Raw genomic sequence first — 72,089 nt, forward strand, 5'->3', positions numbered from 1 at the left:
ATGAAACCCGATCTCATATATCATATTAATATCCGTTGCGATATACAATCCGATCTCAAATCTCATATCAACATCTATTACGTCGTGCAATTCGATCCCAAATCTCATTTCAATATCCGTTGCGACATGTAACCCGATCCCATATATAACATATACGTACAATACTACAACCAACTACGACGCCTCTCACATCGAAACGCAAAAAAAGAACTAAACAAATAAAGTTTCTAAGACAGTTCAATGTACATAGTAGAGTGAAATGGAGCAAATAAGGCAATTAAACAAATAAAGACATAAGACAAGTAAAAGGGGCTAGATAATAACATTTAAAGGCATAAAGCAAGTAAATGCGGTCAATAAATGAAAATATGGGTACATAGAAACATATATCAAATTGTGGCATGTAACAAATGAAAGCATGAATTTAGCAAGTAAGGATAAATAGTAAATAAAGCGCCGAACGAATAATAACATGGAATAAAATAAAGTATGGTATAAATGAAATCATGCAATTAAGTAGCCCGCCCCGCATGCTTAAACCATGATAATGCATATACACTCGTCACTATAAGCTGTCCCCACACATAAATCAAGTAGCAAATAGATCAATCAAGTCCTAATTTCCTCAAGTCAAGGTTAATCACGGCACTTACCTCTTTCTGGAATCAAATCAACAATCAACTACGACCTTTCCTTTAGAACAAACCTTCAACCCAACAAATCCAAAATAAGCTTTAGAAACTGCCCATAAATGAAAAAGGTTCAATCTTCTACTAAATTGAAAAAGTCAACAAAGTCAACCTCGGTCCCACATTGTCTAAATTCGAGTTCGGAGCAGATCCCGATTACGCATTCACCCCGAACTCGATTATGTGATTTGTTTCGAAATCCGGTCTCAATTCGAGGTCTAAATCTCAACTTCATAAAATTCCTAAATTCTACCCAAAACCCCTAATTTCTACTTTGAAATTCATAGATTTGATGAAGAAATTCATTGAAAAGTGATTGAAAACTAGTGAAAGTTGCTCACCAATGAATTTGAGAAGAAAATTCTCTTCACAAATTGTATCTAGAGAGTTTACAGTTGAAAACTTGTGTAAAATGAGCTAAGTCCTGATTTTCCTAACTTTTACCCAGTTGCAGACGTCGCAATTGAGAACTCTTGTTTGAAATTGCGATGTCTGCAAATGCAAACCACTGATCGCAAAAGCGACCAGTGCCAAAGTGTCCAGATGTTGCAAATGCGACTAATACCTCACATTTGCAAAGCCCCAACTATCGCAAATGCGTTGCAAGCTTCACATTTGCAAAGCTTTACAAAATCTCAAGTGATCGCAAAAGCGACGAAAAGATCGCAAATACGGAACATAACCATTCCGCAAATGCGAAGATCCTTCGCAAAAGCGAAACCCAGCCCCAGTTCTCTCTTCGCATTTGCGATCCTGACATCGCAAATGCGAGGCTCACAATTGCGATAAGGTCCCCGCAAATGCGAGACCTGCTAGTTAACACCAACAACAGTTGTTCATGAGAAATTCCAAAATCAACCAAAACGCATCCGAAACTCACCTGAGCCCCTCGGGCTCCAATTCGAACATTCACACAAGTATAATAAAATCATACAAACTCGCCCGCTAACTCAAATCATTAAAAAAACATCAAATATCAAGATTTTCAACTTAAAAACTCAACTTTTGCATATTTTTACATAACGCGCCGAACGCCTTCGGGTCACCCGGGACCCCAACCAAACATGCGTATAAGTCCAAAAATATCATACGAACCTAGCAGAACCGTTAAAATACTGACCCACAGTCGTTTACCAAGAACATTGACCGTGGTAAACTAAAGCTTCATTTTAATTAAAAAATCACATTATCTTTAAAATTTTACATAATAGCTTTCCGAAAAATGACACAGACCATGCATGCAAGTCATAACTCATAAAATAAAGTTACGAGAGGTCTCAAAACATAGAAAAAAGAGCTAGTACACAAAATAACCTATCGGGTTGTCATATTCTTCACCTTTAAAAGAAACGTTCGTCCTCGAAAGGTCATAAAAATGTACTTGAATTGTAAAAAGGCGCGGGTATCTACTCCTCATATTGGACTCGGACTCCCACATAGCCTCCTTAATCGACTGACCTCTCCATAGCACTTTCATGGAAGGAAAACTCTTAGATCTCATTTTTCGAACTTGTTGGTCTAGAATAACCACCAGCTATTTCTCATAAGTTAAATTCTCATCAAGCTGTATCGTGCTGAAGTCTAAAACATGTGACCTATCTTCATGGTACTTCAAATGCATGGAACGTGAAGCACCGGATATACCCCTGCTAGGCTAGGTTGCAAATGCAAGACTATAAGAAACTCTCCAACTCTCTCCAAAATCTCAAATGGGCCAATAAACCTCAGGCTCAACTTGCCCTTCTTCCCAAATCGCATCACGCCCTTCATAGGAAAAACTCGGAAAAGAACCTTCTCACCCTCCATGTAAGCCACATCTCGAACATTCCGATCTGCGTTACACTTTTGCCTGGACTGAGCTGTATGAAGTCGCTCCTAAATCACTTTAACCTTCTCCAAAGCATCACAAACCAAATTAGTGCCCAGCAATCTAGCCTCTCCGGGCTCAAACCAACTAACCGGTGAATGACATTATCTCCCACACAAGGCCTCGTACGGAGCCATCTAGATGTTTGACTGATAGCTGTTATTGTAGGAGAACTCCACTAGAGGTAAAAACTAGTCCTACTGACCCCCGAAATCCATGAAGCGTGCCCGAATTATGTCCTCCAAAATCTGAATAGTGCGCTCAGACTGTCCGTCTGTCTTAAGATGAAATGTGGTGCTCAGCTTGATCCGCGTGCCAAACTCACGCTGCACGAATCTCCAAAAATATGATGTAAATTGTGTGCCCCGGTCAGAAATAATAGAAATGGGCACGTCGTGCAGGCGGATAATTTCCCAGATGTAACTCTAAGCCAACCGCTTTAAAGAATATGATGAGATCACCAGAATAAAGTGTGTGGACTTAGTCAACCGGTCCACAATAGCCCAAACATCGTCATATTTCCTCAAGGTCAGTGGTAAGCCTACCACAAAACCACAGTGGTGCACTCCCACTTCCATTCCGGTATCTCCAACCGCTGAGTCAACCCACCCGATTTCTGATGGTCATACTTCACCTGTTGACAATTTAATTCGTCATCTTCCACCACAACTAGTGCTGTTTTAAATCACTGTACATCTTCATGACACCCGGATGAATGGAATAGCGCGAATTGTGAGCCTCCTCAAGGATCAGACCTCTCATCCCATATATACTCAGAAAACAAATCAGACCATCATCTCCAATCGCAACCTCCCTGGCGCCACCCCGATGTACCATGTCTTTCAACACCAACAAGTGAGGGTCATCAAACTGGCGAGCCTTGATACGCTCCAACAACGATGATTGTGCCACAATACAAGCAAGAACCCAGCTAGGCTCTGAAACATCCAACCTCACGAACCGATTATCCAAGGCATGAACATGTACGACTAGTGGCCTCTCCGCTGCCGGTAAATATGCCAAACTGCCCATGCTTTCAGCATTCCTATTTAATGCATCAGCCACTATATTGGCCTTCCCATGATGATATACTGTGGTGATATCATAGTCCTTCAGTAACTCTAATCATTTCCGCTGCCGCAAATTAAGGTCCTTTTGCTTGAACATGTGCTTAAGACTCCGATGGTCGGTAGAGACCTCACATGGAAAGGCGTATAGATAGTGCCTCCAAATCTTTAGCGCTTGAATAGTGGCTGCCAACTCCAAATCATGCACAAGGTAATTATTCTCAAGATCCTTCAACTGACGAGACGCGTAGGCAATCATCCTACCGTCTTGCATCAATATCGTGCCAAGTCCAATACGCAATGCATCATAATACACAGTGTAAAATCCCGTCTGAGGTACCACCTCGTATCTCATTTCACAATCACAATCTTAATCTTTCGTTATATCACCGCGGGAGCCTTACATTTAGTTTTGAAAATTATTTTTCCCGAAATAGCTGACCGTATTTTAGCCACCTTATTACACAACGTGGCTTCAAGTAGTTTCCCTACTAGCAACACGCGTATAAAGCCACTTTATCTCACCGCATGCGTATGAACCCCTATCCTTATACCACCGCATGCGTATCAATATTACAGCTCGCACCTTAAGTGCCAAAATGCCATAACTTGCCAAAAGATCAACAATAACAATGTTTCCATAACAAATAGCCCATGGCTCAATCACAATGTGTACAAGAGTATCAACAATAGCAACTGAAAGTGAATAACTCATCAAAAATGATATTTCAACAATTTACAACTTTGCCTCGATGTGGTCACGACTTTTACAACTTCAACACCAAATCTCAACAATAAGATATTAAAAAAAATAACAACTTAACGTAAGGTAACTCAATAGTTAAATATTTAACAAGGCAATGAGGAAACATTAACTCCAACTAAGCATGTAAGGGCAAATAACAAGTAAGAGATGAGAGAAGTATTACAATGTCAAGTAAAGCATGCAAGGATAGATTAATGATGATGGACATAACATATTATGCCAATTCGATTAAAGGCGTGAAAAGAATCTACTTAGCTTAAACAGGTCAATTACCATATATAGCCCCTGTACCCACTCATCACCTTGCGTACACAGCTTTCACGTACCACAAATGATGCAAAACAACTCCAATCCTAAGGGGTAATTCCCCCACACAAATTTAGGCAAGATACTTACCTCAAAACACGCTAACTCAATCCACTAGTAAGCTTTTTATGCGAATATCCAACTCTAAACGGCTCGAATCTACCCAAAATAACTTTATACCATAAATACAAACCATGGGAAACTATTCCGGATAATAAAGTTGCAATCTTTAAAGAAAAATAAAAAGTCAACTCAAAAAGTCAACCCCAAGACCGCGTCTCAGAACTAAACCAAACTTACATAATCTGAACACCCATTCTATAACGAGTCCAACCATACTAAGATTACTCAATTCCGACCTCAAATCGACCTTCAAATCCTCAAAATATAGTTTAGGAAGTTTTCAATAATTTCCACAAATATTCCAACTTAAAACATTAATTAAATGATAAAAATAATGATGGATTCATGTACATTAGCCAAATTTGAGTTATAATCATTTACCCTAATCAACTCCTTGAAAATCTCTCTCAAAATCGCCCAAAACCGAGCTCTCTAAGTCAAAAGATGAATAATGAAATAAAACCCTCGATTTGCCCCTTTTCTGCCCTGCGATTTTGCTTCTGCGGACCTACACTCGCTTATGCGGCTCTGCACCTACTGAAATTCCATCGTAGGTGCGGCTCTCACTTAAGCCCATGAAATTCCACTTATGCGGACACAAAGCGCATTTGCTCCCACGCTTCTGTACGCAGCTGCTCGCTTCATCGAACCCGCTTCTGCGGAGTGTTGACCACACCTGCGGTCCTCCCCCAGCCTACTCAAATACGCTTCTGCGATGGCCCTTTCGCGTCTGCGTGTCTGCTTCTACGGACAAACCCACCGCAAGTGCGATGACACTAGAACTTCAGCAGCTTCAGCAATCCTTTAAGTCCAAAAATGATCCCGATTTCAATCCGATTCACACCCGGGGTCCCCGGGACCTCGTCCGAATATACCAACAAGTTCCAGAACACATAATGAACCTACTAGAGGCCTAAAATCACATATCAACCCAATTCTAACCTATGGAAACCTTGAGCATCCAGCTTCCAAAGCTAGCGCCGATTCATACCAAACCAACCGCGATTGAACTCAAATTTTGCACATAAGTATTAAATGACACAACGGACATATTCCAACTTTTGAAATTGAAATCCGACCCCAATATCAATAAAGTCAACTTTCGGTCAAATTTTTCAACCTTCCAAACTTTCAACTTTCTAACTTTCGCCAATTCAAGCCAAAATGACCTACGGACCTCCAAATCAATATCCGGACATGATCCTAAGCCTAAAATCATCATATGAAGCTATCAGAACCATCAAAACTCCATTCTAGAGTCGTCTATACAAAAGTCAAACTCTGGTCGACTCTTTCAACTTAAGCTTCCAACTTTGGGATCAAGTTTCCCGTTTCACTCCGAAACTCACCCTAAACCAAAACCAACCACCCCGTTGAGTCGCATAACCACAATATAACATAAAGGAGAAAATAAATAGGGTAACGGGTCTAAAATACTCAAAATAGCCGGCTGGGTCGTTACAATTAGCGGCATCTTCGGGTGGTACTTCAAACACTAAGAGATAGTCAGTTGTACGCCAAGTTTTCAAAGTGTGAGTTTTGGTTGGACTGGGTTGCCTTTTTGGGACATGTGGTATCTTCAAAGGGCATTAAAGTGGATCCTAAGAATAATGAGGCAGTTCAGAACTTGCCTCAACCTACTTCAGCTACAGAGATTCGGAGCTTCATGGGTTTGGTGGGTTATTGTCGCCGGTTCCTGAAGAGGTTTTCATCCATCGCAACCCCATTGACTAGATTGACCCAGAAGGGTGCCCCATTTTGCTAGTCCGATGAGTGTGAGTTGAGCTTTCAGAAGCTCAAGACTGCTTTGACTACAACCCCAGTGTTAGTGTTGCCATAGGTTCAGGATCCTACACGGTGTATTGTGATGCATCATGTATTGGGCTTTGTATAGTATTGATGTAGGATGGTAGAGTGATTGCATACGCATCACGATAATTGAATGTTTATGAGAAGAATTACCTTGTTCATGACTTAGAGTTGACAACCATTATTCATGCATTGAAGATTTGGAGGCATTACCTCTACGGCGTGTTGTGTGAGGTATTCACGGATCATCGGGGTCTACAGTATTTTTTCAAGTAAAAGGATCTCAACTTAAGGCATCAGAGGTGGTTGGAGTTGTTGAATGATTATGATATTTCCATTTTGTATCATCCCGGGAAGGCCAATGTGGTGGACGATGACTTGAGTAAAAAGGTTGTAAGTATAGGTAGCCTTGCATATACTCCAGTTGGTGAGAGACCGTGAACATCAGATGTTCAGGCTTTGTCCAATCAGTTCGTGGGGTTAGATGCTTCGGAGCCTAGTCGGGTTCTTGCTTGCACGGTTTCTTGGTCTTGTTTATATGAGTGCATAAGAGAGTGTTAGTATGACGACCCTCATTTGCTTGTCCTTAAGGATACAGTGCAACACGGTGATGCCAAGAAGATTTATATAGGAGATGATGGGTTATTGCGGATGCAGGGTCAGATTTGTGTGCCCAATGTGGATGAGCTTCGTGAGTTGATTCTTAAGGATGCCCACAGTATGCCGTATTCCATCCATCCGGGTGCCGCCAAGAAGTATCAGGATTTGAGAAAGCATTATTGGTGGAGAAGAATGAAGAAAGATATAGTTGCGCATGTGGCTCGGTGTTTGAATTGCCAGTAGGTAAAGTATGAGCATCAGAGACCTGGTAGTTTGCTTCAGGGGCTAGAGATTCCTAAGTGCAAGTGGGAGTGTATTACCATGGATTTCGTTGTTGCGCTCCCATGGACTCAGAAGAAATTTGACGCTGTATGGGTGATTTTGGATAGATTGACTAAGTCAGCGCATTTCATTCAGGTGGCAATTACCTATTCTTCAAAGCGCCTGGCTGAAATCTATATCCGCGATATTGTTCGTCTGCACGATGTGCCGATGTCTATTATTTTTGATCGGGGCACGCAATTCACATCGCATTTTTGGAGTGCCATACATTGTGAGTTGGACACGCGGGTTGAGTTAAGTACTGCATTTCACCCCCAAACAGACGGACAGGCCGAGCGCACCATTCAAATATTGGAGGATATGCTTTGCGCCTGTGTTATGGATTTCAGGGGTACTTGGGATCAGTTCTTGCCGCTTGCAGAGCGTGCCTACAATAACAGCTACCAATCGAGTATTCAGATGGCTCCTTATGAGGCCATATATGGGAGGCAATATTGTTTGCCAGTTGGTTAGTTTGAGCCGGGAGAGGCTCGGTTGTTGGGTACCGATTTGCTTCAGGATGCCTTGGAAAAATTCAATATAATTCAGGATCGACTTTGTACGGCTCAGTTTAGGCCGAAGAGTTATGCCGATTGTAGAGTTTGTGATGTTACATTCATGGTTGGAGAGAGTGTTTTGCTCCGGGTTTCACCCATGATAGGTGTGATGCGGTTCGGGAAGAAGGAAAAGTTGAGCCCTAGGTATATTAGACCTTTTTAGATTCTCGAAAGAGTGGGTGAGATGGCCTACAAGCTTGCATTACCACATGGCTTATCAGCAGTTCACCCAGTGTTCCATGTGTCCATGCTTCAGAATTATCATGGTGATCCGTCCCATATATTAGATTTCAGTTCAGTCCAATTGGACAAGGATTTGACTTATGAGGAGGAGCCGGTGGCCATTCTAGCCCGGCAAGTCCGAAAGTTGAGGTCTAAGAGTTATCCTTCAGTTAGAGTGCATTGGAGAGGTAAGCTGATCGAGACAACTACGTGGGAATCTGAGTCCCATATGCGGAGTAGATACCCACACCTTTCCGCCAGTCAAGGTACCTTTCTATGTCCGTTCGAGGATGAACGTTTATTTTATAGGTGGAGAATATGATGACCCGATAGGTCATTTTGAGTATTAGCTCTTAATTCTGTGTTTGGAGACCTCAATTAGCTTCGTTTGATGTTTCTTGGTTTGCGTACGTGGTCCGTGTCACTATTTGAAAAGTTTTTATGTAAACATTTGAAGAAAACGTGATTTTTGGCTTTAAAAATAACTTGGGTTGACCATGGTCAATATTTTGTGAAAATGACCTCAGATCAGTGTTTTGACGATTTTGGTAGGTCCGTATCGTGATTTTGGACTTGGACATTTGCCTGAAATTGAAATTGGAGGTCCTTAAATTGATTTGACTCATTTTGCCGAAAACTAACATTTTGAAAGTTTGAAAATTTACAAAATTTGACCGTAACTTGATTTCTTAGCTAACGGGTTCGAGCCCCAGTTGATATAGTGGGGAATGTCAATTCTCGCTTTCGAGCCCCAGTTGCTGCTCCTGATGCTATGGGGCTGAGTAACATGCCTTTTCCGTCTTCGGTTGATGAGCAACCTACAACCAGCATTACCTTTGCCATAACTGCTTCTCAACCCCCAACACCATCAGATTCATCTCCTTTCACGCCGGTCATATCTTCGTCACCAGCAACTGCTACATCATCCCAACCGGCTGTAGACATCCGAGAGGAGGATATCCCCCTTCCCCAGTCCCCAGACCATGGGAATTTGGGGAAACACTATTCGCCCCCTCTGCAGATCCCTAGAGGAGGAGGAGCATCTCCCTCTCGGTCTTTACCGAGTGTAATCTGTTGTCCCGGCCGGTGGAACTCGCCAATTACTTGAAGCCACTGGCTTCAGAGAAAGACAAGAAGAAAATACACTCTCTTTCGGGGGAGTGTATGATAAATAATGCCATGCTCAACGCATCAATGGTATGGTACTCGTTCTCTTTGCTGTTTGCTTTCCCTTAATTTATTATAAAAAGGATTTCTATCTTGGACTTTTGCTTCGCATGCCAACTTCTTTGCTTCCGAGGGCCTTCAAAAGTTCATCGTTGACAAAGAAAAGCTTAGGTCCGAGAGGAATCAACTGTTGGCCAAGAGGGACCAAATTGTTGCCCGCCTTCTGGCACTAGAAGCAAAAGCTGCTGAAGCCGGTGATTTGGAGGCTCGGTTGCAGCAAAACGAGCAGGAAGTGATGGCCCTAAGCCAAGGAGCCTCCTAGTTAAATGTACAATTTCAAGAAGCCAAGGCTAAATGGTCTGAGGTCCAAAATGCTGTTCTTGCTGCTGCCGAGCGCGAGGCTGCCTCTACTAAGAGACTGAATAATTTGGAGGCAGCCTTGAACTCCAAAGCTGAAGAGGCTGCTGCTGCTGAGAATAAACGTGCCCAGATGGAGGAGAAGTATAATAGGGTCATGGAACACAATAAGGTTCATATCTCTACTATACGTGACCTTGATCTCAGCCTTAGGCCACAAGATCCGAGCGGGATAGCCTTTTTACTGCTGATCAGCTTAAATCAGAGCTCCAACGCCGAGCGGATTCCCTCACTGTTGAGAAAACACATTCTATGAATAGCATGAGGAGAAAAACCTTGAAAGAGGCCAAAGCGTGCGTCATTGATTTTGATGCCGAGATCGCCAAGGCCCGTGAGTTGGAACAACCGCCCGGAGGTGCCTTCCAGTTTGACCCGATGCAACTGACTCTTCTGGTTCTGGTTCCGAGTTCTCGGGAACTGAGGAGGAACTTGAAGGGGATGATGATGAAGGCCAAGATCCTGAGCCGGCGGCATATCCGCCTACTTCTCTTGGGGGCTCAGACGCTTCTTTTCCCCCAAGTTCTGGGGACGCAGTAGTTTAGTTTTTTGGTTTCTTTTCCCTTTGTTGTTTTCTTTTCATACTTTTGTATTTTTTTTGCTTGGCACATTTGTTATATAAAAGTGCTTTTCGTTTAAGCATTGCGCAAAATTTACTTTTTTTTTGCGTCGAATTATGCAAGGCTTCATTGCATTTGTCCTCGATAGCAAATAGGTTCCGGGCATAAACACTTCCGGAACCAACCCTTTACTGTGAGGGTTTCATAAGAGAGGGCCCTCTTATGTTTACGGTGCTCTTGAAGAGGACGTCTATTATTCATTCCGGCACTAGCATTTGAATTACTTGATTAACTTTCAAATGATAAAATTAATTCATCGTTTGGACAAGAAACAAGATACAAATAACAGGACTTTATTTTATTCCCTCTATCTTCAAAAGTACATAAGCATTCATTTTGGTGAAAAGAAATTGCCTTTACTTGTGGCTAATTTCTACAAATTGTTTCTACAGGGCTGGCATGCAGTCCCTAGTCCCGATGATACACCTTTGTTCCCAGATTTTGTAGTCTCGATTTATATGGCAGTCAGGTTGCCGTATTTTTATACCATTTCCCCCAGTGTTCGAATGCGAAGAATGCGAATTGGAACACTGAAAGTCTTATTCATTTGATGATTCCACTAATGAATGGTTGGATAATCTTTAGTATGATACCAAGCTTCATTTCCCGTTAGGAACTTTGCTACCGAGCCAAAGATTATCTAATCACCCCAGTGGCTTATAGTGAAGGGGAACTCGTGAACAGTCAGATAGCTTTTGGTTTGATAGCAAGCTTTGTTTCCCATTAGGAACTTTGTTATCGAGCCAAAGACTATCTATCCATCCCGTAGTGGTTTGTCGTTTCCATACCTTGTTGTTTAAATGTCTTATTTCTGCTGATAGTGTTTCCTTCGTAGTATGCTTTCCGTTGCTGCCTCGTTAAAAACCTTGCCAGAAAAACTCAATTGGGACAAAAACTGGACAAAGGAAAAAAAGTGCAACACATACTTTCAGTATAAGCGGTGCTCATCAGCATTAGTACCTTATGAGGTGTGCCACATTCTAGTTGCTTCGAAATTTAAATCCGTCTTGATTTTCCAGTTCATATGATCCTTTCCCGGTGATAGCTGAAATCCAGTAGGGGCCTTCCCATGTCGGACCCAGCTTCCCTGCGTTGAGCTCTCGGGTATTTTGAGTTTTTTTTTCTTAAAACCAAGTCTCCCACATTAAAATAATGGATATTGGCTCTTCGATTATGATATCTTTCCATTCTTTGTTTCTAGGCCACCATCCTTATATGCGCCAAGTCCCTGCAATTGTCAAGCAGCTCCAATCTAACCAGCAATGTTTCGTTGTTTGCTTCTTAGTCCGCCCGGAAGTATCTCATGGTAGGTTCTCCCACTTCCACCGGGATTAGGGCTTCTTCTCCGTATACGAGAGAGAAAGGTGTCTCTCTCGTGCTTGACTTGGTCGTCATTCGGTATGCCCATAGCACTCCAAGTAACTATTTGGGCCATTTTCCTTTGGGTGCTTCCAATCGTTTTTTTAGAGATTTTGAATAATCACCTTATTTTTCGATTTCGCTTGGCCATTTACGCTTGGGTGGTATGGCAAAGATGTGATTATTTTGATATAAATTATGGCCCGTTGTCGCATGCTATTTCCTTTAGTATCCTAAACATGCAAATTATTATCTCCCACAGGAAATCGAACACTTCGCACTTGCCGATTTCTGGTAAGGACCTGCTTTAACTCACTTAGAGAAGTAATCAGTTAAAATCAAAAGGATTCTTACCTTACCAGGAGCCGACGGCAGCGGACCAACTATGCCCATCCCCCATTTCATGAATGGCCAAGGCGACAATACTGCATGCAATAGTTATGCCGGTTGATGCACCTACGACGCATGGCGTTGACACTTGTCGCATTTTGAACAAATGCCTTAGCTCTTGTTCCATTCGGGGCCAGTAGTATCCTGCCCTAATTAACTTTAATACTAACAAGTCCGCACCCCGAGTTCAAGATAATCGATGATCTCATTTCTCTAGTCTCAGACCAAATTGGTCGTATTTACTTCATAATAGCCGTCCACATCCAATACCGAATGCATGAGCTGTATGACCGTACCAGAGTTTGATCCCTTCATTTACGTGGACGAGCCCAGATTGGCCAGTGCGTCTGCTTCTGTATTGTTTTCTCCCAAAATATGGGTGATTGACCATTCCCTGAACCGTGCGAGCAGAGTCTGGACTTTCACTACATATTGTTGCATACATTCCTCTTTGGTGTCGAAGATCCCGTATGCCTGATTTACTACCAGTTGGGAATCGCATTTGATTTCAATGACCTTGGAATCTAGTCCCTGGGCCAGTTCAAGTCCTACAATTAAAGCCTCATACTCGATTTCATTGTTAGTTAAGGGAACAATTCTTATGGCCTGCCTTAGAGTTTCTCCCGAGGGTGTAATTAGTACTACCCCGAGCCCAGACCCTTTCACGTTGGAAGCTTCGTCCGTAAACAAGGTCCAGACTTCTGAAGTCATTTCCCACTTTATCACCGCTTCTTTGGTGGCCAAAGGCAGCAGTCCGAGACTGAAATCTGCTACGAAGTCGACCAAAACTTGTGATTTGATCGTAGTCATGGGTTTATACTCTATGTCAAATTCACTCATTTTGACTTCCCACTTGTCCAATCGACTGTGAAGGATATTCTGCAGGGGAAAGGTTGTCGCCACGGCTATCGGGCGGCATTGAAAATAAGGCCTAAGCTTTCGAGCGACAACTACGAGAGTTAAGAGGCCAATTTTTTGAAGTGTGGGTAGCAAGTTTCACGGACTAAAACAGCACTTACCGCTGCCTCCGAGACCGATAAGTAAATTAACAATTGTTCTCCTTCATCCAATTTTGATAGTAATGGAGGGCTCGATAAATACCTTTTCAAATCTTTCAAGTCATGCTGGCATTCCGGAGTCCATTCGAAGTTGTTCTTCTTTTTCAGAAGTGAGAAGAAGTGATAGCATTTTTTTGAAGACCGGAAAATGAACCTGCTTAAAATGGACAGTCTTCCAGTTAACCTCTGAACCTCTTTCACATTTGATAGCTGGTTGGGAATGTCCTCGATGGCTTTAATTTTATCGGGATTGACTTTTATCCCTCTTTTTGACACCAGGAAACCCAAGAACTTACCGGAGCTGACTCTGAATGCACACTTTTTAGGGTTAAGCTTCATGTTGTGATTCCTTAGGATGTCAAAGGTTTCTTGGCGGTGCTTCAGATGATCACCTGCATTCAAAGACTTAACCAGCATATCATCTATGTAAACTTCCATTGTTTTCCCTATTTGCTTTTCTAACATTTTGTTCACAAGCCTCTGGTAAGTGGATCCGATGTTCTTAAGCCCGAAAGGCATCACATTGTAGCAATATGTTCCGAAGTTAGTTATGAACAAAGTCTTTTCGTGATTCTCCGAGTTCATTTTGATTTGGTTATACCCGGAATAGGCATCGAGAAAACTCATTAACTCGTGCCTGGCCGTTGCATAAATCATTTGGTCGATGTTTGGCAATGGGAATGAGTCTTTTGGGTACGCCTTATTCAGATCCTTATAATCTACGCAAATGCGAAATTTATTATTCTTTTTTGGAACAACTACTATGTTATCTAGCCAGTCGGGATACTTTACCACTCGGATTGAAACGATATCAAACAATCGAGTTACCTCTTCTTTGACAAACCTATCTTTGACCTCCGCAATATGGCGTTTCTTCTGCCTTACCAGAGGGATGTTGGGATCCAAGCTCAACTAGTGCACGACCACCTCTAGCAGAATACCTGTCATATCCACATGCGACCATGCAAAATAATCAATATTAAATTTAAGAAATTCTATAAATCCTGACCTGAGCTCAGGATTTAATCCTGTACCCAAGTGGAACTTCCTCTCTAAGAACTTCTTGAACAATGCGACTTGTTCGAGTTCTTCCGCTGTGGATTTGGTTGCGTCTGTTTCTTCTAGTACCTGGAAATACCTTGGTACCTGATAGGATTCTGATGACTCCTCCCCTTTGTCGACTTCGTTTGGCTCGGAAGCATGCGCCGGTTCCTGTAATTGCTATGTCGTATGTTCCTTCCCTTTACTACTGGAAATCGAGATCACGTTCATATCCTTTGACGTTAGTTGATCTCCTCTTATTTGTTTAACTCCCTCGGGAGTTGAGAATTTCAGAAGTTGATGGTATGTTGATAGCACAACCTTCATCTCGTGTAGCCATGGTCTTCCAAGAATAATGTTGTAGCCCATGTTGCCGTCTACTACTTCAAACAGGGTCGTCTTTATGATCCCTTCGGTGTTTGTGGGCAGCAGGATCTCCCCTCGAGTTGTCACACTTGCTAAGTTAAACCGGCGAGGAGCTTTGTGGTCAGAATGATGCTTCCGATTAGCTTGGCTTGTTCTAGCACTTTCCATTGGATAACATTGGCTGAACTCCATGGGTCCACCAAAACATGTTTAATTTTAAAATCTAAAACATTAAGAGAAATTACCAGGGCATCGTTGTGCGGTAGTAGGAGTCCATCGGTGTCCTCCTTTGTGAAGGTGATATCATCCTCGGTGACTTCCTGGAGTCTTTTGTTATGGGTCACTGATACCTTTGTCTTTTTTGCTACTGAAAAGGTTTCACCATTAATCTCGTTCCCTCCGAAGATCATGTTGATCATTAGGTGAGGAGGATCTTCTCCTGTCTTCGTTATCGCGGTTACGGTCGTAGTTATTTTTATCCCGGTCGCTTAAGAACTCTCTGAGATGGTCATTTTTTAGCAATGTCGCCACCTCCTCGCACAGATGTCGGTAGTCCCCAGTCTGGTGGCCGTTAGTCCCATGATACACACACCATAGATTAGGATCCCTCTAACTGGGATCAGATCTCATCCGCCTCGGGAACTATGCTTCCTTAATGTTCCTCATCGCCGATACCAGCTTCACTATGCTGACATTGACATTATAATCAGACTGTCTGTGGTAGGTGGAATCCCGGGAGCCTGATATCTCTTTGACATGCAATGATCTGTTATTCCGTCCACGGTCAACTCTCCTATCAGTAATGAACCTATCAGCCGACCGGAAACCTCGACTGCTTCATTCGGCCCTTTCGTAGGGCAAAAACCAGCCTTTAGAAGACTGTCGATCTATGTCGAAATCTTCCTTCAACTTCTCCTTATTCTTCTCTCGTTTCGACCCTTGGTTGATTCCGGGAAACCGAGCTGGTTATCCTCTATTTTTATCTTTGATTCGTAGCGGTTGTGGACATCTTCCCATATTATTGCCTAGAACTCGAGCAGACTTTCTTTCAGTTTTCGGGAAGCGTCAGAGCTCCTCGGGTTCAGCCCCTTAGTAAATGCCTCAGCCGCCCATTCATCTTGAACGACCGGTAGCAGCATCCTTTCCTTCTTAAATCTGGTCACGAACTCTCGCAGCAATTCAGACTCTCCTTGTGCAATTTTGAATATATCGGCCTTTCGAGTCAGCACCTTCCTGGCCCCGATGTGGGCCTTGATAAAAGAATCTACGAGTATCTCAAGGAATCTATTGAGTGCTCGGGTAGAAGTGAATACCATGTCAGGCCCCCCTTCGTGAGGATCTCCCCGAACTTCTTCAGCAAGACTGACTCAATCTCGTGTGGAGCTAAGTCATTTCCTTTCACCGCCGTTGTGTAGGTGGTGATGTGCTCCTGAGGATCTGAAGTCCCATCATATTTTGGCATGTCTGGAATTTTGAACCGCTTTGGGATTAACTCTGGTGCCACGCTCGGTTTGAACGGCAACTGGGTGTATTTCTCTAACTTCGGTCCTTTCAACACTGGCAGCGCGCCTGGGATTTGGTCCATTCGGGCATTTATTTCCCTCATAAATCATATGAGTTTGGTTTTAAAGGGATCATTCCCATTATTGTTACCAGATCCGTTGTCGTTCCCCGTCAAAGTTGACCTCACCCCTTGGGGTGTTGTTATCAACCATTTGTGATGTTTGGTTTGCGGGAGCACCAGGAGAAACTGGAGCTCTTCCATTCGCGTTGTTGGAAGCACCCGGCAACGCTTGCCACAACTCTGTCATGGCCTAATCTTGTCGCTAGAGATGGCTCATAATAGCCTTTTGTTGTTCCCTCAAGATTCTCACCGTTTCCGTAACGTGCTCGTCTTCAGCACCATCAGGAGTTGACTCCCGAACGTGTCGTGGATATTGCCCGCCATGGACCGGTGTGGCTACATCATCCCGTTGTGGGTATCTCTAATCGAATCTTCGTGTTGAGGCGGATTTCCTTGGGCTTCAACGTTGTGTGCGATGTTGATATCATTATCCGCCATTTTTTTTTACAATTTTTCACTAAGAAACAAGGAATTAAACATATTAGTAATAAATGCAAGGATCAACTCAATTACGCAACTGTTTATGCCCACGGTGGGCACCAAACTGTTTACCCGTAAAACGGTACAGCTGAATTTGTAATGTGGTTTATAGAAAAACGAATCGATTTGATCCCAAAATAATAAATAAATTAAATAAAATGCAAGACTTAGCGTTGAAATTGAGATAAGATAACAAATAGATTGGTTCCGGGAGCATAACTTCCGAAGACAGTAATAAGACTATCAATAGACATGAAATAAAGTATTATTGACCTTAGAATAATGTGTAGCATAAATTTGTCAGAAAATTCGTGCTCTATAACGGTTGTTGAAGTCACTATTTATAGCTGCATCTAGGGAATAAGGTCCTAGGATCAAGCCCCTCTTAAGTGACAATTATGAGGCCTATTGATGAATGTGTAATGGCAGGCTATGAATGCTATAATTCTCTATAACGGATTGTGTATTTAATACTGAAGAATATTTCTCATTGAATGTCATCGGGTGGCAAACATTCGCTTGTCTTTATTAGCAATATTTTTTTCCGGGGTCTTCTCGGTGCCAACCGAAGCTGCTGTCCCTGGTCTTAGTTTCCACTTGCCTCGTTTTCTGTCTGTCGCCGGTTCCATGTGTCGCTCTATTATTCAACTATTTAATACGTACCGAGTTTACCCAATACATTTACCAAATCATACATTTATAAAGAATTATACATGTTTTAAGTCAACTAAATCTAGTACTACAAAAAATTATATGCAGGGTCGGTGCCTAAAAATTAAATTCTTTTAAAGAATAATGCTATATCTATGACGTGATGATTCCTACTGGCAACTAAGGACTGAGGAATTTATTTATTTATTTATGAAAAATAGGTAGAATTAGGTCAGATTCAGGCATCTTGATTTATTCCAAGTGCAACATGACTCATCAACGCCTATATTTTTGATACCTTATCCAATGTCGCCACCTCCAAAGAATCTTATCCTTACCTTGGCCTGTTCATTAAATAAATAAAATCCTAAACAACTTTAATAATGGTTAACATCATTAATTTCAAACCCTAGTATATGGCCCCACAAGAGGCCATGTGATTCCAATAGCTTCCTTCTCTTTAATTTTTTGAAAAAATAAAATTCTGTATAGCTACTGTTTCCATTTGCGCTGCTGGAAATCTCGTATATACAGCTGAATGGCAATTTCCTTGAGGCGATGACTGCCTTTTCTTTTAACTCCTTGGAATCGTCTCACATTTCTCTCATTTAAGAATTAAGATATGGTAACTTTTGAAGCAATAAATAAGAAACTAAAGATCTCTGCCCTAGGCTTGCTATTGTTCAATCTCATATATATTCACTCAACTTCATCCTCCCAGCCTAGCAATTGCCTACTTTCTCCTAGCTAATGTGTGTTGAGAATAAGGACATGCAAAGCATATACGAGAATAATAAGTATATATATATATATATATATATATATATATATATATATATATATATATATATATATATATGATGGTCTACTTATATGCAAAATGAGTACTCCTATAATAACTTCCAAAAGTAAAAACGTACCTTTTCACTCTATAAAAGTTTTATGTAGTCTTTTGATGTGAAGAAAGAATACAAAATTACCCACAAATTATTATAAGGAAAAGTGAATTTGACACGTAAGTAGAAATTATCTTTATATCCAATTTGAAAAGTATCGTTTAAATTCAATATCCATTTTTACGAAATTTATTCTACTCCTATCTTTTGACAAGCTGCTATCTCTCTCCTTTGAGGTTCATCACATTCACCTTTGAGTGCAGTAGTAAGCAAAATAAGTCAATTGAAATGTAGTTTTGTTTTAAAAAAAAAGTATATACCTAGATTTTCGTTTAGCCTAATACATTTAATAGCTAAAGGGCTTTAATTAATTATGTTTGTGAAAGAAAGTAAGAGGAGCATATATCAACTTTCAATAACAGGTAAGACATTTCATTTACCATCTAGCATGAGGAAAATAAATTTTTCTGCCTACATGTCATATATATATATATCAAGTCAATAACATCATAGCGAAGCTATCAAGTACACTCACACTCAGCACACCCACGTTGCCGGACACAAATGCCCCTCAACATCACACACAGAACCACACTCAGTATTGTACGGGTGCCTAGAACAAATACCCATAACCAAAGCACATATATGACCCTTTGCCTGCGCTCATCATGAATACTAGACTCTGGAGGGACGGATCCTTGCCCAAGCTCTGATCGAATATAAGCCAACAATCAATATAACCGTTGCTGCGTGCAACCCGATCCAAATGTCAATCTGTTGCAGCATACAACCTGATCCAAATATCAATCTATTGTAGCGTGCAACCCGATTTAAATATCAAACAGTTACAGCGTACAACCTGATCCAAATATAAATCACAATACGGCTCTATGGCCCACATCAGTCATCAACCGCTCAAGTCTCAATGGCTCACGTCTCATAGAACTCAGTCCAAACAGTATCACATATAGAAGGCATCAACAACATATGCTATGATATACAAATAATGTACAGAGACCGAGATATAACATAAAGATAAAAAATTATGACTGAGAATATGACTACAATCAAGGCAAACAACATAAAAAAGCAACAATGGCCCTATCATGTCTCAATAGGTAAGCATAGCCTAGACACTATCCCTAGCATGATTAATAGCTCAAGTAGTCATACAAGTAGGGAAAATATGAAATAACGAGGCATGATAGAAAATGAGACTCATAGTAGCGTAAAGTCTACCCCGATCATGAATCCCCCGGTGTACGCACGCACACACATTACCTAGCATGTGAGTCACCCCCAACACATCTCAAGTATCATAGTCCACATGAATAATTACCCTCAAACCAAGTTTAGATATGTTACTTACCTCAAACAAGCCAAATTCATACCCTAAAAATACCTCCCCGCGCGAATCGACCACCGAATGGCTCGAATCCAGCCAAAAACAACTCAAAAATATCAAATAATGCCATAGGAATCAAACCCAAATAATAAATGTCGATTCTTTAATCAAATATTTAAAGTCAACCCGAGATCGCACCTCAGAACTCGACAAAACTCACAAATTCTGATATTCCATTCGAATACGAGTCCAACCATACAAGTTTCATCTAAATCTGACTCCGAATCGATGTTCGAAACCCAATTATTCTCTTTAGAAAGTTTTGCCAAAAACTCCCAATTTCTCTTTTAGATCATCAATCAAATACCAAAATCAAAGATGGAATCATGTATAATAATCAAATCCAAGTCAGAAATACTTACCCAATCCAAATCGTAAGTATTGCCTAAACAATTGTCCAAATTCGAGCTCCCAATCTCAAAATAAAATAAAATGAGTCCCAAGTCCGAAAATAATATCTTATATGCACTGCTCATCACACATTACACGATCGCGACACCCAAAAGGTGCACAACCACAAAATTCTCTCAGAGTTCGCAACACTGACCACGCGAACACGATACCCACAAATTCCCGACACTCCACTAACACGACCTGAACAATGCAAACATGAAGACAAGTCTACGAGCTTTTCAATGTGAATGCGACTACTCTATGCGAAAGCGATCGTCGCGCCCCACACCTATGCGAAGGCGACCCTTTAGTCGCGAAGGCGAAGAGGTGAAACACCTAGCTCCAATCATACACTATGAGATCGTGGCTATACTTTCGTGATCGTGAAGAACACCCGAGGCATTAGAAACCAGCAGAAAACCAACAATCAAAGTCAAGAGAGAAATGGTCCGAAACCGCCCCGAAATACACTCTAGCTCCTTGAATCCCCGTTCGAACATACCAACAAGTTCAAAAATATACCACATACCTACTCGAGGCCTTAAATTACAAATAATAACATTAAATCAATGAATCGTACTTCAATTCAAGCTAATGAACTATTTTGAATTACCAAATTTCAAACTTACATTGAACACGTCTAAATAACTCGAAATCACCTCAAATTTTGCACACAAGTTTCAACTGACATAACGAACTTGTTCCAACTCCCGGAATCACAATCTGAGCCCGATAATATCGAAGTCAACTCCCGGTCAAACCTATGAACTTTCCAAACCTTCAAACTTCCAATTTTTAGCAATTAGCCTCAAAATCATCTAGGAACACCGTAACTCAAATACGGACGTACGCCCAAGTCCAAAATCACTATCCGGACCTAACAGAACCGTCAAAACTCTTATCCGAGGTCAAATACAAAAAAGTCAAACGTGGTCAACTCTTCCAACTTAATGCTTCTAAATTGAGAATCATTCTTCTAAATCAGTCCCGAACCACTCGAAAATCAAAATCAACCCTACACGCAAGTCATAATACATTATATGATGTTACTCAGGACCTCAAACTGCCGAACATAATGCAAATGCTCAAAACGACCGATCGGGTCGTTACATGAACAATTAACAATATAGGTAGAGTAAATATAACAATGAATCTACCAATCTGGTAAAGAATTTTTTGACAAGCAATAAGTGTGTGAGGCCTAGAGTTATTTTATAAATACTTTCAAGAATGGGGACAATATTTAAAAATCAACCCCTTATACGGCCATTCATGTCGATCACCCGAAAAAAAGTAATAAAACAAAACAAGAAGAATAAAAAAACTATGTATGCTTCATTAAGAAAATAAAAAAGCTAGGTATGTCCTTTGTTTATTTTTCAACTCATGTCAGTCAAGCCAAAGATCTTAGGCCACGAGTAGAGACATATCAATCATCTCTGAATACTTTTAGGGGGTTTGTGATTCACATACGAGTTATATGGGAATTATGTGTAATAATTTGATATTATTTACATAATTATTAATTGTTAGATTGAGCAATTAATCTTGGTTTGCTAACTATCGGGCCAAAATATTGCACATAACCTTAGAAATATAACTTTATTAAAGGGTCTAAAAGTGGACAAGGCCCACCATTTTCTTGTTGGGCACGTGAGTTGACTCAAGTATAGAGATAATATTTGATATTTTGAGTCATTAGGAAAAGGAAGCACGTACAGGTGCTTGGGAATTTGACGGCAGCGCACATGAAGTTTCTACCGTGGTGATTTCTCACCATTTTAAAAGTTCAAATTAAGGTTATTGGAGGTTGTCTTGGGGACTTTGGCATCTCAAGAGACTTTAACTTCTCGAATACTCGCTTTTCCAATGTCATGATTTAAAACTTGTATGAATACTTTCGAACACCTAGTATATATGTTGAGGAGCAAGCGCTTATAGTATATCATTTTCTAAGCTTATGCGTTAGTTATCTAGGTGTTACACTCTGTTAGATAGTTTGAAAAGCATGTGATTATCTTTCATGATAAGTTTAGCATAGCTAGCATGCTAGTTTGCATTGTGTAAATTTTTTGTTGTGACATACATGTGGTTTTGCGCTTATCGTGTTGAAATCCTTAACATAAATTCTCTCTTATATTCGATATTATTATTGTATAGTTTTCCTTACATGCATTTATTTATTGAGTTGAGATGATGCTAGCATCGTACCGGCTGTGGTCTGTATCTTGTATCTCATAGTTCGGTTGTCACTGTAGTGACCTGCTGCTAGTTACCGCAGTGATGAATGGGCATAGTATGAGTTTATTATTAGCTATAAATGGTCTATTGAGATGCATAGTCCAACATAGATAAGTGCACCTTATGGACGGTCTGCTGCTATGCATGGATTACATTAGGGGTGTACAAATAAAACCGACAAATTACACTAATCCGATAATCTGAGTCAAACCGAGAAAAAAAAACGATTATGGTTTGGTTTGATTTGGTTTGGTGTTGAAAAAAAAAACCCGACCATATTTGATTTGGTTTGGTTTTAACTAAAAAAAGTCAAACCGAAACCAAACCAACCTGACATTATATGTATAGAAGTTTAAATATACTTAATACATACAAATATTTATGGTAGCGTAGTTTATAAATATTTCTTAAGTTTTTTCATAATTTTATCTTTTAACGTATTATTTCAAGCTTGAGGTTATAATTTTTGGATGTTCCAATAAGTTTTATAGTCCATAAATGTTAGTAACTCAAATAAATCCTAAACCAAAATTAAATCAATACTAATACTAATAAAAGACATTCAATTCAATTGTACTATGAATGAAAATAGTGTTGGATATCTATTTTTTAGTTTTTCTATGGTTTAGATAAAATGTATAACTTATTTTTCTTTTAGTGGTTAGTCATGTAAATAATAGTACTTATTAGTCATAACTTTAAATTATGTTTGTTTTCATTATGCCTTATTAATAATATTTATTTTATGCGATTTTATTATCTTTATTGTTGGATATTTTAGTACAATGCCATGACTCATCTCATATTTATGTTATTTTATTGAAAAACACCTTATATAGTTCTGTCTTACTAGGATTAAAGAAATATTTGGAGCACAATTTTTACGGTTTGTGCTATGAAGACTTTATGAAAAAAAAAACGAAAAAACCCGAAAACCCGAAAAATTCGAGATTAAAAAACCCAACTTTTATTGGTTTGGAATTTAAATTTAATAACCCGATACAATTGATTTGGTTTGGTAATTAGAAAATCCGAACCAACCCGACCCATGCACAACCCTAGATGGCACTATGAGATATCGATTATGAGTTATGTCATGTATATTTGTTATTTCTTATTTATACATATATTAGTAATATGATATATGTTACACCTTTTTCATAGCATGTACAATATTTTCATATACTTGCTCTATGCGGTATGACGGAGGGGCGAGTCAATGATTTTATTGGACCTAGGCTCACTGATAAATGACCAAAAGTGCAAGTTTTTGAGTGTGTTTAAATCTCATTGTCGTGAGAGTTACGGGAGATTATATTTTTTGAAGTAAAATATGCTCATTAGGATGAAAGTAGAGCAAAAGAAGAAGAATTATCGCAAAACGGAAGTGAGGGAGCAAAATTGAGAGCTCATCTATTCCCGTGCGTCGCACACGGGCAGACGCACCAGATTTGACAGCCACAATGCAAAATAGTGAAGTATGACAAAGGCACGGATCGCTTCACGGAAAAAATTTAAAAAAGTTGAGAGCTCGTCTATGGTCGCGCGCTGCGTGAAAGTCCACCCTACACTTAGACTCTTGCTCGTCTTCGAGCAATTTAAAATTAAGAACATTGTCAAAAAATAAAATTTCAAATTTACTCAAACATCATACCAATGACAATAGTTTATACTAACATTTAGAACTCAGCACAAGTACTATTCATACTTTTCCTCACGTTTTAAAATGATGCCAAGACTATTTAAAATATTTGTGTGATTTTTTCTAACATCCTAGCCTCAAGAATTGACTCCAACACATTCCATACTAAGATTCGCTTCTTGTGCCAACTTAAAAACCAAGAATTTTACCAATCCTTTGTAAATCATGTGCCCTCACCATCAAACCAAAGAAAAAAAAATAGTCTACACACTCAAATATAAGTTCAAGTATCTTTTAAGGACTCTCACATCGAAAGAATTCGCTCATCCCCACAAGAATCTCATATTCCAACCAAGATCGTACCATAGGCTTGCCCGTAGTGTAAGACTCGATTATTTTAAGCTTGCAAAGTCTAGGATCTTGTAGGACTTTATAGGTTGTAATGTAGGCTAAAGGACAAGTAGGATAGATATAAATAATAGTAACTAACCCTCCTAAGCACTTTTAATATAATACACTTCAACTTTTAAGCACATACTCTTAATGACCAACTCAACACATTGCTACGAAACCCTACATAATGCGGCCTATTGTCTTTACGCACTTTTACATAATCACTAGCCCGAATCAAAATGAATTGGAGGGGCTTATATATGCTTTTTTCATCTTATTTTTGATATTCTTGTTTCTTTTCTTTCTTTCATTTTCAATTTTTTTCAACATCCTCCATAAAATCAATATTTCCAGCTAGTTGCTCTCTCAATATACACGTGCACCTTTTGGACTTTCTATAATTCCACTCAAAAGGTACCCAATTTCATTCCTTATTATTCTAGCGACTTAAGTGCTTCCAGAGGTAAACGTTCAACAAGATTTAATTAAAAACAAAGAGGGCTCAACTTGTAATATGGATACCAAAGAAAAGGTTTACAGACTCAAATGGCCTAACAAAGGATAATTTTATCACTGGTAGGCAAATAGCTCATAGGTCAATCAAACAAATACCTATATCATTTCCTAGACTCATAAAGTTTACTTAATTCGCTTCAACTCACAGACGGGGAAAGTTATGGGCTATTAAGGGACGGCACAAAGTACAATCAAAAGTTTTACCTCACACAATACACATGATTCACTCAGGACGACTCAGACCCGACTCTCAAGTTTAGGAAACTAAGAATAATAATCATATAATTCAACCACATAGGAAGTAATAACATGAGTCAATATATGAGCCCAAGAGTCAAAATAAAATCATATATATTCTCAAGGCATATAATCACAAGAATCACGAAGAAAGTATTTAGCGCAAATCAGCTCTAAGCCCCAATATAAAATATGTCAAAACGTATAGATACTCAAATTTTCCCTATTCCATTATTGATTTAAAAAGAAGAAGAAAAAATCTTTTTGTATTTTTTATTAGACTTTAATACCCTCAAGAAAACTGTCTAGAAAGTCCAACATCGAGAAAAGTCAATATTCTTTTTTAAAAGGTTTAAAAAAAACTACTAAACTCATACGGTTAAAAGAAAAAAAAAATCATCTCTTGAAAAAGAACCATGGCCATAAGAAAAACAAGAAGGACTATTTCTACCTAACTTCTTATTATTTTCTTTTTTTAGCACACATAACATAACACAAGAAATCATCCAGACATCTTCCCACCCCACGCTTAACCTTGAGCATTGTCCCTAATACACGCTATAAATAACAAGAGAGTAAAAGAAACTCCCTGGTAGGCCAAAGGCCGAAGTATTAGCGGCTCATGGGGTACTCAAACTTCTCTCGGGCATTGATCCTTTATGCGAGCACCCCACACTTAGTTCCACATATCTTGCTTTCTTTTGCTCCATTCCAATGGCGTTGCTTCTTATGCTCCTACTTCTACAAAACTAAAACTAATACTAAAAAAATATAATTAAAAATAATTTAAAAAATATTATAAATAAAAAAAAGCAGTAAAGTTGGGTTGCCTCCCAACAAGCGCCTGCTTTAACGTTGCGGCACGACGCGAATCCCTTTCTGCCTCTATCTCAAGCTTATGAATTGAACCCCAAGTTTTGATTCAATCTTATTATTATGATCTTGGGACGATACAAATTATTGCGAGCCAAAAATTAAATAATTCCTTATGTACATTTTGTCTCTCAGCTAAAGAGTATCACCCTACCTAGACAACCTGAAAAATTTCAGAATATAAGGCTCATCTGCCTCTTCTTTTGTCTCCTTTCTTCGCTCGTAACGATCCATTCCCATTTCACCATCTGAACATAATGTAGAAAAGTGTTTGGAATGAGGTCCAATATGCTCAAATACATGAACTTCAAGATTTTCAACATCCTCAGCACCAATCATACTAGAGTCAACTAAATTTGTATCCTCAATATCCTTGGCTAACTCTAGTATTACTTCTTCAATTTCGGCATCCTTAAATTCTAGTTTGTTAGGTTGTTGGTGTTCTACTCTGAAATCTTCCATTAGCACCTCAATTTCCGCCTCTAATTCATGCTTTTCTTGGCTACTATCCGCATTATTAGCTTGTTAAGCATTAAATGCTTCAACCAGTTGAGCCACTTGAGCCTTCAAGTTGCCAATAGTTGTCTCTTGCCTTTGGATAGTAGCCTCTTGACTTTGTATTTGTCGATAATACAATGAATGTTATTGATAATGATACTGTTGGGTATTTGTGATAGTTTTTAAAACTTGTGGGTATAAGTCATATTTCATGTTTTTTCAAAATAAATTTGGGAAATATATTTTAAAAACTGATGTCCAAACACATTTTCATTTTCAAACCAAACTTCACCCAAATCAAATTTTTCAATAAATTTGGGAATCTATGGCCAAAACTAGCGAAATATCATGTAAAAATTTCATATTTTAATATTGTTTGTGTTTAAATACGGTTAATTTTATAAGTAATATCAATATGTGTATTCTTATCACACATTGTATCATGCATAAAATCGTATATTACTTAAAATCTTCAATCAAATAATATGAATTTTTTTTCTTTCTTATACTTATAAAAAATCATCAGTATTTGGAGAATTATTTTCTTAAATCCAAGCAGGGGCCAAGGGGCGCTGAAGGTGACTGAGTGACTGGTGGAAAGGTGAAGGGTCACGATATTCTCGCTAAATACAAAGTGTATGGCCCGATTTCCTTTACAAATGACACTGACGTACTAGTATAGGACACCCCCACCCCACCCCACCCCACCCCCACTCTGCTACACTAGTAGTAGTAGTAGTATAACAATTGGATAAACTCCAAGAATTGTTCTCGAAACCCTCATTTTCTTCCGAAGCACAACTCAATACCAGTGAGGTGAGGTGAGTTTCTTCATAAATCTTTTAAGACTTTTTATATCTTTGTGGAATGCTCTTCCTTTTGTTTTCTGTATTTGATTCAATATTAATTGTTGAGGAAAAACAAAGGAAGATCTATGGATTTCAGTATCAGAACATGCTAGACTCTGAAATGAATAACAAATACTCCCTGTTAAGTGAATAACAGCTTGACTTTTGACGGCGCCTATTGGATTTCTTTTCTGATCAATATATCCACTTGTCTTCTTCTTCTTCTTCTTCTCAGGACAGTGATCTTTTTCTTAATGGTACATGCTATCTTTCTTTTACAAATCTGGAGAAACGTCTTTGACAATGATATCTTTAGATTTGTTCAGTGAAGAAGATAAAACTGCTTCTATTATTTTCACTTCTGATTTTGGTTAAATATGAAATGTTTGTTTTGGTTATGGTGGACTTGATTGAGTGAGTGGTTTTTACTATTACAAAATAGAGCACGTCTACACGAATGACTCTAGATAAAGGAAACATCTAAAATCTGAAATTCTTTTTGTTCAATATTTCCCAGATTTGGTGGATCTTTTGCACGGTGCTTCAATTTTTTTTTTATAAAAATGTTGTTAAAACCTATTGTTGAAATGGGTTTGACACTCTTTGAATATTTGCAGATCCTAGGGCTATCACTTTGTACTATAATATATAAGATTCTATTGGATCAATTTGATATTCTAGAGCGTACAAGTCATTAAAGCTAGACAGTGTTGTTATATTGCATATCTGAATTTATCATGTTGTTGTTGTCCTAATATAATAGGCAAAATGCAAGGAGGATTCAAACAAATCATTTCTCATGGAAGTGTCCTCAAGAGCGCTGTTCTACGACATGTCCGATTGGTGAATCCAATAGCGAAGCCACTTATATTTGCACGTCATGAAACAACTTCAGCTGCTCGTATAGAAGAACATGGTTTTGAAAGCACCAAAATAGCTGACATTTTGAAAGGCAAGGGTAAAGGTGCTGATGGCTCCTGGCTCTGGTGCACTACTGATGACTCTGTTTACGATGCTGTGAAATCGGTCAGTAAATCATCTGTACATTGCCCTTGCATCTAACCATTTACACAGTTAATGTTGCATTTTTATGTATTTATTGTGCAACCAAACCATATTGCTAAGAACAATGTGTAATTCTTATCCATTTATGAGTCAGATGCGCACTTGTGCATTATGCTTGTGTAGTGGGAACTTAAAACAAATTCTTTGTGGCTATACAGATGACACAACACAATGTAGGAGCGTTGGTGGTTGTGAAACCTGGGGAAAATAAGTCAATTGCTGGGATTATTACGGAAAGAGGTAAACAATTGTCTCAAAATACCTCTGATGCTGCTTCCTTAATTTCCTGCACTAGTATTGGATTTTGAACTTGTTCGGCAATCATGTTTTCAAATTTTGCTCATCATAGTTGTCTTTAAAGATAAATGCTGCAAGAAATGTTGGATCCTCTGGACAATTCAAATATATTGTGGTCTTTCTATGACTGGCAATGTGACCTTTCTCGGTCACAAAATTCACCTTGTCTCTATGATTATCGGGATATCAGCAGCGACCTTTTTTTATTATTGTAATAAATCATCAGAGGATTATTGTTTGATCTATGTGAATGTAAGCTATAAAAGTTACTGGGGTCCACATGCAATTTAAGAATCTCTCTGTGACCATGTGAATGGAAGCTATAAAAAATAAGATTGCTTTGGTGTTGGAGCATTTGCATGAATGTAGAATTGGGGAAGGTTACTGATATTCGGTGACTTGTAAATTCCTCATCATTGTCTGTTTCTTTCATTTTCTAGTTCTGTTCACTTCAGGAACTGTATATACGAATAATGCAACAGTAAGCTACAGGCATGGAAGCTTTTAAGTTACATTTTTTGCTGTCTGGTATTTTCAAGTTGGACTTACTAGTTGTAAATACATAGAGTTGCACACAGTTAGACACGCAAAGCACTTCCATGATTGTTCTGATTATCCCCTTCTCATTAATTTTCTCGAACCAGATTATCTGCGGAAAATCATAGTACAAGGAAGATCATCCAAATCAACAAAGGTTGGCGACATCATGACGGAGGAGGTAATGCTCAGAAGCCCCTTCTCATCAGAAAAAAGGAAAAAAGAAAAAATGCTGAAGCATATAAAATTTGCTCCCAGCCAAGCACTTCTATATTCAGTGCATTATTAATGCATAACATGACCAACTTTTGTCCATGTGGGTTTGCAGAACAAGCTCATCACTGTCACACCAGACACCAAAGTTCTGAAAGCAATGCAATTGATGACAGGTGCTATTTTCTGCAACTTTTCCCAAACCTCCTTCCCATTCTAAATCTATTTCATTGAAGTTCAGCAGATAGGTTTACATAGTTTTCAATATCACTTTTCAGATAATCGTATCAGGCACATTCCAGTCATTGATCAGACAGGTATGATAGGGATGGTGTCCATTGGAGATGTTGTCCGCGCTGTCGTGAGTGAGCACAGGGAAGAGCTGAACCGGTTGAATGCCTTCATACAAGGAGGTTACTAGATGATGACGACAGATAAATGGATGGGTGACTGCAAGGGTTATGTTTGCAGTTTAAAGATGTTTGAGTTGACAACCCTTAATCTTGTAAATGTTGACTTCCTTACATCTTCTCTAGCATGACGGTCGCCTATGGATGTGGGCTACCAATTTGGGATCAATAAGATACAGTCTGCACTAGCTTTCTTTTTTCCATTATGGTTGCATGTAATTCGCAGTTGTTTAAAGATGCCACTTTCTTCAACCAAAACTTGAAGGTTGATCTCTTTCAAGGGATTTAGATTGGCATACTGCTCTGAGCATATTGTCCTTCCTTTGTTTTTCAAAGATAGAAATATTTTCCATAATGGGCATTGATATCTTTAAGTTCAAAATTGTTCCTTAAGCTTTTAAATCATTGTAAGATTTTGGGAATGAACCTTCTAAGATTATGGGTCAATTCTCAAACCAGATTCAAGGCTTTTCATCTCGTTTAAAGGATTAAACTTGTTATATTCCCATGAGCATTTATTCATAGCTTTAATGTTCTTAGAAAGATTAAAATATCAACACTCCTGCTTAAACCAAGCAAATGAATGTAAGATCATCCCTGCCTGCCTCTCGCACCTGGTCTGGTATCTTAGGTCGATATCCGATAGCAGCAGAGGGAGAAGATCGGTAGTAGAAGATAACGAACTAGAGACTCAGAGAGAGATCAGAAGCAAAACTCGGCAAGGCAAGGAGAAGGCTCTCTGATATTCTTCTCATTAAAAGTACCCCCTCTTATTGACCAGGTAAACTTCATACGAAAAGCTCTTGAAAATGTCTTGTAGTAGGGCCCAAAGCCCCTTCCTGAATAAGTAGGCACATAGTATCAAAGGCTCGAATTTTCAATAAATATCATAAGAGAAGATGCGCAAGCAAAGAAGGTTGTGCATCTTTTTTTCTCTCATGCTTTCCGTTGGTTAACAACCAACGAAAGTGCTCTATACTTCTTCACTACTCGTACAGGCTTGACGGAGTTAAGCTGTATTGAGGGAATCGTTTTGTCTCAATCAATCAAGAATGTTATATATTTCAGCTTACATGGTATTATGCATTAGTTTTTTTGTAAACTTAACTATAGTTAAGTGATATATATTCACTTTAATTTTAACGGCTTAGATTAAATATTTGGTTTATTGTAAAAATTCAGTAAATGTAAGTGTTTATCCCCTTAGTCAATCACTCGTAACATCGCAAATATATATTTGCACTTGATGTTTGGACCAAGTTAAATAATTTAACCCAAGAGTTATACATTAAAAACACATCACTTGTCTACGATTTAAGTGATAAATATGGATATAAAAGTCACATGACTATGCATGTATTGGTGTACGTTTTGTTATAAAATATAACTCAAAGTAATAATATGGAACAAGGAAAAACATGCTAAGAGATGTATGGAGAAAAAGAGAAGAGATTCTTATTTTTTCTTCAATTGTGTGTATTTTCCTATCTATTACAAGGCCTTTATATAGGCATGAAAAGTGAAAAAAATATGTCATTGAATATGTCATTAAACACAGAAAATATGTCATTGAATATGTCATTAAGCATTTGAGATGAAGATCATGGAGGAAGAGTAGACATCCACCATAATTTAATATTTTTTATAACACTCCCCATTGGATGTCCATAGATAATGTGTCTCGTTAAAACCTTATTAGAAAAAAAATTCCTAGTGAAGGAAAAAGAGTACACATGTTTAGGAATACGCTTTTTGGTTGCCTCATTAAAAATCTTGCAAGGAAAATCCAGTGGGATAAAATCTTGTAAGGGAAAAAGAGTACACTGCGTATTAACTCCCCCTGATGAGAGCATCAATTCACATCCTTGAGCCTTCGCATCCCAATCTTGTACACTAATTTCTTGAAGGTTGACGTCGGTAGAGATTTGGTGAACAAATCAGTCATATTATCACTTGAACGAATCTGTTGCACACTGATATCACCATTCTTTTGAAGATCATGTGTGAAAAATAACTTTGGTGAAATGTGTTTTGTTCTATCTCCTTTTATGAATCCTCCCTTCAATTGAGCTATGCATGTTGCATTGTCTTCATACAAAATTGTGGGTAGTTTGTCACACTTCAAATCACATTTGTCTCGAATTAGGTGTATTACAGACCTCAACAATACACATTCTCGGCTTGCTTCATGAATAGCAATTATCTCAGCATGATTAGATGAAGTAGCCACGATTGATTGCTTAGTCGATCGCCAAGATATTGTAGTGCCTCCACATGTAAACACATAGCCAGTTTGAGATCGAGCCTTGTGTGGGTCAGATAAATACCCAACATCGGCATAACCAACAAGATCGGGACTGCAATCATTACCATAAAATAAGCTCATATCGGTAGTCCCTTTTAGATACCGCAATATGTGTTTGATTCCATTCCAATGTCTCCTTGTAGGAGCAGAGCTATATCTTGCTAAGACATTAACTGAAAAAGTTATGTCAGGCCTTGTAGTGTTAGAAAGATACATTAGTGCACCAATTGCACTAAGATATGGTACTTCAGGACCAAGAAGCTCTTCATTCTTTTCTTGAGGTCGGAACGGGTCCTTATTCATATCAAGTGATCGAACAACCATCAGAGTACTTAATGGATGTGCTCCATCCATATAAAACCGTTTCAATACCTTTTCTACGTAGGCAGATTGATGAACAAAAACCCCGTTTGCCAAATGTTCAATTTGCAAACCGAGACATAATTTTATCTTTTCGAGATCTTTCATCTCGAATTCCTTCTTTAAATAATCAATTGCCTTTTGGAGTTCTGTAGGAGTTCCAATAAGGTTTATGTCATCAACATATACGGCAAGTACAACAAACTCCGATGTTGTTTTCTTTATAAAAACACATGGACAAATGGAATCATTTATATAACCTTCCTTTAATAAATATTCACTAAGGCGGTTATACCACATTCTTCCTGATTGCTTTAGACCATACAAAGATCTTTGCAATTTGATTGAAAATATTTCCCTGGACTTTGAATTATGTACGTCAGGCATTTTAAATCCCTCGGTAATTTTCATGTATATCTCATTATCAAGTGAGCCGTATAGCTAGGATGTAACCACATCCATTAAATGCATGTCAAGATTTTCATGGACAGCAAGACTAATGAGATAACGGAACGCTATAGCATCCATAACAGGAGAATACGTCTCTTCATAATCGACATCAGGCCTTTGTGAAAATCCTTGTGCAACAAGGCGTTCCTTATATCTTTGTACCTTATTTTTCTCACTTCTTTTACATACAAAGACCCATTTATAGCCAACAAATTTAACACTATTAGGTGTTTGGACTATAAACCCAAAAACTTCATGTTTCGCAAGTGAATCCAACTCATATTGGATTGCTTCTTGCCATTTTGGCCAATCACGTCTTTGTCGATATTCTCCAACAGATTGAGGTTCAAGATCCTCATTATCTTGCATAATGCTAGATGCAATATTGTATGCAAATACATAATCCATCACTATATTCAATCGATTCAAATTTGTCTCAATATCAATTGGATTTATTGATAGTTCCTTATTTTCTTGAGTCTCAGACTCATCGATATCCTCATGAATTTCAGGATTGGTTAAATCATGGGTTTCTTTATGAGACTCTTTCGTAGTGTCATCTTGATTATTTATTTTCCTTTTTCTAGGATTTTGATCCTTGGAACCCAATGGTCTGCCATGCTTTAGGCGTTCTTTTGACTCATTAGCTATGACACTAGAAGATTTTCCAACAGGGACATCAATACGGATTGGAACATTCTCTGTAGGGATATGTGATTTCGTTATCTTTTTCAGATCCGTAAATGCATCTGGCATTTGATTTGCTATTTTCTGCAAATGGATAATCTTTTGCACCTCCTTTTCACAAATAGAGGCATGTGGATCAAGATAAGATAATGATGGATTTTTCTACGAAATTTTCCGTTTGATTTCACCAATTTCTCCCCCTAATTTTGGAGAAAATGCCTCATCGAATCGACAATCTACAAATCGAGCAGTGAACAAATCTCCCGTTAATATTTCGAGGTAGAGAATAATGGAGGGCGATTCAAACCCAACATATATTCCTAATCTTCTTTGGGGACCCATCTTGGTGCGATATGGCGATGCTACAGGCACATATACAGCGCATCCAAAAATTCTTAGATGGGATATATTAGGTTTATGACCCAAAACTATTTGCAACGGGGAATATTTATGATAATTCATCGGTCTGAGACGAATTAGCAATATTGCATGCAAAATGACATGACCCCAAACAGAAGTGGATAATTTCGTTTTCATGAGTAACGATCTTGCTATCAATTGCAGACGTTTAATCAAAGACTCTGCAAGGCTATTTTGAGTGTGAACATGAGCTACAGGATATTCCATTTTTATCCCAATTGATAAACAATAATCATTAAATGCTTGGGATGAAAACTCAGCAGCATTATCAAGTCGAATAGACTTAATTGAATTATCGGAAAACTGTGCCCGTAATCGAACTATTTGTGCCATTAATTTTGCAAACGCCAGGTTGCGAGATGACAATAGGCACACATGAGAACATCTAGAAGATGCATCTATTAACACCATAAAATATCTAAACGACCCACTAGGTGGGTGAATAGGTTCATAAATATCCCCTTGTATACGTTCCAAAAACGCAGGGGACTCAATCCCAACCTTTGTTGGTGATGGTCTAATAATCAACTTGCCTTGATAACAAGAAGTGCAAGAAAACTCATTATTTAAAAGAATCTTTAAATTCTTTAATGGATGCCCATTTGAGTTATCTATAATTCGTCTCATCATAATTGATCCAGGATGTCCCAATCGATCATGCCAAAGTACAAAAGTATTGGAATTAGAAATCTTTTAGTTTATGATAGAATGTGCCTCAATTGCACTAATTCTTGTCCAATACATGCCACAAGATAAAGATGGAAACTTCTCAATAACCCTTTTTTGGTCAGAGACATTCTTGGTAACGATGAGATATTCGAGATTATTCTCATCTATTGTCTCAATATGAAATCCATTTCGACGGATATCTTTCAAACTCAACAAGTTCCTCTTGGACTTGGAGGATAACATTGCATTCTCTATGATAAGTATTGTTCCCTTAGGCAGAATTATATTAGCTCTTCCAGAGCCTTCAATTAGATTACTACTACCAGAAATTGTAGTAACATCTGCATTACACATACTTAAATGAGAGAAATATTTCTTCTCTTTAAATATTATATGTGTTGTACATGAATCAATTAAGCAAATATTTTTACAATTGAACTTTGATCCAAGTTTGCTTTGAAAGATATCCATATTTGCTTCCCATGGTTTGGCATACAAAAGAAGTATATGAATAAATATTAGTATTTTTAGAGAAAAGGAAAAGAAATAAAGTTAAACCAATAATTTAATAGTGACCTTTTAATGCATTTTCTAGTAAATTCTAATTATTATACAAATAATTACGCAGCAAAAATAATATAATTATAAGTACATGAAAAAAAATATTAAGGGTGAAGTAACAAAAGTTGTTCTAGGGTGCTTGTAAACATCTTCTTAAAGAGAATTAAAGTAACGTAAAGGAAAATCAATAGGAATTAAAAGATCAGTGAGACTAGGACACTAATTACTTAGATATTACTCCTTGTTTGTGAAATTTATGAAATTTAGGAAATACATATATTTTTAAAAACTACATAAGAAGTATTATTAAGTGCAATAAATATTACAAGATGTTTATTCATTAGTTATTACGAATAGGAAAACATAAAAATCAAAATACTCAATCATCTTTAATCATAGATTCATCACCGATCGAGTGGTTTATTTTTCCATCAGGGTGTTCAAAAAAATCTGTCACATCCAAGTGGGTGTCAAATTCATTGTCATAGACAAAATTAGCTTCAGGAGCTTTATCCTTTAGAGATGCTTGATAAAGCTCAACCAAATGTTTTGGTATGCGACAAATATTTGCCCAATGCCCTTTTCCATCGCAACGATAACATTCAGTTTCTGAACCATTTGCCCTTGGCCCTTTCCACTTTTGGTGGTTATTTTTCTTTTGGGGGTGATTAACACCAGGAAAATTTTTTCCTTGGCCACGGCCACGACCACGACCACGAACAGGGCCACGACCTTTTCCACGCTTAGAATAATGGGAATACACCTCATTCACTTCAGGCAATGGTGTAGACCCGGTGGGTCGATTTTCGTGATTTCTCATGAGCAAGTCATTGTTTCGTTCATCCATAAGAAGAAGAGAAATCAACTCAGAATACTTCTTGAAATCTTTCTCTCGGTACTGCTGTTGCAAGACCATATTGGAGGCATGAAACGTTGTGAATATTTTTTTCAAGCATATCATAATCAGTGATAGTATCTCCACAGAGTTTCAATTTAGAAGTAATTCTGAACATCGCATAATTATATTCAGAAACAGACTTAAAGTCTTAGAGCCTCAGATGAGCCCAATCATATCGTGCTTGTGGAATAGTGAGCAACTTTAAGTTGTCATATCTTTCCTTTAAGCCATTCCACAAAATAAATGGATCTTTGACTGTGAGATATTCTATCTTCAACCCTTCATCAAGGTGATGGCGCAAGAAAATCAAGGCCTTAGCACAGTCTTGGGTAGATGCTTTATTTTTATCTTTAATGGCGTCTCCAAGACCCATTGCATCTAAATGGATTCCAGCATCCAACACCCATGTCATATAGTTCTTGCCCGAAATTTCAAGGGCAACGAACTTTCTTTTCATAATATGAGTCATAATTAAAAGAGGAGAAAAGTTATACCTTAGTTTTCTCAAAGAGCTTCTTGAAACGGTAGAGTCTCGTGCTGATAACGTGTTATAAAATATAACTCAAAGTAATAATATGGAACAAGGAAAAACAAGCTAAGAGATATATGGAGAAAGAGAGAAGAGATTCTTATTTCTTCTTCAATTGTGTGTATTTTCCTATCTATTACAAGGCCTTTATATAGGCATGAAAAGTGAAGAAAATATGTCATTAAACACAGAAAATATGTCATTGAATATGTCATTAAACACAAAAAATATGTCATTGAATATGTCATTAAGCATTTGAGATGAAGATCATGGAGGAAGAGTAGACATCCACCATAATTTGATATTTCTTATAACATTCCCCTTTGGATGTCCATAGATAATGTGTCTCGTTAAAACCTTATTTGAAAAAAAATTCCTAGTGAAGAAAAAAGAGTACACATGTTTAGGAATACGCTTTTTGGTTGCCTCATTAAAAACTTTGCAAGGAAAACTCAGTGGGACAAAACCTTGTAAGGAAAAAAGAGTACACCGCGTATTAACTCCCCCTGATGAGAGCATCAATTCACATCCTTGAGCCTTCGCATCCCAATCTTGTACACTAGTTTCTTGAAGATTGACGTCGGTAGAGATTTGGTGAACAAATCAGCCATATTATCACTTGAACGGATCTGTTGCACACTGATATCACCATTCTTTTGAAGATCATGTGTGAAAAATAACTTTGGTGAAATGTGTTTTGTTCTATCTCCTTTTATGAATCCTCCATTCAATTGAGTTATGCATGTTGCATTGTCTTCATACAAAATTGTGGGTAGTTTGTCACATTTCAAACCATATTTGTCTCGAATTAGGTGTATTACAGACCTCAATCATACACATTCCCCGAGTCTCTTTCGAAGTATACAATTTTATTTTTATCCAAGAAAAACTTGGATATTCCTTTTTACAGATGTGATGCTTTGATCAAATAACCTAGTTGACGTCTTGAGAAGTACTCGTGAAAGCAAAACCCAACATTTAAATTTTTCTGAATATAAATACATGGAAGTTAATTATGTCCAAATACATGGATCAATATCTTTCTTTTATCATGCCATCTAGTATGTGAGCACATTTCCTTCTCCCAATTTCCATTTGGATGCTTCTTCCTTCTATGTTTTAAACTTTACTAATATGATAAGCAAAATTTGTGTCAGGTCAAATGCAAGGCCAATATAATAAGCCAAGTCAATAAAATACAAGTGAAAAGTTCAAAGTATCCGAAGCAACATGTTTCAGCCAATTAAATAACATATTCAACATGATTAGTTACGATTCAACTGAACCAGTCAAATCAAGCGGAAAGACTCATAAAACGGTCACTTCTCCACAACTATAAATATGTCAAAAGCACATCAAAGTTACAAGAGAAATAAATATGACTTTTGAAGACAACAACTTCAATCATTTCTCCACAGGTCTCAAGTTTTTTATTTATCACATTTAATCTTAATTTGTCTGTTCATGAAGATTAATTACAATGCTTTACGACTGTCAAAGTGTTTATGATGAATTCTTCTAAAAGAATTTCAAGTCCAGAGTTAGTGTTTCAACACAATCATTTGTGCTAGACTATTATTCTATCCAAATTATTGTTCGTAAAACCTAAAATTGTTGATTGCTATCATTTTGTTGCTTTAAAACAACCAACCATTACAAACCGTACTCCATTTAGTTTTGCCTTTTCAAATTGTGTTCGTGCTTATATTTATTAACTCAGTCTGGAATAAGTAATATACTTGCTATCGAGAAAACAAGGTGAAGATGCACTCCCTGCCTCTTTTATCACTTAATGGACGCTATGGAAACAAGGAAATTTAAGCAAACAAAATGCATTTACCCTACTTCGGTGGTAGCTGACTGATAAGAAACATAAAAAGATTCAATTAACAATCACTGAATTTCTAGAACTTGCCAACTGGAATTAAGGAATATAACGCCAGATAGCATTTTGTTCAGCATGTATCAGAAGTTCAAATTAATGCTCAAACTTAGCCTGGAGAGCATGCAGCTCTCAAAGAGGCAAATTCAGTTAACAACGTAAATGAGACGGTAAATCGTGAAAGAGAGCAATAGAGAAATATCAGAGATAATCCGGAGATTAAACATAAGTTTCACCAAAATACGACATTGTTTAGCCTGTGAAAAGTGAACAAATTCACCTAGGATTGGTGGTTTTCTGTTTCGCCTTCTCTATAAGAGGTCTCAACTGCTTCTTTTCAGCTAGAATTTTCAAAAAGTTGAAGAGAAAGGGTATGTAGTTGTGCTTCCGACGGATATTTTCAGTTTTCCATTTCTTGAACTTCTCCTCCTCCCTCAATATTTTATCACTAACGGCTTCTATGCCAGAATTTACTTCTGATAAGGATTTATTGAGCGACTCCACTTGGCTGCTATCCACCATTCTCTCCGACTGCGATGCAGCCAGCTGCTGCAGAATACGCTCTCTCCTCTTCTGAAGCTCCTTCAGCTCAGTGGTATACATCTCTTTCCTGTTCTTTACTACAGCCATCAGATTGAATCTTATTTCACTTTGGGAATACCTCTCAATACGTTCCTGAATAACCGGCTGCACCATGCGCAACCACTCGATATCACCTTGCCCACCAGGGCATGGCCCAAGACTGATTGGTCCCTCCTTCAATCCATCGAGCTCATACAACACACCATCCACAGGTATATAGCTGATAAAATGGTATACATCATCATCTTTTCCAGCAGCCTTCTGTTCTTCAGGCACAAATGGCTCAGGTCTTGCAAAACTATTATGGGCTGTGCGAATTGCTTCACTGTTGTTGATAGCTAAGCCTTTAAGCTCTGCTGGGAAATTCTTTGTGAATTCTTTTAGTGCTGATAGTTCTGGGCCTATATCAACATCTGGACTGTTCAGGAGAATTGACAGGATTGCTTGGGTAGCACAGGCATTGTTTATCACCTGCTTCACGTCATCAAAAGAGTTACAAGTCATAGTGCTAAGCAACTTCCGTTAGTTTAACCACACATATCATGTAAAGCCATTTGACCTGACTAGCAAAGAATAAGTTTGGGTTTGGATCCTTGATCACAAGGCGATCATCTTTTTCACCCGGACGCCATTTGAAAAGGAATACCAAGCCATACACGGGCCTGTGAAAAATCATAAGATTAAGTATTATTTCCTTTTGAAAGAATTGGGGAAACGCGAGCTTGAAGCTTCTGAGAATAAACTGTTTGCACAATCATACAATTAATGTTAACATGGCAGAATTAGTTTACCTAAGACTGTTGAGCTCATCAAGATCCAAAGAATACAACTCCTCAACCTGTTTCAACATGAAATAGCATGAGAAGAGAAAAAAAAATTAATCACCCAAAAATAAGTGGCTATCTGACCATTTTAACATCCCACCCTTCCCAATCCTCAGCTTTTCATTTGCTTTATCTCACAAGAAAAGCACATCAATCATACTTATCAGCTTCTACTGAAAGGGCAGAAACCCCCTTCATATAGAACTGAGATAACCACAAATATGTTGAAAGAGAGTCCAAAAGATGGGGAATGATGGACAAATTAGCCAAAGCTCCTCCAATCATGGCTAATTCTTGGTTTTTTTCCTCTTTATATTCATCATACAACAGAATCACAGGTTGCGCAGAAATGAATTAAGTACCAACATTATTCTTCCATAATTTGCAGATTTTAGCTTTAAACCAGGTATGGCATGAAATGAACGAATCCTATCTAGTTTCCAGTAATTACATAACATCATTTATTAAAATAGCAAACTGCTGTTGCCAGGAAGCCTGACAGGCAGTAAGATCTGCACCTAATCCCCTCGAGGTGTTAGGAGGGGAGAATAGTTTATTGATGTTGTAATTTGGGATGTTTTTCTGTAACTTTATTGTATCATCTTGGTACCTTCAACAACAACAACAAAAACAACAACCCGGTGAAATCCCACAAGTGGGGTCTGGGGAGTGTAGTGTGTACGCAGACCTTACCCCTACTCCGGAGGAGTAGAGAGGCTGTTTCCGATAGACCCTCGGCACAAGAAGATGGAACGAGACTATACAGCAGTAACATCAAAAGAAACCAGAAAGATAACACCAGCAACACAATAACCAGGAAACAGAGAGGAAAACAATAACACTAAGCAGTAATAATGGCACAGTACTACAGACGCAATGGAGTAATATGGACACAACAAGAGTCACTAACATCCTAAGACAAATCACTACCAGACTAGCTTCCTACAACCTAACCTACAGCCTAATGAGGTACAAAGGACACAACTGGACATCTTGGTACCTTGTTAATAAATATTTTACCTTATCAAAAACAAAAGTGATTATGACTGAAGGGTTACTCAATCGGATCGGGATAGTTGTTCTTTTTTGCTCCAACGCCCTCCAGGAACCACAAACCACACTTTAATTCAATGTATGTTCGTGCTGAACTATTTACACTTTATATACATGTATCATCAATAAAATGCATCCGAACTTTAGATAAAACCGTAACTAAGCCAGTTGCTTCCCATTGCTTTCTTTAGCGCTCCTCATGTGTGGCACTCCTCGCTCGTGGAGTTATGAAAATTCCTTTCAGCATCATGTGTGTCTTTTGTAGATTAGTTTTAAAGCTAAAAGTGATAGTAATACAGGATAGGAAAGTGGAAAGCTATGCTAAAACCACTATGGAAGGGGGAAACGTCAATATCTACCTTTTTATATATTTCCTTTTCTAGCTTATATGCTTTTTTCCTTCTTTTAAGTTCTAGCATAAAGGTATTCACCACCGACCAAAGGAAACGATTGCTCGAAATTCCTAAGCTTAAAATATATACAAGCCAACTATTTGCCTCATAACAAAATGTGATAATAGCAAAGATAAAGATTCCATTGAGTCTGCCTATGCCTTAGTGGCCAGAGTTACCCGGTACTTGTACTAGTAGGAGATATCAGGTACTCGGTGGAATAGTCGAGGTGAGCGTAAACTGGCCTGGACACCACCGTCATTAAAAACAGACTCCATTGAGTCGCATTACATACATCTCGGTATATAACGAGTAAATATAGATTAAGTCCATAATCGCATGTACATAAGAAATATCTGCAAAAGTGATGTATGATCATCACATTTATAAGAAAAATGAAAAGTAGGAAATCTCCAAAAAGCATGTTCTCATTGCATAGCCACACTTGAAATGTTCCAAACTAAAAGAGAGATTAAAACACCTATAATTAAAGAAAACAAATCATAACTGAAAAGAGAGTAAAATTTTTGAGAGTAAACCGAAAAATACCTGCACACCTTTTACTTGCATCTGTTGTATGAGTTCGGTAAAAACCCCTGCAGGCAAGCAACATCAGTACCTTTCATTCAAAGGTTGTACCAAGTGAGATGCATCAGGGAGATCATACTTCCAGCATTAAAATCACAGTGGCTAAAATTTAGAGGTCAGGCGGATTCAGAACCCCAATTTAGTTTCTGATCGTTAAGAAGAATAAAGATGAAAAAGGATGTTACATTGGATTGTTTCCACTCCTACTGGAGAGCACACTGTCCCTTACCCCCAAAAAAGCAAAACCCGTACCCAAAAATCCTTTTGCTTATTTTTTCATTCTGTGGATAATGATGGTGTCAAGGCTAGCACAAGTACCGAGTGAATCTTCCCACCAAGCCCTAAGCAGATGGGAAGAAATTATCTAGTGTTTTTAAATCTCTGCTTTGACTTGAATCTTCAATGTGTGCACACACTTCACTAACTACTAGGACACATCCTTGGGTGTAGCACACCCGGTGTAACACACCTAAGGCTGGCAAAACTGGCTCAAGCCCATTCAACCCACCCAGTATTTAATGGGTCGGGCATGACAGATTTCCTAATGGGCTATTTTGGGCTGCACCCATTTTAACCCACAAAAGAACTTAGCCCTAACCTAACCCGTGTCAAACTAGACTTATCCAAGTACTACGTAGCTGTAGCTTTTCTAGGAATATGCGCAGTTTTTCAAGTACCACTTTGAAAGTAATAGTTGTCAGGTATTGTTTTTGCTTTTTTTATACTCCTAGTCTCCTACATTTTTTTGCTTCTAGTTATGGCCAGCTGGGTTTTGCAATTGTATCTTCTTCCTTCTTTTTTTTGCATTTCATCTTCTTTTTTCTTTAGATGAAGTAATTTGTTTATTGATGGCATCAAGAAGATGCAGTAGTACAAAAGATAATACAGCAAAAAGAACTAAGTCAGCTCTAATACAAGAAATGCTAATTTAAGACCAAGGTGCTGACAAAGTTCAGAAAGCTATCAGGGGTGTCTGTAGGGGACAATTTGTGCCAACTAAAAAGAAACATTATGCACCTAGCCTTAATAGAGTGAATTGGGGTTGATACACCATCAAAGCATTTCATGTTTCTTTCTGCCCATAAACACCAAAAAAGACTAGCAGGGATCATTCTCCAGATTTGCTTGATGGTTTTATCAACTTTCCATGTGTTCCAGTTTCTAAAGGCTTCCTTGGTGCTCTGAGGCATGACCCAGTTGAATCCAAAAAGTGAGAGAAACATGTTCCACACATCTGCAGCTACTGGACAGTGTAGAAACAAATGGTTGTTGGTTTCTTCATTGTTCTGACACATGTAGCGTCTATTTGCAATCTGGAAGCTTTTTTTCCTTAGATTATCTTGAGTGAGGCATGCATCTTATAGTGCAGTCCAACAAAAGCAGATGACTTTTAAAGGAGCTCTTGTTCTCCAAATAAGCTTCCATGGCCAGCTTTCTACCATTTCATTTTGTGCTATCAAAGATGTATATCCCGCCTTGACAGAATAGAGACCTTCCTTGGACTTGCCCCACTTTAGCTTGTCTACTGCTTGAACATTGATTCCATTATTTTCTACCCTTGACAGTAGATTTAGCAACTCCTCATACTCCCAGTCTTGTATATACCTTCTAAGAAGAATGTTCCAACTGTTATTTTCCCTGTATTGAGCAATGGATGAGTCAGGATCACAAGAGATGTGATAGAGGTTTGGAAAGTCATCTTTTAGAAGACAGTTCCCTTGCCATTTATCTTTCCAGAATTTGATGAGCGTCCCACTTCCTGTAGAGAAGTAGGCATTCTGATAGAATTCATCCCAGAGTCTGCTAATGTATTTCCAAGGTCCAACTCCATATGAGGCTCGGGAGATTTTTGTACACCAATGGCTTTGGGCTCCATGCTTAGCTGTGACTACCTCTTTCCAAAGTGCTTGGTTTTCCTGAGAGTATCTCCATAACCACTTCATTAGTAAACTTTTGTTATGTGTAGCCAAATTTTTAATGCCCAATCCACCTTGTATCTTAGGCATTGTGCATTTAGACCATTTTACAAGGTGGAATTTGTGTTCCTTACTATTCCCTTCCCACAAAAAGTTCCTCTTGATTTTGTCAAGCTGTCTCAGTACCTTGCTAGGCATAGGGAATAATGACATAGTATATGTTGGAATGCTGTCTAAAGTGCTGTTAATCAAAGTAAGTCTACCACCCATCGAGAGGTACTAGATCTGCCAGGAGGCTAGCCTTTTCTCAAATTTTTCAATCACACTACCCCAACTGAATGTAGCTTTAAACTTAGCACCCAATGGAAGTCCCAGATATGTTGTTGGGAAGGAGCCAGTGTTGCAGCACAAAATTTCTGCCAACTCTGCCAGATTTGTAACCTCATTGACAGAATATATAACACTCTTGAGCATGTTGATATGAAGTCCAGATAAAGCTTCAAAGATTAGCAGGGTAATATTAAGGTAAAACATTTGTCTTGATTCAGCCCCACAAAATATTAAGGTATCATCAGCATACAAAAGGTGCGAGACATTGACTGAGTTTGTTGTCATGTTGCCAACATCAAAATCATTGATCCATTGTAGTTCCTTGGCTTTATCTAACATTCTGCTAAGACCTTCCATGGCTAGAATGAAGAGAAAGGGTGATAATGGATCACCTTGCCTTAGGCCTTTCTGAGGGAGAAGAAGTCCACTGGACTCCTATTAATCAGCACCGAGTATTTAACTGTTGTGATGCTGAACTTGATCCATCTAATCCACCTGTCTCCAAATCCCATCTTCTTTAGCATAGTAATGAGGTATGACCAATTGAGTTGATCAAATGCCTTCTCTATATCTAGTTTGCATACGATGTCTGGTTCCCCACTTTTCATCCTCCAATCTATGATTTCATTTGCAATTAGGGCTGCATCAGTAATCTGTCTATTTCTTATGAAAGCATTCTGATGGTTAGAGACCAGCTTCCCCATGACTCTTTTTAGCCTCTCTGCCAAAACTTTGGCTGCAATCTTGTATACACTGCCAATTAAACTAATTGGTCTAAAATCCTTTAGTTCAATTGCTCCCTTTTTCTTTGGGATTAGAGTTATGAAAGAAGCATTTGTGCACCTTACCATGTAGCAGTGTTGATGGAAGTGATCAAGTGCATTCATTACATCATTTTTAATGAACTCCCAAGCCTTCTGGAAGAATGACATAGTGTAGCCATCAGGATCAGGGGCCTTATCTGGAGCACATGACTTAATTATTGCTAGGACCTCTTCCTCTTGAAATGCCAGCTCAAGATCTGTTTTCTCCTCTTCTGAAATGCTTGCTATACTTTCAAATTCAGCACAAGGTCTCCAGCTCTCCTGTTCAGTGTATAGTTTCTCATAAAATTCTAGAATTTCCCTTTTGATAGAGTCTTCGTCCTCGATAATCTCTGGTCCTACTTTGAGTTTGTCAATACAGTTGTTCCTCCTATGAGAGTTAGCCATCTTTTGAAAATATTTTGTGTTCGTGTCCCCTTCCTTCAACCACAAACACCTGGATTTTTGCCTCCATGAGATCTCCTCAGCCTTTATCAGTTGTTGATACTCTTATTGTAGAGCTAACATCTGTGATTTCTCTGCTGTGGAATGTGTTCTGTTTTCAGCAATTTGTTCAAGAGAGAGATGCTCGTCTAAGATTTTGTTCTTTCTGGCCTCTAACTTGCCAAAGACCTCTTTGTTCCAGTGTGTGATGTCCTTTTGAGATTCTTTAGCTTCTGAACCAGTATGAAATCTGGACTACCACTAATTATATAACTCTTCCACCAAGCCTTCACTTTGTTCTGAAATTTCCGATTTAACTTTTTGTCCTTTTTTTAAACAATTGGTTTTGCGTATAAAATTCTTTTCTGGAAAGGATTGCTAATTTTTTGTTCTGGATAATTGATCACTTTAACTAAGAAAATAATTTAAACTAAAAAGACAAAGATCATAGTATAAAATTGTGGAGAAGAAATAGTGGGATATTAATTTCTGCTAAAGATTAAATAAATGTGAAAGTTACAAAAATAAAATAAAATCGATAAAGCTGATAACGAGTCTTGTTTATCAACGTATCCATGAAGAAAAAATCAAACTAACTATTCTGCTTATAAAAAAGGTTACTATGAAAATTTTGTTAATGAATGTTAGATCACTTAGATGTTGCCAAAGGACTAGTTGGGTGGGTTGGGTTATGACCCATTATTTAGCCCATCTTGACCCAGCCCAAGTGAGCTTTGGGCAGGGTTGGGCAATGACCCATTTATCAATTCAGCTCATTTTGACCTGCCCAAAATCTGCCAACCGCCCATTTGACACCCCTAAACACACCCAAGAATCCTGATTAAAAAAAGAAAAGAAAAAGATAATCATGAAAGAGTTCCCGAGCCCTTAGTTGCTAATCGTCGAGAAGAATAAAGATGAAGAAGAATGTTTCCTTGCATTATTTCTAATCCTCTTAAGCAGCACAGGATGGTCTTTGAGTCACTCATGAATCTCTGCAATCCTATCCCCACTCCACCCCCCACCCACCTGCACCCCACGCCCCAAAAAACCTCTGCAGAAAAAGCAAAGGAAAAATAAAAATAATCACCAAAGAGTCCCCAAACCCTCATCTGGCTTCAATGGGTTCGACTTACTTAATCAGCAGACAGTATATGCAGTAAGGCGTTAGCTACTACAACTAAAGACTTATGTGTCATGTTTACATTATTTTCAATCACATCAACTAAAAAGAAACATTAAGCACCTAGCCTTAATAGAGTGAATTGGAGTTGATACACCATCAAAGCATTTCATGTTTCTTTCTGCCCATAAACACCAAAAAATACTAGCAGGGATCATTCTCCAGATTTGCTTGATGGTTTTATCAACTTTTCATGTGTTCCAGTTTCTAAAGGCTTCCTTGGTGCTCTGAGGCATGACCCAGTTGAATCCAAAAAGTGAGAGAAACATGTTCCACACATCTGCAACTACTGGACAGTGTAGAAACAAATGGTTGTTGGTTTCTTCATTGTTCTGACACATGTAGCATCTATTTGCAATTTGGAAGCTTTTTTTCCTTAGATTATCCTGAGTGAGGCATGCATCTTGTAGTGCAGTCCAACAAAAGTAGGTGACTTTTAAAGGAGCTCTTGTTCACCAAATAAGCTTCCATGGCCAGCTTTCTACCATTTCATTTTGTGCTATCAAAGATGTATATCCAGCCTTGACAGAATAGAGACCTTCCTTGGACTTGCCCCACTTTAGCTTGTCTACTGCATGAACATTGATTCCATTATTCTCTACCCTTTACAGTAGATTTAGCAGCTCCTCATACTCCCAGTCTTGTATATACCTTCTAAGAAGAATGTTCCAACTGTTATTTTCCCTGTATTGAGCAATGGATGAGTCAGGATCACAAGAGATGTGATAGAGGTTTGGAAAGTCATCTTTTAGAAGACAGTTCCCTTGCCATTTATCTTTCCAGAATTTGATGAGCGTCCCACTTTCTGTAGAGAAGTAGGCATTCTGATAGAATTCATCCCAGAGTCTGCTAATGTATTTCCAAGGTCCAACTCTATATGAGGCTCGGGAGATTTTTGTACACCAATGGCTTTGGGCTCCATGCTTAGCTGTGACTACCTCTTTCCAAAGTGCTTGGTTTTCCTGAGAGTATCTCCATAACCACTTCATTAGTAAACTTTTGTTATGTGTAGCCAAATTTTTAATGCCCAGTCCACCTTGTATCTTAGGCATTGTGCATTTAGGCCATTTTACAAGGTGAAATTTGTGTTCCTTACTATTTCCTTCCCACAAAAAGTTCCTCCTGATTTTGTCAAGCTGTCTCAGTACCTTGCTAGGCATAGGGAATAATGACATAGTATATGTTGGAATGCTGTCTAAAGTGCTGTTAATCAAAGTAAGTCTACCACCCATTGAGAGGTACTGGATCTGCCAGGAGGCTAGCCTTTTCTCAAATTTTTCAATCACACTGCCCCAACTGAATGTAGCTTTAAACTTAGCACCCAATGGAAGTCCCATATATGTTGTTGGGAAGGAGCCAGTGTTGCAGCACAAAATTTCTGCCAACTCTGCCAAATTTGTAACCTCATTGATAGGATATATAACACTCTTGAGCATGTTGATATGAAGTCCAAATAAAGCTTCAAAGATTAGTAGGGTAATATTAAGGTAAAGCACTTGTTTTGATTCAGCCCCACAAAATATTAAGGTATCATCAGCATACAAAAGGTGCGAGACATTAACTGAGTTTGTTGTCATGTTACCAACATCAAAACCATTGATCCATTGTAGTTCCTTGGCTTTATCTAACATTCTGCTAAGACCTTCCATGGCTAGAATGAAGAGAAAGGGTGATAATGGATCACCTTGCCTTAGGCCTTTCTGAGGGAGAAAAGCCCACTGGACTCCACTTAATCAGCACCGAGTATTTAACTGTTGTGATGCTGAACTTGATCTATCTAATCCACCTGTCTCCAAATCCCATCTTCTTTAGCATAGTAATGAGGTATGACCAATTGAGTTGATCAAATGCTTTCTCTATATCTAGTTTGCATAGGATGCCTGGTTCCTCACTTTTCATCCTCCAATCTATGACTTCATTTGCAATTAGGGTTGCATCAGTAATCTGTCTATTTTTTATAAAAGCATTCTGATGGTTAGAGATCAGCTTCCCCATGACTCTTTTTAGCCTCTCTGCCAGAACTTTGGCTGCAATCTTGTATACACTGCCAATAAAACTAATTGGTCTAAAATCCTTTAGTTCAATTGCTCCCTTTTTCTTTGGGATTAGAGTTATGAAAGAAGCATTTGTGCACCTTACCATGTAGCAGTGTTGATGGAAGTAATCAAGTGCATTCATTACATCATTTTTAATGAACTCCCAAGCCTTCTGGAAGAATGACATAGTGTAGCCATCAGGACCAGGAGCCTTATCTGGAGCACATGACTTAATTACTGCTAGGACCTCTTCCTCTTGAAATGCCAGCTCAAGATCTGTTTTCTCCTCTTCTGAAATGCTTGCTAGACCTTCAAATTCAGCACAAGGTCTCCAAAGCTCTCCTGTTCAGTGTATAGTTTCTCATAAAATTCTAGAATTTCCCTTTTGATAGAGTCTTTGTCCTCGATAATCTCTGATCCTACTTTGAGTTTGTCAATACAGTTGTTCCTCCTATGAGAGTTAGCCATCTTTTGAAAATATTTTGTGTTCATGTCCCCTTCCTTCAACCACAAACACCTGGATTTTTGTCTCCATGAGATCTCTTCAGCCTTTATCAGTTGTTGATACTCCTATTGTAGAGCTAACATCTGTGATTTCTCTACTGTGGAAACTGTTCTGTTTTCAGCAATTTGTTCAAGAGAGAGATGCTCGTCTAAGATTTTGTTCTTTCTGGCCTCTAGCTTGCCAAAGACCTCTTTGTTCCAGTGTGTGATGTCCTTTTTGAGATTCTTTAGCTTCTGAACCAGTATGAAACCTGGACTACCACTAATTATATAACTCTTCCGCCAAGCCTTCACTTTGTTTTGAAATTTCCGATTTAACTTTTTGTCCTTTTTTGAAACAATTGGTTTTGCGTATAAAATTCTTTTCTGGAAAGGATTGCTAATTTTTTGTTCTGGATAATTGATCACTTTAACTAAGAAAATAATTTAAACTAAAAAGACAAAGATCACAGTATAACATTGTGGAGAAGAAATAGTGGGATATTAATTTCTGCTAAAGATTAAATAAATGTGAAAGTTACAAAAATAAAATAAAATCGATAAAGCTGATAACGAGTCTTGTTTATCAACGTATCCATGAAGAAAAAATCAAACTAACTATTCTGCTTATAAAAAAGGTTACTATGAAAATTTTGTTAATGAATGTTAGATCACTTAGATGTTGCCAAAGGACTAGTTGGGTGGGTTGGGTTATGACCCATTATTTAGCCCATCTTGACCCAGCCCAAGTGAGCTTTGGGCAGGGTTGGGCAATGACCCATTTATCAATTCAGCTCATTTTGACCGGCCCAAAATCTGCCAACCGCCCATTTGACACCCCTAAACACACCCAAGAATCCTGATTAAAAAAAGAAAAGAAAAAGATAATCATGAAAGAGTTCCCGAGCCCTTAGTTGCTAATCGTCGAGAAGAATAAAGATGAAGAAGAATGTTTCCTTGCATTATTTCTACTCCTCTTAAGCAGCACAGGATGGTCTTTGAGTCACTCATGAATCTCTGCAATCCTATCCCCCACCCCACCCCCCACCCACCCACACACACACGCCCAAAAAACCTCTGCAGAAAAAGCAAAGCAAAAATAAAAATAATCACCAAAGAGTCCCCAAACCCTCATCTGGCTTCAATGGGTTCGACTTACTTAATCAGCAGACAGTATATGCAGTAAGGCGTTAGCTACTACAACTAAAGACTTATGTGTCATGTTTACATTATTTTCAATCACATCAAGATTGTTGGCAATGGTGATTAGACCAACTTTTATTGGCCAAAGGTGCAAAAGGCCAATTATTAGTTCTTGAAATGAAAAGAACAGTGGCAACCTTTTTGGATAAATGGCTAAAAGCTGGTCAGTACGATGCAACAGAAGGAAGGATGGCTTTGCCACAATTAGTTTTCTGACCTTAAAATTGATAAGACTGCAAATATTTTACATATCTCAGCAGAATCTCCCACAGATTAAATTTTTAAAAATGATTTCAACCCTGTCACTAAATACTAAATACAAAAAGAGATCAGATGATTTTTTTGGAGGCCCGTGAACAGTTGATGATCTGATTGATAACTATAATTAAAACTAATAGTGGTAGCTATTTTTGCCAGCAGCCAGGAAGGGCATCTATAGTAATCATGCAACAGCAGTGCAGCAATATAAAGCTAAACCAATAAAAGATGTATTCTAAGAAGAGCGTGGAACATAAAATAACTTTAGAGAAGAGGAAAATATCTTTCTAGCATAGCCAACATTCCAGGCATAAAGCATTTGAAAACTATCTTAATATTTTTGTTTCTGTTTTTGGGGTAAGGTATTTTACCCTTAACACATGAAGATTGAAAAACACAATTTAAAGGGTGAAATTATGTAACTAGAGCTGATACCCAGTAACAAAGACTCTGCCTTATTTTCTTTTATCAACATGTCTCCTTGTTTAACTTGAAGCTTGATAAATTGCTGCTATAATAATATAATAGCCTAATCATCTTTCTATTTTCTCTTCTCCTTTAACATGATAACTTGATCATCTAACCCTTCATTCTCTTCTTACTACTTTCCCCCTTTTGTGAATTATATGTTCGGAAATCAGTTAGCAGCTAAAGACACAGGAATTACTCTTTTTTTTAAAAAGAAAAAAAAAAAGTGACAAGAATTACTCTTTCTACTCTAAATCTCATTCCCATGACAGAAGTCGAATAAGGAACTAAGAGTTAGGAGACTTACCGGGATCAGACTCGATAGTGCACCACGACATGACTGTTAATCAGCTGCTGCAAGAGAAAGGGCATAGAGAGCATCAAGGGCGGCTCTAGGGTAAGGTAAGGCAAGTGACGCCCTCGCCTTAGCACCAAAATATTTAAGGCCCCAAAAATAACAAGTACTGTTATATTATTATATAATATATAGTCCATAATTTATATTTATATAATTATTAATAAAATATTTCAAATTTTAATAATTTTTAATATTTAGTAGACGTAAGATTGAGTGAGTTAGTTGGATAAATTTTTTTCATTAAATTAAATAATATATTTACCTTTATGTATAGTCTTTTTTCATGGATCTCACTATTTTACTTTCCAATTTCAACTTAAATTCTCTAAATTAACTATTCCTTTTTGTCACATTTGATTGATCCACACACCAAAAAGCAAATTCTTTTGTTTCTCATCTTTTCTAACTAAGAAATCCCCGAGACAAATGTCGCAATGTTCAAAACACGATGTTAACGGGCTCACCCTTTATCATTTTCACTTAAGGGAAGAATTCAATACCATATGACGCGCGCTTAACTCATACGTCATGAGTTGCGCTCTCACCACTAGATCAAAGTCATGTACATTTTTTTTTGTGTCTCAATATTATATGAATTTTATAAAAGAAGTTTCAGGGTCTTTTTAATATATTTTGTTTTAGGCCACCAGTTCTGTTGGGCCGCTCCTCATTGACGATCAACAATTATTTACACACTACTGCTCCACCATGAACGTATTGTTCAACCAACTTCATTCATATTTGGTAACTGAGTGACACACTCACTGCCATTAATGTTCTTGTCATTGTTGCCTTATCTTAAGTGAGACTCTATAAATTTGATTGAGAATGTCCGGGGTGGACAAGTGGCTCTAGTAGGAGACTAGTAAAGCCTTGATTTAGGTACACAAAATTTTTAATAATGGATTTTATAATTTTATTTCATATTAGACAATATTATTGTTTGTAGACAAAATAAAAAAGTACAAAAAAAATTGTAAAAAAGAAAGAAAAGTGTCTACTCTTTAACGGTAAAAATATTTTTAAAACGTTGAATTAAACCTTAAATCTTCATATTAATAAATACATTTTTTACAACAATATCAAAGGTAACATATTGCAAATACATGTCTAACATCTTATTTATTTAAATTATCCTTTTCTAATAGAAATAATAATATTACTATACGAAGTTAAAGACTTCATGTCATTTAAGAAAATATACTATAAACAACAAGTATGAAAAAAATGCAAGATTAATTTTTGTTGCATATATGTGTATATACGTACTAATAAAAAAAGTATAAGGCCTCTTATTAAAATTTTGGCTTTAGGCTACTAATTTTATGGAGCCGCTCTTGGAGAGCATTAATAAAAACGACAATTTGATCATTCAATCCTACTACAAATAACCAATTTGTTTTTGGTAGTATCATCAGTAATCCCTCGAAAACAAACCCTAAATTTCACACAACTACCATCACTCTAAAGTTGTTGTAGGAACTAGGAAAAAAAAAACACTTAAAGCTGAGCTAATAATTGCGTGCTCTCAAATTTAGTAAATCTAAAGCGGTAACAGTATGTACCTCAAATTAAAGGGAGACGATGAAAAGAGCCGACAATTGGATATCTCACGACGGCGCATGCAAAACTCGCTCGTTTTACTCGTAGTTGGAGATATTTTGACTGGCACCGATTTTTTGACAAAGTAGAGTTGCGGATAGACGAACCTGTTTCGGATCTAGTACATTGTACATCCAACAAAACTTTTCGACTTGGGTTGTGTTAGATAATTGGGCTTAACGTAGCTGTACGAAAAACATTGGGAAAATGATATTGTATAGTCGTTCTTAAAATAATAGCCGAAAAATATTTTTTTGTTTTATATATATATGTATGCTATATACAAAATTCAAATTTTGTATAATTGTTTTGCTACCGAATGTAAATAGTTTTTAGCTCGGACTAAATGTGAAAAAAAAAACAAATAAATTAGGTGGGTTGGCCACTTTTAACACCGCTATTAAATATTAGCCAATATTTTAAAAGTTATTAGCATTGAACCATTACTTTAATACGAAAAAATATTTGAGAAAAAAATACCCCTAGCTAAACAGGGAATAACTCCGATAACGGCTCCTGGAGTTTGAACATTTGTCCGTCCAAACTCCATGGATTATTCGTGGAGTTTGAACATTTATTCGTCCAAACATCTTCAACATCTTCTCATGTAGTTTTGAACTATCGAAGTTTAATCCTTATTTTTATTTGTTATATATTATATATACAATTAAAATATTAACATCATTGTTTAACAGTGAGAGTATATGTTTATTTTTTATAGAAACTATTCACGACGTATCAAAATTATCTGACACAAGAAATAGATATGCACCATTTCTTATATGAGAATTCAGCAGTTTTAAGGAATATATTATTGAAACAACTAGCTCACTCCTAGCCTGAAGTCAAACCGCTAGAGCACCAAAGTCGCCAATCTGGATCAATAATATAATATTCCGACTAGAAAGTCACTATAATGGTACCGGCGATCATGGTGTCAATGTCGGTGAGAATTTCCTCAATTTGCCTTCACTTGGAGTCATGGGCGGCAACTGTAATATGCTATAATCGATGTCAAACCCATGGAATTATTCTCCTCCAACAAGTAGTCATAAATCTTTTTAAGATGTTTGATTCTCTTAAACCATTTTCTCTTTATAAGCTCTCACACACTTAGACACAGAAGCGACCTCCACTGACTTTTGATATTATAGAAAAAAAATTATTTTAATAATTGAGTTGGACTATGATGCAGTTTTTACCTTTAAAGGGTTGAAACTTTAGCACATTGTGTTGGGGTTTCACCTTTAAAAGGTCCAAACTTCAGCATAACTACTCTAGTATAACATGTATGGTATTTTTCAACTTCAGTTAAACTTTGAAATCCACTAGTGATTGCTAGAGTTGTTTCATGTTTCAGTTAGGGTGTACTTTTGTCTAGACATTTTTGGTATAAAAAGAGTGGCTAAATACTAATAGCTTTTTAAATACGGCCAAACTTCAATGACAAAGGTTAAAATGGTTATTTTCCAATTTTATCCGAAAAACAACCACTTGCTGGACAATTAATCAAAAATAGAAAAAATAAATGGTGTCGCTGCCAAAATAAATATTAGCCCGTGTTTCTCCTATTGACCCAAAATAACTTTTAGGCCTAATTTATTAACAAATTACAGTCATCGTTCCTAATGTACTTCTCTCCCAAGTCCACCTTTATTCCCACCTTCTTTCTCTTTCTTTTGTTCTATCTAATGCCAAGATTTTCCTCACCAAGACCATTTTCATTCCCATCCTCTTTCTCTTAACTTCTCTTATTTTATCAAATTAAACATAGATATTTTGCTCACTCTATTTTATTTTCCCCTATCTTTTCACTCAGCCACTCTTCTTCTCTTCCACCATTGTTTTGTTGACCTCTATTTTTCACATCCACCACCATTCTCACCATCAAAGGCCATGGTCAGCAATTTCATCGGCACAAAACTCAAAAAAAGAACCCTTTTTAGATTTCTTTTTTTTTTTTTTCTGTACAAATATTTTCTTCTTCTTCTTCTTCTTCTTCTTATTTTTGTACATGTGACTGATTTTTCTTCATCATCTTCTTTTTTTCTTCTTTTTTTTGGGTCCTAATGTTATTTTGTAAGATCTTTTAAAGTTGGTACGGTGACTTGAGGTTTTACTGGTAGTCGGAAGATACACGTGTAATTTCATATAATTTTTTTATATAAATAGTGTATAAAAGTTATTTATGTAGTATTATATGTATATACAACGCATTTTATATAACAATGCAGTTGAAAGTTTTGTATAATTGTCATACAATGTATAAAAATTATATATACATTATTATATAGTATATTAAAATTGTATATACACTATTATATAGTCTATAATTTTTGTATATACAATGTATCTTACATTTTCTAGTGCATCCCCGATTTATCACTAATGCATCCTGAGTGTTTTTGTGTATCCGAAATATTTAATATGTTTTACAGTATATATATACTTTATACTAGTATCATGGATACTTATGCTTATGCAATATATATATATATATATATATATATATATATTAGATACGTTATAAAAGATAAAATATATATTATAATTTATAGTGTAATAGAAGGGTTTTGTTGGTCGTAGAGAAGACGATGGGATATTGATAGATTTTAAGGAATCTTACAGAAATGTCCCAAATAAGTATCAACTTACTAACCTCTAGCAATTAATCATAGACTTACCAAAATTAGCCAAGTACATATAAAAATTAAAAACCCAAATAAATAAGGTTCTTTCTCTCCAAGAATCACACGCAAATATCTCCTTCCATATTTTTAAGTGTGATCAGCAACATTAGATATAAGACGAAAAGGAAATTTTATGTATGAAGTAGCAAATAAGGTGATGAAATAAAAGAATATATATATATACAAGATTGCAAAAATCTAAACCAAAAAAATATATTTTTCAATGGGTATGATTGAAATTCATTGAAAACATATAGATGTGTCAATATACAAAATTTGAGGAAGATTGGAGGTGATTTGGTATCAAAATTCGTAGTTAAAATTGAGTTGAAAAAAAATTCTTCTGCGACACATGTATCTCGCACACAGGTGTCCATGGATATACATGTGATACACATTTGATACAAATATAATACATATATGATACACAAATGATACATAGTGTGATACATGTTGATACCCAATTTTGCTCTCATATTTTTTAAAATATATACATACCTTCGAAATAGCATTTTATACATCATTATTTAGTTTACAAATCTATACAAGCATTTCCTATAATTTTTTATATTTTTAGAGCTCTTAAATTAATTTTCTTGCATTTAAATTATATAAATATCTAGTAATTATCCCTTTAAATTATTTTGTGATGACTTAGTTACTTAAAATTATTATTTTTCACCTATAATAAATATTTCAAATATTTTATTTTATTCCATATAATTAGCATTTTTAAGCTATTTATCTAATTTTGCAATAATGACCTATATTCATACACAATTGCTCTTTATTTTATATTAGTTGTGTCAAAATAGCATATTTATATTTTTTATAATACTAAGTTATTATTTTAAGCATTTTAGTGCATAAATAATATTTTTATTTATTTATTAAGCATTTTTTATAAATCATTTTGATAAAAGGTTGACAAGGTGGGTTGCTCTAATGGTAAGCACCCTCCACTTCCAACCAAGAGGTTGTGAGTTTGAGTCACTCCAAGAGAAAGGTAGGGAGTTCTTGGAGGGAAGGATGCCGAGGGTCATTTGGAAATAGTCTCTCTACTCCAGGGTAAGGGTAAGGTCTGCGTACACACTACCCTCCCCAGACCCCACTAATGGGATTATACTGGGTTGTTGTTGTTGTTGTTGTTGTTGTTGTTGTTGTTTTGGTATTTAAATAATAGCCCATTCTAACCAATTTTGTACCACATTAGTGGCCCAAAACTACCCAAACCTCAGCCTAGTCCATCCTATCCCAAAGCCAAACGACCCTTAGTCTCAAACCCGGACGGAACCTATCTCAAATAACCCGCCCCGTTTCCCTTGTAATCCTGGTTGTTGATCTCAAATGATCAACGACCCATAATTAACCTACCTGTTTTATATTACCCCTCACCCTAAACCCTAAAGACCCATTTTCCCCTTTACCCGCCGCCTCTAAACTCTCTCTGTCTCGCCTCTCTCTTCAGAAACCCTAGCCGCCTCCCCAATCTTCTCCAAATCCGAGTAAATCATGGATTCCCTCTGTGATTTATTTGCCTTTTACGCGTTATCTCGTTGTTACTTGCAAGATTATGGTGTTACTTAGTACTTGCCTAAACATGGAAAGTACCATCTCTCCGATTATGCCCGAATGAGTCTTATTTCTTGAATATGGACCGTATTTCGTCTACACGCGTCTGATTCTACACTATGTGAGTCCGATTTCGTTTGGATTTCTGCTGATTTACACTTTTCCTAAAAAACTAGGGTTTACCGGATTCCTCTCTTAAATCGATTTAAAATTGATTTGCATATTGTCTTTTCTTATTTGTTGCTTAATTTACTCCGTTTCTTTATGTGTTTGTTCGATTTTTGACTGCTATATAAATCCCCTCATTTTCCCTTCTGGAGGGGGGAGACTTTGGAAAAAAACGATTTCTTCACGAAAATTTTGAGATTTTTGGTACTCTCTTGCTTGTTATTCTGTATTGGCCGGCTGAAAGTCAAGGCCATTAGCATCTTGTTACTTAACCTGTTCTTGGTGCGAGTACTGCCCTGAGTTCATCGAAGCTCTTGGGAACTTTGACGCATTAGGGATCCTGGGTTTTATATGAAAACCTATTCTTTACCGTTCTTTGCTTAACTGGTGAGTCACTATACTTTGCAATTTCGTTCCTAGGCATCTATGGTTTGTATACATTTTCATTCCTGAGATTGGTCAGTTCAGTATGCTTGCAATTCCGTTTGCTTTCCTCAACTCTTTAGGTCTCTTTAGCCTTTAGCTTCAAGCATGCCTAAACCAAGTTCTATTAAGTTCTGACCAGTCAATGCGTTAGAAATTATTACTGTTTGGGACTCTTACACTTGTTAGCATCTTCTGGTGTTTAATTTAGTGTTTTGCTATCAATCTTGTTACTTGAATATGCCTTACTTGCATAATTTGTACTTCTTTTAGTCGACTAGTGTAGTGAGTTCAAAAGTATGAATATGCACACTCACTGTATGGCATAAGCCTGTTTCGCATCATATTCTGAATTTCTGTGGTAGCTTGCTTATCTAACATATTTGACCCTGCTCTCTATCAATATGCCTTTAGCATGTTTAACCCCCTCCCTGATTCACCAATAGTTATAATCTACCTTTCTCATGTCTAAATGCTGCCATGTTGCCAAATTAACATGACTGTTTCATAACATCAAGACCTATACTTAGCACAATCTGGACCTTCTTTAGGTAAATAGTCTATTGTGTCGATGCTAGAATACCTATACGTGATAGTTAACATGAGATTACTCTTCACTATGTACTGAATCTCTATGATGCTTGTCTTGCATACATAATGTGTTTTAATATTATAAGACCTTTTCCCTCAGTTGTGATCTTGCTTCCCTGCTAATATGTCCCCAGTATGTCTTAATCTCTTGTTCCTTCAGTGATTGCTTGGACTGTCATAATGTGTGATCCCTATCATGTTTCAATGCAATCTTGCCTCCTGATGAGAATTAACATGTTTGTCTTATGATACTAAGATGCATGCTTAGCTTAATCTGAACCTCTTAGGTCTCAATTGGTTTAATGTCATGAATGATAATCTATGTATATCTTGCAAACCTGTTTCTTCCCCAATTTCTTTCAATATGAGGCTATCTATGTGGTGCTTTGCTGTCCTGCTGAACCTACTGGCCTATTTGACTAATTACTCTATATGCTCAATTTGGCTATGTCTACTTTAGGATATGAATGTATCTCCTAACTTCTGTCCATTTTCCTCACTAGCAACTTATGCTATTCTGAACTCTTCATTCTTAGCCGGCTAAAACCCAAGGCTACCTAGGTTCTATTATTGGCCTCCCTAGTGTGAGCACTGCTCGGGGTCCAATTGAGGCCCTTGTGAACTCTGACACACTAGGGCTTGGTCCTATTCATTCTCTCAACCTCCAAAACTGTACCTAATACTCTATTTCCCTGTCATGTACTGCATATCTTTATTGGTTGTTCCAAATGGTGCAACACTTGGTGTTGTTGCTCATTGAATTGGTGTGAGCTCTTCTATGGACCCATGATCGTGTATTGAACGTGGCTCTTTGTTGAAGGCCCAGTAAGGCTGGGTATTTAGTTATTTTATTTGGGCCTACTGTGGGCCTGTTCACTGTTATGAAATATTGTTACTCATTATTGGGCCTGTAATAATTTTTGTATAAACAATTGATGTGTTAGTAAAAAGGGAAATGGGTAGAATTTAATATCTATGTGCAATGGGGTAGATAACATGCCTATATGACTTGGTAATATGTTTGCTATATGTGTTGTTCGATTACATGAGCATTGTAGGGATCATGACATTAGGGGGAGCACACACACACACATTACTTGTTTACTATTAATCATGAGTACAAATAATATGTCTACTGCTACATGTTTATAGACAACATGCTTATAGGGAGTAAGCACCCCTTTAACGTGCATGATTACTTTCAAATATACTAGAAACCTGCCTATAGGAACAAATGAATTTTCCTTCAGTTCGCTCCAGTTATCCACTAGAAATTATGCCTATAGAATTTTTGATCATTTCATTCGTTATTGTATCGCACTGATCACTAGAAATCCTGTTTATAGGACTAAGTATAAATGAAACAAGTTCTAATCAGCAATCGTAGAGATCCTGCCTATAGGAAATAATTGCTCGTTAATTGGTTAATTCTAGACTATTCAAACCCTGCTTCATGCACGTCGTATGAATAATTCTGGGACTTTTTCCCTAGCAAATTCTGTTGTACCCAACTGCGTAAATCACTTAGGCATCGCACACATATAGATTGGTAACTTGAAACTCTCAACAATTAGCTTATGATGCCCGCATGATTCTGTCTATAAGCTATATCCTGCATCTGAAATCACTTGTATACTTTGATCGCCTAGAAGGCATGTCTATAGGATTCTGCAGATTCATGATTGACATATGTGATTGCGTGCATTTATTGCTCAAGTGCGGAGGCAAACTTGAGCCCCCTTTATTGCCATACTTGAAGTCCAATGTGTTTTGTATGTCACCTAGTTTTATCATTTTGAACAGCCTAAGTTTAAGTCTAGAACCACCCTAAATAGAGGTCCAATACCTCCTGGACCATAGGTATGGAAAGGGTAGTGCACGCATAAGGTACGACCTATAATTGAATTAGTGCGCTTCAGGTAACAACTTTAACATAGTAATCGGGTAGCAGAAGATGATAGTCTGTGCTCGCTGAATAATATGAGTAACAACTCATCTTGAGGGAGTTACAAAGTATTATTTATGTTGCACGGGGTGATCCTTTAGGCTAAAAAACTTAGGACCCCCTCCTCTTTATATGATGTTATTAGAACTAAATAGTTGTATCCCTATATTCGCACTAAGATCTGTATTTATCATGTTGTAATAAAGTTCTGTGACTTCTGAACTCCGTTATTTATTTGATCACCTAGCTTAATCATAATCCACATAATCTTAAGTTCACCCGGGACCCATAATTGTGGACCTCGAGGAGTTCCTAACACCTTCTCTTTGAGGTAACTTGAGCCCTTACCCGATCTTTGGTGGCGTTGACTAGTCAAACAGAGTAGTTTGCATAATAGGTGCCCTAACGCACGTTAAACCATTAGGTGGTGACTTTTCTATTTTAATATCTTCCGTTAAAAGAGTTGTCATATGTCGAAACCCGATTTTGCGAGAGAAAAATGGGGCGTGACAGCATGACGACTCTACTGGGGATACTTAGGTTCTTACCATAATGAACTTGTCTTATGTGGATTAGTTTTCTTTGTTATAAAATGCACATTCCTTTTCCATCTTTATTTGTTAAATTTTGCTATTACATGCATATCCCTTTCCCGTTCGCCTTGTTTAAACCCGTTATAACATGTACGTCCCTTCCCTTCTCCACCTTTATTTTCTTAAATTTGTTACGATATGCACATCCCTTTCCCTATTCACCCTTATTTGCTCTAACTGCTCTTCATTTGTTTAAAGATTACTATATTGTTTGCTTTATTACATTCTCGCATATATTCCACGGACTAACTTCTTCCTTTGTCTCTCTTTTATGTTTTACCTTAATACTGTATTTACCACTTTTTACATATTTATCATGAAAATACTTGGTAATGTGTTATTATCTTTGCATAAAGCATGCTCCACATCATATTCCACTCGTTCCCAACTAATACCATAGCGGCACTTGATGAGTGTCCGCGCTCTTACAAAAGTTACCCTTTTAATTTGGAAAGGCTTATTTGCGGTAAAACTAGTCGATCAACGGTGCAGTCGACGGTTTCATGCCTTTCCCTCCCAAGTTGTCTACTTAAGGGTACCGGTCTAGAACCTTCTATATATCTCGCTCCAATATTAACTGTGCATGCATCATGTCAAACCTAGTATGGGTTAGAACGTTGTCCGCGTGACAATCCACTAAGATAAGCCTTGTCAAAGCTCGACGGGATTTCCATAATCCCAATGGACACCATCAGGTTATGTGCATTACTTGGAGAAAACACGTCGGTATGGTAATCATTAATGTGTAAATAGTCAGACTCGGAGGGGGGGAAGGGCTAACTCTATTTGTTTTGCAGAAAATGAGGCACGAAGTCTCCAGGTTCGGCATGGTTCAAAACATCCCACCTTTGCTGCTTGATTGGTGGAAGAACCTCACACCTAGTGACCAGAATCATGTGAAAAGAGTCCTCGGAAGTTTACCTTCCTTATTGGACATTAGGCCAAATAACGCATTGATTGAGGACGTCACTATGTTTTGGGAAGAGAAAAGAGATGTCTTTCACTTTGGTAATGTAGAGATGACCCCTCTCTTAGAGGAAATATGAGGCTTTGCTAGGCTGCCATGGGATAGTCCGGGTTTATTAGTACTAGAAAATCGCACTCCCCGTGGTTTTTTGAAAATGATGGGTTTCAAGAAAAATGATGAATTACTCTGTCTGAAGGAGTCCTACATACCATTTGAATTCCTTTATGAACGTTATGGGCATAGCAAGTCATATCGCCTTCACCGTGATGAACTTGCCATTACTTTTTTGGGTTGGACACACCGCCGAGTCTTTATGTTCATTGTCTATTTCTTGGGGTTGTTGATATTTCCAATGAAAGGGGGAGGATCCACACTTGCTTAGCCATGGTCGCTAGGACTCTAATGGAAGGAATTGAGGGGCAAACTTACACTATCATCCCCATGATCTTGGCCGAAATGTATCGCGCTCTAGATCGATGCGAACATGGGTATGTGCACTTTGAGGGCTGTAATCTGTTGCTACAGGTTTGGTTATTAGAACATTTCCAGAGAGCTGAATATCGTCAGGAACTTTTGCGATGACCATTGAATGACTACATAGCCTACCATCATACCAAAAGAATGACATTTATCCCAGATAGGTTCGCGCAATCTGGAAATGCTGTGAGTGGGGTGTGTTTCTTTAGCAATTTGACTGACAAAAGGGTGCATTGGATGTTCGAATGGTTCCCTAGCGGCGAGTTCATCATTAGGTCAAGAGAAACTACTCATCTAGTGTTGATCGGGTTAAGAGGGATCTATCCTTATGCTCCTATAAGAGTAATGAGGCAAGCGAGAAGAAAGCAGGTTATACCTCGGGTTTCCAACATGGTCCAATATAAAACAGATTTTAAAGGGAACATCATTCCGTTCAAGTTCGAGGCACAACATATGTGGAATAAAAAGGTCGTTATAGAGAAAGACACTATTGAGCCAGACAGGTACCATGCCGGCCATGTATACTTCTATCCATCATGGTTGGTAGATGATATAACGGGAGATGTCAAGCCAGGGATTAATCTGAAAAAATAGGGTTATAGATGACGCTGCTGAAGCACAAGTCAAGTATAGGATGCTGCGCATGAGGGTTTTCGAGTCTGAAGCTAGACATTTGGAACAACACAAAATGGATATGGAAGCCATCAGCGAATGGAAAGAAATTGGTACTAAATCAACAGAAAGATTGGAATATTTGGAGCAAGGTTAATGGAACTTGAGGGGAAGATGAGGAAGAGGCTCTCGGATTGTCAGAATACGGAAGGCAATGAGGGAGGGCACCTAGCAAGGGCTTACCTACTATTGGACATGCACGACCTGAGGCACCTGATTGATGGATCCAAGAAGGCCAAGCATGGAGAAGGTCCTTATGGGATCAAGTAGATTAGGAAATGATGTTCTTTACTGCTCTTAGCTTAGTTTTAGATTTTGAATATAATAAGGCAAATTCCATTAGTAATTTTCTTATTATTGTCGTCTTAGTATGGATCTGATTCATTTTCGCATTAATGAAATGACACAATTATTGGCATCAATTTTCTCCAAGTCTATGTGTCGTTTAGGCCTACCTCGGGCACAACGAGGTCCCCCAAATTAGGACGCGGATTTATTTACTGATTCTGCAACACATGTTCAATATTGCAAGCATTCTTTCAATATCCCTTACTGACTTGGTTCATGCATACTGGCATCATCCACATATCATACTAGATCCAGAGGTCCTCCACCTCCTTCTCCACCAAGTGATCCTAAAGGCAAAAGCAAAGAGAAAGAAAAAATGGACGATTTAAGCGGTATCAGAAAGGACAATGCAGAGAACGTTGAAACCTCAGACGGTCGGAATACTCCAGCATAGAACGAATTGGTCATATGTGTGGAACAGAAAATATTGGAGCTACAGACGTCTCCGTACCGATCCGCAAGACTCTACTAGACTCGTTTGTGACTCGTTGAACCTATGAACCTAGAGTTCTGATACCAACTTGTCACGACCCAAAATCCCACCACAAGCGTCGTGATAGCACCTAGTCTCTAAGACTAGGTAAGCCGATTTCTATTACATTTTGAAGCTATTTTTTTTATTAAATAAATAATCAAAACTAACAGCGAAATAAATATGGATATACAACCTCCCACGACTGGTAGTACTGATTCACGAACTCTAACTGAATACATGGAATGATCACGAGGAGCGAATATACAATACTGTTTGATTACAAATTAACAGAACAATGAAATGAAAAGACTCTAAGGGACTGCGACGGTCAAGCAACTCTACCTTGAATATTTACGAGTGTGCTTTAACTCTCTGCTCAAGTCCGATATCTCCAATACATGGCTATGCACAAAAATGTGCATGAGTGTAGAGTGAGCACACCACAGCGGTACCCAGTAAGTATCAAGACTAACCTCAATAGAGTAGAGACGAGGTACAGTCAAAACACTCACTAGTCTAATACCATGTGCAATATAGCAGTATACAATAGTACTGGAAAATATCTAGCAATGATAACAACAACTCAACCAGTGATATCACAACAAGGCAACATAAAACAACCAATGATATGCACAGTAAGACAATAAGATCACTATTTAATATCGCTCAACAATTTATAAATACAATTACACCCAGTTAGATCAAGTTCTTCAATTAAATATCCTTCACATATAATTCTACCAATTAACTCTCTTTCAAATATAATTTTCCTCAAATAATTATCTTTCAAATACAATTCTTTCAGATAATACTTTCTAAATAAAAATTCTTCCAAATAAATATTTTGAATATAATTCTTCAGCTAAAAAGTCATCATGTGACACCTCATTTCATAATCATAAAAATACGGGTCTCAGCCCATTTTCATATTTTTCATAAACACGACTCTCAGTCCATTTTTCATATCTCCACGGCACTTCATGCCCATAATTAAATTATTATATTTTCCCGGCACATCGTGCCCTCATTTCATATCTCAACTGCACGAATAACTCACGTGCCAAATATTCTCAATGCATATAAGATCCACATGCTCAATTTATTTCCACTAAAGTGAGTTTAAAAGTTTTTAAATCAAGTAAGAAATCAACAAAGAATTTAATTTATTTTTAGAATCATTTGGGTCAAGAAAATAACTTTGCACTTATATCAAAGCACCAGGTAAACTACTGGTTTGGTTGTAAAACTGTTTAATTTAAAACATAATAATAATTTCTTTTACTTAAATCAACTCAATCATCGAAAATCAGTAAGAAAAACCATAAATATACTTTTTCAGAATCTCGTGCTAAAAAGCCAAAGTCAACACAATACAACTAGGAGCACAAAACACATAATAATAAAGTCAATTAGTGCATCACGGAAGAAGACAAGAATTTACATATTAAATGAAACAAAATCACCCAAGGCAAGAACATGAATAAAGAAATATCAACATGGCACTCCTCAGGTACCGCCTCGTAGTCCCAAACCATAAATAAATTCACAATATCTCATTTACTTATATCACTGCAGGAGCCTTCACATTAAATTTTAAAGAAATCATTTTTTCCGAAATAGCATCCCGCGTTTTAGCCACCCTTATCACACCGCATGGCTTCTAGTAGTTTTCCTACTGGCCACGCGTTTCAAGCCACCCTTATCTCACCGCATGCATTTCAACACCCTGGCCTTATATCACCACATGACTTCTAGTAGTTCCCCTACTAGCCACGCGTTTCAAGCCACCCTTATCTCACCGCATGCGTGTCAATATCACAATATTTCACAATTCGCACCTCAAGTGCCCAAATATCACAGCATAATATAACTTGCACCTCAAGTGCCCAAATATTACAGCATTTCACATATTGCACATCAAGTGCTCAAATCTTACAACTTGCCACAGAAATCAGCAATACATTATTTTCTACAATAAGGAGTCCATGGGTCGACCATAATGTGCACAAAAATCTTAACAAAATATCTGGAAGTGAATAACTCAACAAGATAATATTTCACATAAAAATCAAGGTGGCAATCACACCAAATCATCATGTAAAAACAATTTCAACAAACAAGAATCTAGGCATGACAAATAGAGGATTTAATAATTGCCAATAATTTCCAATTTAATACATAAGGGCGTCTAAGAATTTTTTTAATCCATGAAATTTACACATATAAACCAAGTACGTACTCGTCAACTCGCGTACATGATTTTCAATTACACAATTTGGCACATAAGACTCAATACCTAAGGGGTAATTTTCCCTACTCGGGGTTAAGCAAGACACTTACCTTTTTGAAGTTAGGCTGATATTCCAAGATAGCTTTTTTACTTGAACTGACCTCCGGACAGCTCAAATCTATCCAAATTAATTGTATAACTTCATTAAAATTCATCGGAAATAATTCTGGATAATAATACATCGACTTAAAATTTTATTCCAAAAAGTCAACAAAAGTCAACGCGGGACCCGCCCCTCGAAAACGGCAAAATTTTCATGAAATCCGAACAATCATTCCGATACGAGTTCAACCATACCAATTTTATTGAATTCCAATAATAACTCGACTTCCAAATCTTAAATTTTCGTTTTTGAAGATTTTACAAAAATCTTGATTTTTCCTCCATTAAATCCAAATTAAATGATGGATTCAAAGACATAATCTTGGAAATTAATCAAAGCTGGATAAGAATCATTTACCCCAAACACCCACGCAAGAATACCTCCAAAAATCGCCTTCTACCGAGCTCTAAATTTGATTTTTGAGTTATGAACTCAAACCCCCGTTTTTGGGACTTTTAATTCTGCCCAGGAGTGCCTTCATCGCGTTCGCGACCACAGCTTCGCATTCGCGAAGCACAAAAAATGTGCTGCCCAGATTCCTTGTTCGCGTTCGCGATATCCTCATCGCGTTCGCGATGCCTTCCGACCTCTGTCCTTCTCGTTCGCGAGACACGAGTCGCGTTTGCGAAGGCTTAACGCCAGGCAGGCCCCCAATTCCCCTTCCTCTTCGTGTTCGCGTCTGCCCACTCACGTTCGCGTAGGCTTTCCTCATCTCCTTCTTCGCGTTCACGGCTTCTTCATCGCGTTCGCGATGGGCAAATCCCATCTGTCCAAAATCCTTCTTCGCGAACGCGTGAGACCCTTCGCGTTCGCGATGAATAATACCAGATATCAGTTCCAGCAGTTGCAAAACAAGGAGAAATGATCCGAAACCATCCCGGAACTCACCCGAGCCCCCCATGACGTCAACCAAACATACCATCAAGTCCCAAAACATCATACGAACTTAGTCGAACCTTCAAATCACTATAAACAACTCGAAAACTACAAATCATACCCCAATTCAAAATTTATGAACTTTGAACTTTCAAATTCTATAACTTGTGCCGAAACACATCAAATTCATCCGGAATGACTTCAAATTTTGCAAACAAGTCATAATTGACATTATGGACCTACTCCAACTTCCGAATCGAATTCCGACCCCGATATCAAAAATTCCACTTCTAGTCAAATTCTCCAAAAATTCAACTTTCGGCATTTCAAGCTTAATTCCACTATGGACCTCCAAATAATTTTACGGACATGCTCCTAAGTACAAAATCACCATACGGAGCTATTGACATCATTAAAATTCCATTCCGGAGTCGTTTGCTCAGAAGTCAACTCTCCTGTCAACTCTTTCCATTTAAGCTTCAAATTAAGGATTGTTCTTTTAATTTAATTCTGAATCTTTAGTAAATCAAACTCGACCAAACCCGCGGGTCATAATACATATTGCGAAGCTGCTCGAGACCTTAAGTCATTGAACGGGACCTAAATTCTTAAAATGATAAGTCGGGTCGTTACAAGAACATGGCGGAGGAACTCAAGAAACTTACTGGCAGAGTTCAAAGTGTCGAAGGGGGCAAAGGCATTGAGGGTTTGAATTATGAAGATTTGTGTATTCACCAGATGTAGAACTGCCAGAGGGTTACAAACCTCCTAAGTTCGAAATGTTTGACGGAACTGGTGATCCGAAGGTGCACTTGAGAACATATTGTGACAAGCTTGTAGGAGTTTGCAAGGATGAAAGAATCCGCATGAAGCTGTTCATGAGGAGCATCACAGAAGATGTCCTGTCTTGGTACATCATTCAGAACCCAAAGAAATGGGTTAATTGGGTGAGCATGACATCAGATTTTATGGATCGGTTCAGGTTCAACACAGAAAATACGCCAGACATCTTCTTGAAAACTTTCCACGAGTATGCTACTTGGTGGAGGTCGAATGCTGCGAAAGTAAGGCCAGCACTGGAAGAAGAACATATGAATAAGTTCTTTATCCGAGCTAAGGATCCGTAGTATTATGAAAGACTGATGGTTATTGAAAACCATATATTTTCTGATATCATCAAATTGGGAGAGAGAATAGAAGAAGGGATCAAATGCGGAATGGTGACAAATTTTGAAGCACTCCAAGCCACAAATAAAGCCTTACAATTAGGAGGTATCTCCAAGAAGAAATAAGTGGGTGAGGTGATGGTAGCCCAAGGTCCAAAGTCCCCTTTTACATACCAAACAACTCCACCCATATATCAGCCTTCACCTCCCAGATACCAACAATCTACCGCCACTTACCATACTTATAACACCCAACCGGCATACTACCACTCACCACCAGACTGCCAAAACTACCAAAACCCTAGACCAAATTTCGACCGCAGACCACACAGACAATACAACCTAATTGCTGAACCTATAGACCAGTTGTACGAGAGACTGAAGGTTGTCGGTTATATGACTCCCATTCCCGCTATTGCTATGGAAAACTCTTCCCAGTGGATTAACCCAAATAAGACATGGGCATGAAAGGTCATACTATTGATGAGTGTCATACTTTGAAGAATAAGATTTAGACATTAATTGAAACCAAAGTCATACAAGCAAAGGAGGCTGCACCCGATGTCCGTAACAATCCTCTCCCAGATCACAGGGGGGTGGGGTGGGGTGGGGGGTAAACGTGATAGAGACAGATGAAGAATGGGACTCAGAGGGGTCAATTGGACTCATTCGAGAAGGGGATAATTCTAAAACATCTCCAGTCACTCTCACACCTATCATGGTACAGACTCAGGCATCAATTGAAGTTGAGGTAGCTGCACCAACTCCCTTCGAGGTTGAAGAAACAACGCCCTTCACCGTGATGGTAGCACCTACACCGTCTTATAAGTCTAATGCTATACCATGTGATTATGTTGAGAAAGCAAGAAGGAAAAGAAAGGCAAAAATGGAAGAAACAGGTGCAGTGCAAGGCATGACCAGAACTGGTAGGATTTATACACCCGAGTATTTGGGAGGAACAAGCAAAGAAGCCGCCTCTAAACTGCCTGTCATTGAGACTGGCCCAGATGATCTTTGGAGAAAGGTGCATGCAAGAGAGTATTATGTGGTTGATCATATGAACAAAACCCCTGCTCAAATATCCATTTTATCACTGCTGCAAAACTCCGAGGGATATTATGGGATATAGGAATGCCCTGATGAAGGTGTTGAATGAAGCCTATGTACCCAACAATATCACCAGTGGAGAGATGGCCAACATGGTAGAGCAAGTGTTGGAAAGCCACAAGATCACTTTTCATGAAGATGAGCTGCCACCAGAAGGACTAAGTCACAACATGGCACTTCATATCACAGTGCAGTTTGAGGACAAGTTCATTACCAGAGTCCTGATAGATGGGGGTTCGAGTCTCAACATATGTCCACTAACTACTCTGAAAAGATTAGGTAAAGGCCTGCACGAGATACGAGCAGGAAGTATGAATGTGAAAGCATTTGATGGGTCTCAAAGGGCCACAATTGGTGAGACCAACCTCAGCCTACAGATGGGACCACCTGGTTTGATGTTGAGTTTCAAGTGTTGGACATATCTGCTACCTACAACCTATTGCTGGAACGACCTTGGATACATGCCGTTGGGGCCGTAGCTTCTACTCTACATCAGGTCATGAAGTTTGAGTGGAACCATCAGGAAGTGATCGTCCATGGGGACGGAAGTAATCCCATTTACACCAGTCAAACTGTTCCGGTCATCGAGAATAGAAGAAAGTTGTGTGGAGAAACATACCATCGCATCGAGTGCGTCAATGCAATTGAAAAAGACAAATGGTGGAGAAGTAAGATAGAAGGCATATTGGCATGGACAGGGTATGAGCCTGGCAAGGGTCTCGGTAAGAATCTCTAGGGGATACCGAACCGATACAGCTAAAGCGTCATGCTATAACTTTTGGGCTTGGGTATGAATACACCTGACACGAGTATCAGAATTGGTCGCCACCATGGCATGGTCCTTATTACCCTCTAGAGCGACCAGTACCACATTTGAGCCAGTCATTTCATCAAGCTGACATGATGTGGGATTTCGAAAAAGATGAAGTTCTAGCTGGCATAAGAAATCTATTTCTGGATGATGAAGACATGGATTGCGGTGCGATAGTTGAGCAGGAGGAGGAGGAAGGCCTTATCATTCAGACCGTGGAGAAGGGAGCTATTCTCAAGAACTGGACTGCTGCACCATCAAGGGCCCGTCGAGTTCCTGGGTAGCCTGGCAATTAGCATCATTTATTTTGAAAGCAATTTTATGAGCATCTAAGACATTTTCAGTATTTTGTTTTAAGCATATTTTGTTTTGAAATAATTACTCGAGTCATCGAGCCGTACTTGTTTGACGTTTTCAAGATTTATTTAATGCATTGTTATTTTTAGTATTTATTATTATTCTTTACATTTTTTCTCTACAACATTATTATTACCTATCCCGATGAACCTACGACTGTGATATATAATGAGACAACGCAACATAAGGATAATGATTCAGAGGATCTGGAAGATGATATAATACCCGAGGAAATTGTCAGAGAAGTGGAAAACTTTGAAAACAAGCCTAAGTTCAATTTGGATGAGACCGAAACAGTTAATTTGGGAGACCCTAAACAGTCAAGGAAATGCATGTAAGCATTCACCTATCACTGTCAGAGAAGGTAGAGTACGTATGGTTCTTGAAGGAGTATGAGGATATTTTTGCATGGTCCTATGATGATATAACCGGTTTGCGCACGTCCATAGTGGCTCATAAACTACCTACCAACCCTATGTGTCCGCCTGTAAAGCAGAAGCTCAGAAAGTTCAAACCAGATATGAGTCTGAAAATAAAGGAGGAAGTCACCAAGCAGATCAAAACCAAGGTTCTCAGAGTGGTTGAATATCCTCCCTGGTTGGCTAACATTATGCCGGTTCCAAAGAAAGATGGGAATGTTAGAGTGTGTGTCGACTATCTAGATTTAAACACAGCAAGTCCCAAAGATGATTTCCCTTTGCCAAATATACACATACTGATTGACAACTGTGCTAAGCATGAACTCCAATCCTTTGTGGATTATTTCGCGGGATATCATCAGATCTGGATGGATGAAGAGGATGCCGAAAAAACAGCTTTTATTACACCATAAGGAGTATATTGTTACAAAATGATGCCGTTTGGCCTAAAGAATGTTGGGGCCACCTATATGAGGGCCATGACAAACATTTTTCATGACATGATACACAAGGAGATAGAGGTGTATGTGGATGATGTCATCATCAAATCCAAGAGAAGCACATATCATATAGCAGATTTGAGGAAATTCTTTGATCGACATTGAAGATACAACCTAAAACTAAATCCCGCAAAATGTGCCTTCGGAGTCCCTGTTGGAAAGTTGTTAGGGTTCATCGTCAGCCAAACTACTTGTTCTGGTCCCACCAGAATTTGGGAGACCTCTGCTACTCTATTTATCTGTACTGGATGGGGCTTTCGGCTGTGTCTTGGGACAACACGATGAGACGGGAAG

At 38.0% G+C, this 72,089-nt stretch overlaps 3 protein-coding genes across 5 annotated transcripts; 1 reads left to right on the forward strand and 2 right to left on the reverse strand.

Annotated features, from left to right (window-relative positions):
- The first annotated feature begins 27,278 nt into the window (after window positions 1–27,278).
- Window positions 27,279–30,316, forward strand: LOC104107437 (CBS domain-containing protein CBSX3, mitochondrial). Of its 2 annotated transcripts, none has more exons than XM_009616242.4 (6): window positions 27,279–27,412; window positions 28,203–28,465; window positions 28,663–28,744; window positions 29,446–29,519; window positions 29,667–29,727; window positions 29,830–30,316. In XM_009616242.4, the coding sequence occupies exons 2-6, from the start codon at window positions 28,208–28,210 to the stop codon at window positions 29,970–29,972; spliced, it is 618 nt and encodes a 205-aa protein (XP_009614537.1). In that variant the 5' UTR covers window positions 27,279–27,412; window positions 28,203–28,207; the 3' UTR covers window positions 29,973–30,316. The 2 variants fall into 2 exon arrangements, with proteins under 2 accessions (XP_009614537.1, XP_009614546.1); XM_009616251.4 differs by having other exon boundaries at window positions 27,279–27,407.
- A 5,476-nt stretch (window positions 30,317–35,792) lies between these two features.
- On the reverse strand, window positions 35,793–36,329 carry LOC138895741 (uncharacterized). Its single transcript, XM_070180467.1, has one exon. It carries the CDS (start codon window positions 36,327–36,329, stop codon window positions 35,793–35,795), a length of 537 nt encoding a protein of 178 aa, XP_070036568.1.
- Window positions 36,330–38,704: 2,375 nt separating this feature from the next.
- LOC104107428 (ubiquitin carboxyl-terminal hydrolase 2) lies at window positions 38,705–51,741 on the reverse strand. Of its 2 annotated transcripts, XR_011409812.1 has the most exons (6): window positions 51,593–51,741; window positions 42,123–42,169; window positions 40,096–40,142; window positions 39,864–39,966; window positions 38,917–39,775; window positions 38,705–38,871 (listed from the first exon to the last, which is right to left on the reverse strand). XR_011409812.1 is itself a non-coding variant. In XM_070181653.1 (5 exons), exons 1-5 carry the CDS (start codon window positions 51,621–51,623, stop codon window positions 38,999–39,001), a joined length of 1,005 nt encoding a protein of 334 aa, XP_070037754.1. In that variant the 5' UTR covers window positions 51,624–51,741; the 3' UTR covers window positions 38,705–38,998. The 2 variants fall into 2 exon arrangements, 1 of the variants encoding a protein (XP_070037754.1); XM_070181653.1 differs by having other exon boundaries at window positions 38,705–39,775.
- Between the last annotated feature and the right edge of the window lie 20,348 nt (window positions 51,742–72,089).

This window comes from Nicotiana tomentosiformis, chromosome 7, assembly GCF_000390325.3.
Source record: "Nicotiana tomentosiformis chromosome 7, ASM39032v3, whole genome shotgun sequence".
NCBI classification, from domain to species: Eukaryota; Viridiplantae; Streptophyta; class Magnoliopsida; order Solanales; family Solanaceae; genus Nicotiana; species Nicotiana tomentosiformis.

What these genes read in the sequence shown, in the direction of transcription:
- LOC104107437 (XM_009616242.4), top strand. Translation starts at nt 28,208, where the DNA reads ATGCAAGGAGGATTCAAACAAATCATTTCTCATGGAAGTGTCCTCAAG. An exon ending in TTTACGATGCTGTGAAATCG is followed by an intron (nt 28,466 to 28,662) that starts GTCAGTAAATCA and finishes GTGGCTATACAG; the next exon opens with ATGACACAACACAATGTAGG. An exon ending in GCGACATCATGACGGAGGAG is followed by an intron (nt 29,520 to 29,666) that starts GTAATGCTCAGA and finishes GTGGGTTTGCAG; the next exon opens with AACAAGCTCATCACTGTCAC.
- LOC138895741 (XM_070180467.1), bottom strand. Translation starts at nt 36,329, where the DNA reads ATGGTCTTGCAACAGCAGTACCGAGAGAAAGATTTCAAGAAGTATTCT.
- LOC104107428 (XM_070181653.1), bottom strand. Translation starts at nt 51,623, where the DNA reads ATGTCGTGGTGCACTATCGAGTCTGATCCCG. An exon ending in TGCAAGTAAAAGGTGTGCAG is followed by an intron (nt 40,143 to 42,122) that starts GTATTTTTCGGT and finishes ATGTTGAAACAG; the next exon opens with GTTGAGGAGTTGTATTCTTT. An exon ending in ACTTATTCTTTGCTAGTCAG is followed by an intron (nt 39,776 to 39,863) that starts GTCAAATGGCTT and finishes GACGTGAAGCAG; the next exon opens with GTGATAAACAATGCCTGTGC.